A 70220-nucleotide genomic window follows, 5' to 3' on the forward strand; every position below is an offset into this window, starting at 1 on the left:
AATCTTTATATTGATGGTAGTCTGATACATAGTTATAGTGATTTAATACATACAGTACATACAGTAAAGTAAACCTTAACCAAATTTAGAGGGACATTGCAAAGCCCTTAAAATGTAATAGATACTGTCTGATAAAATGAACGGTATGCAGCGGAATGATAAAACTGTACAACTCTGTCATACCAGATTATGGGTGGTATACTCTTTTACATTGCTGAGTTATGTTTTTCCTCTAGTACACACAGATTATCTACATGAAGCCACTCTCAGAGAAAGGAACAGAAAAAAAAAAGCCATTTCTGTGTCAAACAGAAGGTCGTCATCTTGCATGCATTACTTTAGAAGTAGTAAAAATGTAAAATTAGTGTTTGGAAGGGGGGAAAAAATCATAAACATCAACACCTGCATGCAGCAACAATGGTTATAATGTTAACAATTCCATATGATTATTTGAGTACCTCCTGACCTCACACCCACACACAATAAAATCATAAGGCATGCCTCATTTAACTCCTCAACAAACACACTTTAAATGGCAGATACATCCTATATAACAATGGAGTCCCGTCTTGTTTACCTTCATATGGTCATTACATGTGAAATGAGACCTGCCAGGAAAGAAAAAAATCAACCCATCAGTTCAGTGTGACAGTGTTAACAGCATATTGTTTGCGGCCACATGCCTGTATTACATATTTATAGTCAAAGACTTTCGCTCAATAATTGAATACTTACTCAGCAGACAAGCTGCTCAGTTTGTATTCCTCTGGCGCAGATTCTTGTCTTTGTGGTTGTTGGTTGAATTAGTTTTCCTTTAGCAGGAAATAAATGAAACATTCAGTTCTCATCTCAAATGAAACATGTACTGCACATATATATACACATATATACACATATACACACTCACGTGCTGAAACAGTTACTGATCTCAAATCACTGATTAGTTGAGTGGCTAAAAACAGTCTGATTAAATTCTATTAACTGTTAAATCATTGTAGCCACGTGTCAAATAAGAAAAAAGCCTGTCTCTATTTCAATACATCGTATACTGGATACTCTAGGAGTAACTATGCAAATTTAAGGATCATTTTCAGGCAAACTTATTAAATCAAGTGCGATTAAATGGATTTGGAAACAAGCCTTGATGAAAGCCATCAGGGTTTTTGTTTGAACATCCCTTTAACCACAAATGACAACAATACTTAGTTGAAGCTGCAGTGCGCAATAAACAGCTGATTACATGGAGAGCTACACAAAGCCTGCACCAGTTATAGATGTAATCCTGAGCATTATTTATATTCCTTAAAGTAGCACTTCAAGTTAAGCCGCCTATTAAACATTTATAAATGTCATACAAATAATTAAACACACTACAACGTCGTTGAAGTTCCCATGAAACGGTTAGTGGGCGAGAATACAGAGCGACAAGGCTGCCCTGGTCTCTGAAAACTTAAAAAGCTCAGTATGCTCATTTTGTTCAGTCCCACTGGCCTGAGCAGATACTGTTGAGCTCCTACATGCTGGAGATGCGAGCTGAAGCCAGCAGTGTTTACTGGCAAAAAAGAGACTCAGGGGGTGGGGACATGAAAAGTCAAGAAAGGATTTCATTGCACGTAAAATCTGTATATGCTCCAGGGTGCAGGGTGAGTCATCAACATTTCTAAACCACTTCCAGGAAACTCTAAAATACCATAAATAACATAAATAAAATGTCAACTTTGACAGATACTTGCATGTAGAGGACGTATAGCGCAAGATGAATCATATGAAGGAATGGTGAATTTGATTTCATGGGGACTTTAAAGTATTATAATTATAATGAATAATTCCGTCTTATTTTCACCCACTATTTTCTCACTACATTTTAATTTGTTACCTCTTTATATGCCAGATTTACAATTGCTAAAACAGATTCATTAATACTTACAAGCATGTTACAGTCTGCTTGAACATGCTGAATAGGGGGCTTAAAGTCAAGTATGGCCTTTTGTAGAGCATCATGAGAAGGGTTTTTCTAATCCTGACAATGTAACCAACTCATTAGTCACAAAAAAAGTGTCCTAACTTGACTATAAAACATTTCCCTGTGATTTATTGCACTTTGAAAACACTGGCACATGATGCTCACCATTTGAGAGATTTGGTGGCTACTTTACTCATCATGATAATCTACAACAAAACACACATTACTTTATCAAACAGAACAGATATAAAGGTAGCAAAGATGAAATGTTTGTACTTACACTGGTCCAGCTAAGTCATCATCTGAGGCAACAAGGGAAAATATGGAGAAATGAAGACCAAAAAAAATGAAACAAACGCAAGGAAGTTGCACACGTTGATGAGGTGACAAGTGTTTAGCTTGTAGCTGTGAGTGACTAACACCTGGCCCTGGACATGTTTATGGGAACATCTGTACTGTATGCGCTGACTGTGTTATGGAATGAAGATGCAGAAGTAGTGAACGGTACGTTGTCATGCTGAAGGAAAAACCACCTCAGGAGATCACTCAAACACACTGAATGTAGTTTAACACCACATTAAAATGCATGAGAAGGTGTGAACAGTTACATACAGGCAATATTCAAATAAAAAATAAAAAATAAAATACTGTTGTCATGCACAGACAAGCAGCGCCAACAAAGAACATCTGTTCATTCAAAGAGATTAGTAAGAAGCTGCCCCATCAATATCGTTCCTCTACTGAAGGAAACAATTCAACAGAAACGATTCATAAACAGAGAACGTGGTCAATTCTTGCATGCAGTCCGCTGCTGCAGTAATTATGCAAATATATAGTCCCATCGTTTTGGAAAATAAAACCTGAAAAAGCTGAAAATTCTGAGCTGCACTTGACACGAATGTCGAACACAGAGGAAGCTTAACAGAACTGTTTACTGTGCTGTGAAGTGGAAGAAGATGGGGCTGAATGCTTACTGGAATGCATGAGGCATGCAAAGTCTCACACTTACCACAAACATGGTTTGGGTTATGCAATTTGGAAAAAGGGGAGGACGGGAGATATTACAACAGTCTGTTAAAATATTCAATAGCCTGAACTAATTTAAAGTAAAATTAACAATTCACTCAAGAATTGGCTGCATGGTTCAACCTACGACCATTTTGTATTGTTATACAATGGCTACGAGGATTCCCAAGGTGACTTTAACACTCTGCAACGGTGCACTTTTGACAAAAATAAATTATAAATAAATAAATAAATTGTGATTACAATATATTCCTGTGCAAATACTGTAGTGAGATCAGCTCTGAGCTGTCAGTCATTCACTGCATGTTGCATCTAATCAGCATGTGACAACATCAAAGTTCTGTTTGAGAGGAAAAGGTCGCCTTAATACCATTAATGCATAATTTATCTTATAGCTACTCTCTAAAACAAAGTACTCAGTATTAGAAAATTGCAGAATGCCATACTAGGCTTGTATAGCTAAATGTGGTTTAAGGTTGGGGACACTACAAGGTCCCTGGACAGCCATTAATAATTGAAACCGTCCACCTCTGCGACACTGCAGTATCATATTACTCATGAATATTAAATGCTTGAAATTGTCCTGACAAGGTGCAACCTGCTGCAACAGTGTCTACGAATTTGGTCGACCTCGACGGACTAAATTATTGAATGCAGGCACAGCACAGAGTCAGATAACTCTACTGGTATTTCTGGTGAAGAAACACAACACCAACAAGGCTTTTGGATGTAAAATGAAAAGATCTGTACTAAATTCTCAGTAGAGATCATTATCAAACACAAACTTCTCAGCAGATGAATTGGGGATTTTAAAAAACAGTCTTAAGCACCATGGTTGGTGACTCACCGTCTTGTAAATCTTCTGGCTTCTTGCGCTTCTCATAAACGACGATGATGACAACCAGGATGATGATCTCAGCCAAAACCCCCAGAAGTGGCCATAAGGGGGCCAAGTGGCTACGAACCCTCAACACGGACGTCTCGTCATCGAAGCCAAAAGAGTTGTTGGCACTGCAGTGGTACTCGCCTGGATCTAGACTAATGTCCAGGTTCAGAATGTGGAGCTCGGTGTAGTTGTCTTTGCTGCTGACGAAGAAACGTTCGGTTGAGTTGTCGATTTCCTATCGTGAGACAAGAGAGAAATCCATGACATCAGAGTGTACATTTGATAGTAAGACAGACGCTGTGTTTACACCGACATAGTTTCTTTCATATTCTAGACCACAGGTGTCAAACATATGGCCCGCAGGCCAAAACCGGCCCACCAGAGGGTCTAATCTGGCCCACAGCATGAATTTGCAAAGTGCAAAAATCACATAGACTGCAATTTTTCAATGAAAATATCTGATATCCCTAATTTGTCCAATGTTTTAGTAAGAGAAGTGGACAGAACATGAACACTGAGATCCAGGACTAAACAGCAGACAGCAATGTACCCAGATTTCACTTACTTTTATTAAGAAATGTAATTTTTTTTCAAGGATAGTTTATTAAATGTAAACATTCCCCCAATTTACTTGTTCTTTTTTGCACTAAAACAAATGGAAATAATCTGGAGTTGTCATTACTTATAGGTTATTATGCTGTTATCTTACTGGTCCGGCCCGCTTGAGATCAAATTGGGCTGCATGTGGCCCCTGAACAAAAATGAGTTTGACACCCCTGTTCTAGACTATAGGGACTACTCCAGGAACATAAAAATGTTTCTGCTACCAACATTAAAACACTTCATGGGCTGGCTTTTCTTTATTTATTTACAATTTAATTGTTTAATTTACAATATAAATAGTTGAGAATTAAAAAAAAATCTTATTTCTAAAGGGGATTTTAACCTTTTAACCTTCTTCTAAACCAGTGCTCTCAATGTTTTCCTATTGCTAAGGCAGAAGAACTAGAAGATGGACTCAAATGAAATTGACCAGTTGCTGTATAAACCACACGTCATACTATCACAGTGTGACCGATTTGAAAAGCCAGAATGTAACTGTAAGTATATCAGGCTTCTGAATGTCGTTTTGTTACAAAACTAAATGCCATTTCTTGGCTACCACACTGCAATGGAAACAACTGTAGTAAATCCAGTGGTTAATCAACTATGTATACATATAAAATTGACATACCTTATAAATGCCATTCTCAACCTTGCGCCAGGTCCAGACCGGGTGAGGGTATCCCACAGACTTACAGTAAAGCAAAGCACGCTGGCCCTCATTCTTATTCTCACTGCGCTTGTGGCCTGTAATCTGGGGAGCAGCTAAAACAAAGAAACATCCACTGTTATGATAATTTTGTCTCTTTTTTTTTAGCTTTTCAAGTTGAAACAGAAAAGCTTTTAACATCAGTCACCACATCTTACAAAGGTCAGACCAAATAAATAATAATTAGAATATTAATTATTAACCATCTGATTAGTGATTAATATTTAGTACTTTTCAAGTGACCACATTCAACAGTTTGGACGATAAAAGCAAAACATATAATTTTCTTTAGAAAGAAGATTATTCAAAGAGATGCAAGTAAAAACATTAAAATAATCTGAATTGTTCTAATCCAGCTAAGTATTTCCCATTAAGTCTTTCAGGATCAGTCTCACTAATCTTTGTCTGAACAAGTGAAATTGATCTAATCTGTCAAGTGCGGGATTCAATGAAACATTAGGGTTGTGAATATTATTCTGTGGATTCTGTACATTATCAAACTCCCTGGAGATATATATATGTTCAATAATTCATGTGTTCATAATGTTCAATAAACTAATAAACCGACCATCCCAAAACCCAATTTGCCTCCATAGCGCTGCTTGTGTGACAGCAGAAATGACTGACCAGATTTTACTGTTAAGACCTAATCCCTTGCCATCAGACAAACAAGACACCATCTGCTGCCACTGAGTCGGCCATTGGCTGGATAGAGGTGTCAAGGGCGCTGGCTGCCCCTGAGCAGCGAGCAGAGCCGTTTGAAATCACAGGTCGTCACACGACAGGGCTGTTAGTGCTCAAGGCCATCTTTACTGGTGACATCTGCAATGTGGCCTTGAAAGAGCTTTGAAAGATGCCTGTAGCTCACAAATCAACACCTACATTTAACTTCGATGGTGGCGTTGGTGGGGGGAGCCATCTCGAAGGTATAGACGCACATGTACACTCCGGCGTCGTCCGCCCTAGCTCTGTTCATCCTGCAGATCAGAAACACGCCTCTCGTGAATCCACAGCAGAATGCTGAACTCTGCTCAAAAGGTGCACGGTTCTGCAGTGACTACGAACCTGTATTCAGTGTTCTTGTTCTCGCTGCGTGTTTCTGCAATCTCCAGCCCATTCTTCATCCAGTAGGTTTCCCGGTGGGAACCCTGAGAGCTTGTCAGGTTGCACTGCAGTGTGAGACTTTCACCTTCCGTGGTAAGCGTGACATGTTCAGTGGAAGCAATTGATGGCTCTGTAAGACAAAGGCACACCTCAGCTACAAGAAGTAGAGCTCGTTGTGGCTTGTTGGTCAAGATGATCATTAATTCTAAACAATTACACAGTGTTGTGATCACACCTGCAACGATTAAGTGTTTTTAGGTCACTTCTCCATAGCATTGGCAGATAATGCACAATTAAGAGCAAAAAATGTACATGTAATTTTGCAGCTAAGCCTACTTAAACTGATTCAGCTTTTATAACAGTATATAATTTAGAGCTGACACCAAATAACTTACCTTAAAAATACAATAAACTGCATAAATAACATACATTTGTATGAGCTTGAAATTCCACCTGTGGAAACTGTGCACACGTAGTAGCTTTTAGCTTCACTGGAGAGTCAGTATTCTGCTTAATCCTGATTATCTACATCTTGTTTGCACAAGTAGACGCCAGTGAATCTCTTAATCTGCAGTCACAGCCTCAAATGCACATATAAAGCTATGTATGTTTTTACTAATACTGTCACGTTATTGAGGATGGACATTTGGTACTTTTTGTTTATCTTGATTTCTCATTACAAAACTTTGGTCAATATCAACCAAAAAAGATTTGAGATTCAACACAGAGGCTCATTAAACAATCCTCCTCCCCCTCCTGAGTAAAGACCACAGAAGTTCAGTGCAAAATCGCAAAATCCAACATTTACAAAAATGTTTATGAGAATAATAGTTAGAGAAAGATTTCAATTATGGTAACAGATGAAGGGAAAGGAGCAGTAGGAAAAGAAAAATGAAGTACAGAGGAAATGAAGGAAAATTGGGCTCTAGTTTAAAGGATTAACTGATCTAAGGGATGTGCACAGTGACAAATACTAATTACATCTGCTTTATCTCCACTAAAAGATAAGACGAGAATGAGGAGGAGGTGTTTTTTCTTCATTTTCCAGGTCTGCAGGGGAGGATGGCACCTACTGAGTAAGCTAGCGGTCCTCTGGAGGGGTGTGAGGGAGGCTGAATCACTCGGGAACTGGGGGAGTGTCGCTCTACACTGACCACTCACTCTGCAGCACCGTTACAGTGGCCTGAGCACGGATCCAGGTGGTGGCCGGGTTTTGGTGGAGGTCATTGCGTCTCGGGTCATTGCTGGCTCTGCACTCGTAGGTGCCAGCGTCATCCAGTGTGAGACGCGAGACCCCCAGAGTGCTCACCGCGTTGACGCCATAGGCCGTGCTGATGGACACCCGCCGCTTACGGGCGCCGTCCCACAGCTGCCTGAAAGAGTCGGCTCGGTTGATCTCGGCGTACCACCACTGGATTTCAGGGGTGGGGTTACCTACCACGTCGCAGTAGAGCTCAAAGATGTCACCCGTGAGCTTAGTCTCAGAAAGAGGTGATTTCACAAAGCCCGCTGGTGGTGGTGGTAGTTTAAGTCCAGAGATAAGCCCCAAAAAAAAAAAAAAAAAAGGAAGGAAAACAGGTGCAGAATGGAAAAGCAAGAAAATCAAAGTCAAATCAAAAGACAAAAGAGTGTCAGGAATGGAAACACAAAAAATAACACTGTAAAATAATCAACAAGACAAATTATATGAAAATTAAAAAAAAAGAAAAACAAAATGATCATCAAGTCACTGGTCCCTTATTTCTAATAATCATTTAATTATAGTTAGTTCTGGTCTACAAGTTTGTGCATTCAAATTATATCTGCAAATAATTTTCTTAATCAAACTGTCTGCGATCACAATTTTCCCAGAGTTCAATGCAACGCAGAGACATTCGATGAAGGCAAACAGCGAAATCCACACCACACTGTCAGGAACAATGACAATGACCTCAGATCTGTCGGAGCCATTAACGCTACTATTCCTGGGAAGCTTTAATTCAATTCTGCTGGGACGTCCCTGCAAGGCTGAGCTCACTTCCATTTGTCCAATTAATGACATTGTATAAATTTGTGCCTGGCTCACACGGCACTCACATCCTAAAGTCCTCCACATGACCTTGTCATTTTCAGCACATTCTTTTTTTTTAGCGTAATGAAAACATCTTTAAAGCTCAAAGATGATTGTTTGCATAGTTATTTAATAAAGGGGACAGAAAATAACTGTTAATTTTACTGGATTGAAATATCTCTTACTATAACTGCATGCAATAAAAGTGCAATAATTGATCATGGCTGCAAAGCGGGATGAGGACAGGGGGGCGGGGGGCTTGTGGTCATAAAAATCGTCTATAGTGGCAAGTATGAGATTGAGAGAAGATTTATAGAAGCAGCAGCTCTGGGGAGCATGTGGGCGCATGGTGATAGACCCCCTCCGTTTCCATAGAAGCATTCTACGGCAACAAAGTAGGAAGAGGACGAGACAGCCAACCAGATCACGTTTTGTTTGTCCGGCTATAAAACCCACAACTGGTTCCGCAAGACCTCCACGTATATTGTGGCACATATAGATTCCTGTGTACAAAGAAAAAAAAAAAAAACACACGACGAGGACTGAAAACCAACGCCGCAGCTCTTGACACAGAAACGCTGGTAGACGGACCCTGCCCCCTCCGATAGGCCAGATGTGTCAAAAGTGCTGAGACAGTAGCACCGTCACCACACGCCTCTGTACTGCACACGCCTGAATGAAGAAGCTCGTGTCAAGTTGATGACAGTTTAGTTTAGACGTGTGGCTCCGTCTCCTGTCTCCTTTGTGAGAACTTTTTCATCAACTAATGATTGTTTTTCAATTAAATGTTTAATCTGTAGCCCTGCGATGGACTGGCGACCTGTCCAGGGTGTACCCCGCCTCTCGCCCGATGACAGCTGGGATAGGCTCCAGCAGACCCCCGCGACCCTTCACAGGACAAGCGGTTACAGAAGAAGAAGAACAGCTATTTCTATAGCTAGCTGGGGCACAATGACAAACGTTCGGGCCGGCTTCAGGGCTAGCAAACTCAAACATGAAAATTGGTTTTGTAACTTTACTCTTTTGATCAACGACTACTAAATAATTGACACATCCTTGCAGTTCTACTATAAAGGCTGAACAGTACTTCTTAATTTTTATGTTGTGATCACTATAAATTACTTTGATTAAGCTTAAATCACAAACATCTATTAACTGTCTCCAAAAGACAAAAACAGTGAAAAACAAGAAAACTATTTCTTTTTTTTCTTTTCTTTTATCGATCTTTTTATTCATTTTCTATTAATGCAGTAACTCTCACCAGCCTTAATGTCTTTGCTCTAATGAAGCATTTTTCTTTTACTGTATTTTAACTGTATCTACTCTGAATTTGGTCATACTTTTGTATATTCATTTTTTTTTTTTTTACTACTGGCCTACTACTACTGCTACTGCTACTGCTACTGCTACTACTGCTACTTGTTTGGATCTAAATGCCTATAGGATCATCTTATTTGTTTTGTATAGGTACTTTAAAAAAAAAAGGCAGAAGACAAAAAAGTCTAGAATTTGTTCTTTGTAAATATATTAGTTTGGGCATTTCAGTCAGAAAATAAAATAACATGCTACAAGTTGACAGATTTTAACCTCTTATGATAAAACAGTAAATCTTCACATTGGAGAAGCTGGAAAATAATAGTTATAGGTTGAGCGTGTATATAAGAACTCAGCTGATCATTAAATACGCTTTTGGCTGTTAGTATAATCTCTAGATGTTTTATCTGAAGAGAAAACGATTGTATAACTGCATCATAATTAAAGGCTGTATAGTACAGCTCTCACAATCTACCACATCAAACTCAGTGGGACACAAATCATTCTGCTTTATAATACGAATAAAGTACTGATGTTCAGTTTCCGTCTATGCTAATTTCTGGTTGACTGGTCAAAACTGCACAGCCTGACAACAGATGGCGTCCAGCAGTCATGAGTGTTACCTTGCAGATATTTTCTCTGCATCTTCAGATGAATCCATTTAAACTGAGGTGATATGAAGTAATCCTGGCAGCTGTCCCAGTTAATGTACCGACACATTTTAAACAGCTAGCTGGATGCTAGATTGAGATGATATCAGAACAGAAAAGAGGAGAACGAGTCCGCTTTAAATACATTCATGTGCGGTACATGCTACCCACTGTTCATGCAAAATGGTTTAAATATTTTCATATTCTGACGGTTTTTACAGTATTTTAACTAACATTTTAAAAGGAAACCTAAGATTATTTTATGTTTATGTTAAATATAAACAAACTAGAGCTATCTATTAATTAACCAATTCAAAGGAAATAGTCAGCACCGGGGTAGTGATCAATACCAATATCATTTAAATCATTTTCAAGCAAAAATACCAAACATTCATTGGTTCCAGCCTTTCAGTTGCAGGGGTTCATGCTTTTTTATTTTCCAAACATCTTTGGGGATTACAGAAGGGATCCAAATCCACGATTTGAATCATTAAATGAGACCTACGTAATCTCTGTTTTGTTTTGTTTTGTTTAGTTTTTTGGCATCTGAATGAGAAGAACCCTTAATTTCATTTTTAAAAACAGCTTCCTGGTTAAAGCCATCAACACACATCCACAATTATAATCTAATATTCCCGGGAATATCACATATGAGCAGCCATTACACAAATGGCTTCTGAGCTGTGGCTGGTGACAGTGCGTGTACCAGATTCAGCTGGACAACAACAACGAGGAAAATAAAAGACACGTATAAAGCGTGACAACCTTCTTTGAAAATCAGCAAAGATAAGAAGAGACCACACTTTCTATCTGCCCTATTTTTAAGCAAAAGTCCGGGCCTCATTTGCTCTGAGATGTTAAGAGTGGGTGTGCAGGATAGGAGGAGATGTGTAATGCAATCCTACACATGGTCCACTCCAGGGAAGGCCTCGTTCTCACACGGGGAAGCGGATGCGAGCCAGGCTGCACACTTACAGTCCTACACCTGCAGATACTCAGCTGACAGACGGTTACGCTGCCCTAATCCGTTTGGTGGGGGACGGGATTTATGAGCGAGGGGGGGGGGTCATTTGGACAAGTAGGACTGCGCTGAGAAATCAATGCCATTCTGCAGTGCAGTACATCTCGGGCGAAGAGTTAACAGATTCACTGTTGCAAGAGGACATTAAAGCCACGGTTCCCAGTGCAGCATCTCTGCACTAAAAATAGAAGCATGCAGCAAAACGGACTGAAGCTATTTACAGAGCGGCTCTGCTAAGTTCCTACATCTAATTACACAGGCCTACTACATGCTCGGCTGGTGCAGAGAATCATCTCACCCTACAGGAGTGTGATACACTGCTGGGCACTAAAAGCTGGATTCCTGAGCTTTACATGTCTGAACAGTGCCAGCATGTTGGTTGTGTGTATGAATGCATGGGAGTGCAAGAAAGCATGACAGATTTAAAACTTGAGTGTGTCACAGTGTCCCTGTGCACCTACTCCTAGCCCCCCCCCAGCCTAATGAGGTCCTCGCTGATTGAACGACTCCTGATTAGAGTCTGTATTCAGGTCCACACTTCAAAGGACATTTTAGGGACATCTCACAGCGCAGGCCTCCGTGTGGCCCACTTCAGCCCAACGAATACAGATTGTAGCCCATTAATGATTTATTGACCCTTCATCTCAAACGCTCAGGGAAACAAAACACAGCCTCCATCGACCGATGCGCGTTTCTCTTAAAGGAATTATCTAACGTGGATTGGATGAGTGGAGAGATACGGGGCTCTTAATAACAGAGACTTCAAAAATGCCCCAAAGTCGGACACTGCGGACGGACATCCATCCCTTTAAAGACGCATTCTTGCCGTGATGCGGGCTTTACGGTCGTTTATCTTCCACAAGGAGACCTCATTTCTTACCGTTCTGGGAAGAGACGGACTGCAGCATCAGCGCTCCAATTATCGCCACCGAGAAGGACATGACTGCAGCTCTTCGTTTGCCAGGTATCATCTTCGCAGAGGGTGGAGAGAAAATGCCGGTAGGCGAGCGCTAAGGTGACCTGAGCGGGATATGATGAGGCGGAGTGGATTCGCCGAGGCTCCCACCTCCAGACACTCCGGTCGTGTCACGCAGAAAGGGGACGTGTCGCTAGGTAGAGTAGCTCGAGCCCTCAGCGATACCGCTGGTTACCTGTGCTGCTCTGCCGTCCTCCCGGTACTGCAAGAGGATCCACCTTTTTTTTTTTTTTTTTTTTTTTTTTTTTTTTTTCCTACCTCCCGTGAAGTCTTAAATCCCGCGAGAACATGGCGGAGCGCAGAGACAAGCCGGTCTACGATATCCAATCACAAAGTGAAGAAATTAATTAGGGAAAAACAATGGACAAGATGGACGCTATTATTTTTCCTGCAGAGTTATTTCACTGTAGCCGTTTATCAGCTGGAGATACTAACCGGAATAACTGTACGAAATCACAGTGTCTAGCCAAAATAAACCCATTTCCCATCTTGTTTTGTTAACTAAACAGAGTATTGCTGCTATGGTCACCTTACATTTACTGATTTGGGACGTTGGTTAACATTTCTAATCATTCTGAACCTTTTAATTGGACGGTTGTCATCCAATCAGAAACGAGTATATGTCAGCCTTAGAAGCCTTGATGTAAATAGTAGCCTATTTAGTCGTGCAAGGCATTAATAGTAGGTCAAGCAGGCTGTCTAAGCCCTGACCAACAGCACCAAGGCTTTAAACAGACTTTTAATCCTATTTCTCTTAGAACAAATATAGGGTAACTGAAGACTCACACCTTTGACACTGTGGCACAATTCACTAGCTTATCTGCCGCACATCCTCACCAACACTGCCACCTAATAACTCTATTCCCTGTGCAATGGCCTTTTTATATGCAATGTCTGTATCAGAATTGAATATTAAAACCTTGAAATCTCGAAACCTTGTCCTGCTTACACCAGCAACAAGCTTTGGGCTACATGTTCTCGATGTGTTGCCTGCCACCAACACCAACTGGACCCACAAAATAAATAGATTGAAAAAAGATTTTTAAAAGTGAAATGTGGACATTGATCTTATACAAGATACAAGATCTTGGTGAAAAATTAATGCAACACAGTAAATCTTGTGACACTGCAGAAGCTTATCGAAACCACAGTGAATGCGTGCTGTAATGCGTGACTCTTTTTTTTTTTTTTTTTTTTTGGCCAGCCAATGTATATTATTATACAATTTCTAAACCTTCATTGGAATCCAGCTATGTTTAATTAAATTGATTGGACTTAATTAGTAAAGGCACACCTGTCTACATAAGACCTTACAGCTCACAGTGTATGTCAGAGCAAATGAGAATCATGAGGTCGAAGAAACTTCCCGAAGAGCTCAGAAACAGAATTGTGGCAAGGCTGTGTAAAAAAAATATACAGTAGTAGCAGCAGTGACCACAATCCAGTTGTGTCCTCACAGGGAGGTGTTGTAATGCATAGTAGTTCCACATATCTTGCATGGACCAGGAATTAAGTTTGTATGGTACTAATAGAATAGGAACCATTTTTTATTGCGAGTATCTTGGCAGAATTTGGATGCCTTTTCTAAACACAATGAATGCAAGGAATGCAAACAGTTTCAGAGAGGACTGTGTTAAAAACAGAAATGTGCAAATGTGCAGCAGCGGTGGAACTTGAATGCATTTATTCATGTTACCAATTTACTAGACATTAATTTAATTTAACACTACTTTATACTGGTTCTCTAGTATATTTGATAAGTTATTGTAATTTTCAGATTGTACATTTCACATTTGTTCAGGGGTTTTCCACATAAAGCTAGTGTATCATATGAATATTTTTTTTTATATTTAAAGTAATGCATCAGTAACACTAAACCAGGACGATACTGTAAATAACAGTGATGCAGTGGTTAGCACTGTAAGCATTCAAACATGTGTGGAGTTCACATGTTCTCCCTATTCTCTGATTGCTCTGGTTTCCCTCCACAGACCAACAATATGTATGTTAAGTTAATTGTGAATTTAAACTGGCTAAAGGTGTGGATGTGAGTGGTTGTTTGTCTCTGCCTCTCTTCAAAATAAGTACTAGTCTTTTAATTTTGTCTTCTTTTAAATGCATAGTTTAATAAAAATTTGATTACAGGATCTGAGTTTTTCTTAAGCATCATTGCAGCTTTGAGTTAACAAAATCAGACATCACTGGTGTGAGAAGAACAGGATCAGATATTTATGTAGAGTTGGTCTTACATTTATTGCCATCTAGTGTCAAGTGAGCGCATGCAGCCTAAAGTGACTTGTTCATTAAACAGAGCAGTGTGAGTAGTACTGTTTTTCAAATTCTATAAAGCAGAAAACAGTTCAAATAAAACTCAGGTAGCATTGCCTCCCATAAGGAAATGTAAATGGTATGTTTTCCTAGAATTAACACTAAAATTTATTTTCAAATTGATCGTTCAACAGTTTTCAAGTTTTCCATTGTCCCATCTCATACACTCGTCTATGAGTCATTGAAACTGGGGCATAGTGTACTGACAGTGCTGTATACTAGATAAGCATGACAGACTGAAGAAAATACAATTTGTTACAGGATTGTCTTCTCATTCTTTATGGTTTAATAATGGTGGTATCTAATCCGTCATTGCGTTGATACATTATTCTTCCAAAAAGATTAACTGCGTTATCGACTTTAACAACATGCTGGGTTAATGTTTTATAATGCGAGGATTCCTTTAGTGTCACTCGTGTTTCACCTTTTTCCCAACAAAAATCATTCTCCATAGTAATCTTACAACTGAAAAGAAGATGAATGTTATAAGCAAAACTACTGTCAGCAAAGTTGCAATGACATCCACAGAGTTGTACACGAACCAAGACATTTTGTGGGCTTGTGTCTGCAGATGACGGGCTCCTTTATGTCTCATGACATATTCTATCCAAAACATTGCCTGATCCAGAGGTTTCATGGGCTGATCTCTGTGCAGCCTTGAGAGTGTCTGCATCGCATCTTTGTAAGAGGAATTGTAAAGAACAGTCGTCAGTGCCTCTGTAAAGATGTGTCTATCGAGCGTTGCGATATCCACGATCACGGCTCCTCCCTTTGCTCGGACTCTGGAGAGATTATCAGGCTGATCAAAGAATAAGGGAAGTCCAACTACAGGAACCCCGTGGTGGATTGCTTCCTGGACTCCGTTGGTGCCTCCGTGGGCCACAAACAGTCTTATTTTAGGATGTCCTAAGAGGTCGTTTTGTGGAAGCCATTTGACCAGCAATGTGTTGTTGCCCAGGTTGGTTGGCCTTTGTCCCATATACCTCCATATAACCTTTTGAGGAAGCTGAGCAAAGGCTGCTGCAATTTCCTCAGCGATGCGTTGAGGAAGCTTTCCAATTAAAGTTCCTAGAGTCATTATAATGAACCCATGTTCTCCAGAGCTCTGGACAAACTCCTCCAGGTCAGCAGGGAGAGGCTTTGCAGGCTTGCACTGAAATCCACCCATATAGACAATATTTGGCATTGTTGGACGTGGAAATTCAAAAATGAAATCATTTCTCATGAGCCATATATCAGCCTCCAGGAAAAACGTTGAATAATCCACATCAGAGCCAAAGAAGCGTCTAACCACTGGTTTGTAGTGAGGTTCGGTGATGCTTGACAGTGTGTACATCCCAATGAAATAACTCAAAACATTCTTTAGTCTTTGAGGGAAGGTCATCTTATCTGTCAACTCTGTCGCAGTGTAAGGAATGTATGCCAGAGGTGAGGGGGCAATAACGAAGTGAGCTTCACCTTGAATGGTCCACCTGACATTGAAAACCAGAGGGACTTGGAGCCGACGTGCCAACATCGCCCCTCCGCCGATGCCCGGGTCAGTCAGAACCACGTCATATTTGGCAGCATGGAAAGACTGCATCAGGTTTTCATCTTCAAACATCTGAACTATTATTTCACTCACTTTTTCATGAAAGTGACTGAACTGCTTTAAGAGCACCCGCTCCACCTGAATACGAGTCCAGACACGAGACCAGAAAGACGTATGGTCAGCCTGAAGAAGGATCTCCAGTTGCAGAGACAAAAACTTTTCAAAGTTCTGTTCAAATTCTCCATGGGAGGGAAGAGTGACAGAGGTGTAGAAAGGAGACTTTTCACTGATGTACCAGCTGTCGGACGGTCGGATTACGGTGATATTGTGGCCTTTGGCATGCAGTTCCTCTATGAGCACTTTCATGTTTACCCAATGGCTTCCATCCAATGGGAACACCAGTACCTTTCCTCCTGATGCACTGGGTAGATGAACCAACAGTAGAGTAAAGGTCATCAAAGACAAACAAGGAGTCTTCATGTTGACCTCAGGTACCTTTAAAAAACACACAAACACAAGTCATAGTCAGATGACATATGACATAGAACTTGTAATTCCATGTGGCACTGTCTCTAATCCACCATTTATCTGCAAATATTTTACTACATTATTTATCACCAGTAGTTACATGTAGGAGCTCTTGCCCTACGAGTTGTTAGTAGTTTGTCCATATACATTCTTAACCTCCCATAACTAGATTATCTAACTACATTAAAAAATAGGTAAAACACTTACAACAATAAAGTGCTGATTACACATCACAAATTAACAGAGTGAGTCACAGGGAGCATTTTACTGCAGTGTAATTAATATAGGCATTTTACGTTTTATTCTTAACGCAAACTTTGTTCTTTTTTCCTAACGTGATTTTGAACAGAATACTTTTATATAATAGTTCAAGTGTGTTTTTCTCGCACGCTGCACTTGTAAATGCTCCCGACTGTAAACAATATAAAAATAATAATTAATCCAAATGCAAACAGAAGAGTCACACAAACCTCAAATCGTTTTTGAAGCTACATTATATTTATGATATTTCTGCTCCACTGCAATTCAGTAGCAGATATTGTGCTACAGTATTATTATTGTTAGGGGCCCACGCCATGTTTGAGTGATTTTTCTTCTAACGCTCTCTGAACGTTTCATAGAAATAAGTGACTGAGGTCAAAAGGAGACAAATGATCCAATATTTCTCCAGAAACACCAAAGATTATGAATTCTATACAGGACAAGTGCAACAAAACAGAGAATGAAATAATGGGTCAATGCAAGTTGACTGAAATGACTTTTAAAAACCTTATGGTCTGTTAAACTTGCACAGGAAACTGCACACATTTCATGGCTGTTATTTCTTTACCGATGTTGAAGAATTGTACGCATTATGATTAAGGTAATAATAATTCTTACCCAAATCCACCACTCCAGGATACCCAACTTCTTCAGCTGTACTTGAGGAGTCACTGATAGTCAGTAAGATTTCACACTGTTTTGAACGCATCTCGTAGTCCATCCTTCAAAGTTATTCAGTTACATGCCAGCTCGATAAGGGTCCCATTGTATAACGAATATACTGCACATGGAACCGCTGCCACAAGAGTTCATTTAAGGTGCAAACACAACAACATTATCTGTTGTGCCATCTAGTGTCAAGTTAGTGCTTCACTTTGAATGGCTTGTGATTGTTTACCACAGAGCAGAATGTACTGACAACTACTCCATATAATTTTTCATCCATTCACTCATCTTCTGTAACCGCTTGTCCTGTGAAGGGTCGCGGGGGGGCTGGAGCCTATCCCAGCTGTCATTAGGCGAGAAGCGGGGTACACCCTGGACGGGTCTCCAGTCTGCCACAGGACTAACACAAAGACAGACAACCATTCACACTCACATGCACAAACAATTTTTCAAACCCCATTAAATAATTTACGTTTTCACAAAAAGCAGAGACACATAGAAAACCTACTGCTCCAGAAAAACCTGAAACCTTGTCCTGCATAGTCTGATAAATAGTCATTATAAATGGTAGAACAGCAGCACTATAAAGATTACTGATTAATCCGCAGGTATCATGTTAGTGGCAACAAACTCATTGCAAGCATGTTGCTTTCACATGACACTCTGAACTCTATCCTTTCTGGACTGTAAAGACATATATCTACAGACTCCGAAAACTTTATTTGTCCCCGGGGGGCAATTTAAGACACATGTGAGCAGCATGACGTAGTAAACAAGACACTTTTATAGAAACAAGAAGAAAAAATAGAACAATACACAATATATACGAAGAGAGAGGATGTAATAGAGGATGTAAACATGTGTGCTACTTGCATATCCACTGTACATAGGTGAAAAACATAGCATTGTATCAGTAAACAATGAATGGGTTGGGTCTTCAGCACAGGCAAGACTTTGTACAATGGCCCCGAGAGCTCAGCAATATGCAGCTTAAGAGAACACAGACAAAACACAAGAAAACCAAGAGAGGACATTTGTGGATTCGCCGAGGCAGTTTGAAAAAAACAAAACAAAAAACAGGACACCTGCCCAGTAAATCTGGACAAATTTCACTAATTCAGGTGAGTATCTGGTCGTTCACACACCGTAGTCATGTGAGTTTTAAGTAGGCACCACCCACAGATGTTCCCTATAAAAAAACGAAACTCCCTACCAGTCATTTAGACAGATAAAGGAACTTGGACGAATGTTTTCTCTGAAACAAGTAAAGTTTCCTTTGTTTTAGTTTTTGGTTATACCATGACCTCAGTGACTGAGAACCTTCACAGACGTACAGTCAAGAAACTTTCTGCTGAGATGGACACTTGCACGACAAATATTGCACAACTATCTGTACAGTTTTTATAAATATATTTATGATATGTTGCATTACATGCAACTGGAGCAATCTGAACTCTTTAGCTCTGTCATCAGTATCCATTCTTGTAAAAAAAATAACGCTCATTCTGTATATATGACAATAATGATGTGCACCCCAGTTAAATTCTTATCAAATAGCCTGTACAGTTGGATCTATCAGTAACAGTATTCATTCATTTTATAGGTAGCTCTAAAACTTACAGTTATCCTGTGTAGTTGTATATCTCAATAACATATAACAGTTTTTATGTACAGTGTTCAGTTGTATACATTCATTCATTCATCTTCTGTACACGCTTATTCCTGTTAAGGGTCGCGGGGGTCTGCTGGAGCCTATCCCAGCTGTCATCGGACAAGAGGTGGGGTACACCCTGGACAGGTCGCCAGTCCATCACAGGGCTAACACAGAAAGACAGACAACCATTCACACTCACACACACACACCTACGGCCAATTTAGAATCACCAATTAACCTAATGAGCATGTCTTTGGATGGTGGGAGGAAGCCGGAGTACCCAGAGAGAACCCACGCAGACACAGGGAGAACATGCAAACTCCACGCAGAAAGGAAGGATTCGAACCCGGGACCTTCTCGCTGTGAGGCATCAGTGCTAACCACCTTTCCACTGTGCCGCCCAGTTGTATACATATTAATATTAATTCTGTTTAGAAAATCATTTTGTATTCTGTGTCTTTACATGATGTAGAGTAATAGATAGAGTAGGGCAGCAGTAGTTGCACTTATATTGTGTGTGTAGTGTTAGCATATATATAGCACAGTGGGACTAGGAGAAACAGTTTTTAACACCTCTGTGTGTTTTTATTGAAATATTGTGAAAGTGACAGTGAACACAACCTGAATCTTGAATCTTGTGCTCATGTTGGCACGCGAATACCACTCCATATTTGTTGTATGTTAGTTACTCATGATACACAACTTCACACTTTGCAGCCTAGCAAGACAGGGCCTTGAGGATATTGTACTTTTGTGGTGCAAACATTTGAAATTAATCAAACAAACAAAAAAAAAAACAACAACAGCTTTTTATGACATTTTGTGTTTATTGTCTTTTAAATAATACATAGTATTCTATTGTATTTTATATTTGCGAGATAAAATGAAAGTAGTGTATTGTCATATGTGTCCAGTGTCATTGACGGTGTTGAGCAGCATATAAAGGTTATAAAGCTAACTCTCCAGCCCTTTGTTGTTGTTCTCACGCTAACATGCGAGATCCGTAAACCTGACTCGACTGCGCGGTCGCATTCCGCCCCGACTTCCCCTCTGCCAGCGGCCTGGTGGTTTGAGATGAGTAGAAGATGTCGGTTTCGGGGCTGAAGGCCGAACTGAAGTTTTTGGAGTCAATTTTTGACCCAAACCACGAGCGATTTAGAATAATAGACTGGAAACCAGATGAACTCAGCTGCCAATTCAACGTAACGGGAGAGAAGCTACTGATCATCCACTGCAACATCACGGTGAGTCCAGGCCAGCTCTGCGCACAAGCTAACGCAGCCTCTGACTATCGACTGAAACCAAACCAGTCCGCGGAAGGAACCGTGTTTACAAATCAACTGCGATTAAAGTGTTCGCTGATAATTTAATTATCCGCTCGGCCACAGAGAGTAGAGTAAGCCCGTGTATTAGAGAAGCCCCCCCACACGGCCAGTGTTAAATGTACTTTTAAAAGTGTACAATATAACGTCGATTAGTAACGACGATGCAGTAGCTGTTGCTAGCTTGTCAACTGAAAGTAACGTTAGCTTGTGTTGTTAGCCAAAATAACTGCGTTACTATGTTCAGGACTACAGCTGCTAACTTTGTAACTGTTAAAATGTCTCTAGTTTATTCTCGACGTCGTTTACTTTAACCGCATTACACCACATTACATCTGCTTTTTAATTAAAATTTAATAAATATTTTTGGTGTAAAGAGACGCCGCTCAAGTCTCGTTCTTTAACGTTAAATAGGGGCGGTTTGGTAGGATGTTGTTCCACTGTGTTTTTCTGCCCTTTTCAGTAAATAGACGGATCCCTCTTAAGTTATTAGCATGTGTTTAAGATGGTATTAGCTCCTTTATGTGGACACCGTCGAAAGAGACATATTCCACATATGAATGAGTCTGCGCTGTTGTTTTTCGTCCAGCTTATGTACATGACAAGACGGTGGCTTAGGTTTTTTTTTTAGTTTTTTTTTTAATGCATTTCAACACCAGCAGCTTGAAACATTAAATTACACAATATTGAAATTCGTGCCACTCACGCAGCTTTAACCGTCACAAAATGTGGGCGAAAATGCGTTGCATGCCGAGGCTGACTATTTCTTGTAATGGCACTTGTTTTTGTATGGTTCAGGTAGCACAGATGATGAGCTCTCCTGACCACATCCTCCACTTTCAGCAGCAGCATGCATACACACCTACACTCATGCTCATTTTTTTTTGGGGACACTTGACAGGCTTGGTAAAATGTTCTGGCAGCCATGTCACACTGAGACCCAGGCTGACTCTGTCTGAAAAGAAGCCAGGGCACATTACAGTCTTTCTGTTAGAATATACACCGATCAGCCGCAACATTAAAACCACTGAAAGGGGAAGTAAATCTGCTGGAAAACGTCTGGAGCTGGCATGCATTCATGTGGATGTTACTTAGACATGTAGCACCCACCTAGACCAGACACCCTCACCCCATAGCAGTGGCACTCCTTGATGGCAGCAGGCTGACACACACACACACACAAAAACGGTTTAGGAACAACTCAAAAAACATGAAGAACAACACAAGGTGTTGACCTGGCCTCCAAATTCCCTAGATCCCAAACTGATCAAGTATCTGTGGGATGCACTGGAACAAGCCTGATCCATAGACACCCCTCACCTCAATCCATAGGACCCAAAGGCCCCCACTAACAACACTGTGTTGCCAGACACCACAGGACACCCTCAGACGGCCCATGTCCATTCACTGATGAGTCAGAAATGTTTTGGAGGCACAAGGGAGACCTACACAATATTAGGAAGGTGGTCATAATGTTACGCCTGATCGTTGTAAGGGGTGACCCATCGACTGTATATAAAGGGGGACATGACCAAGTGTCCTCCACTGGTTTGCATCTGTTATGGCAGGGCTGTGCTTCTGATTTTCGCCCCAAATCTTGTTACTACAACTTCTGAATTCATCTCATGATTGGCCAAAAGATCAAATTCACATACAGCATTATTGTAAAAGGAGTTACTGCAAAACGAGGATGTCTTGTTTGTTTTGTTCACTTTAATTATATTTTTGCTTAAAAATGTGGATATATTACAAACTGACTAATCATAGCAGCCAATGTAGTGGCTTACGGTGAGTTTAGATGACAACAGAATTTTCTTCGTTACCAATTTCTTACTTGTAAAAACATTTGTGTCAAAATCGAAGTTGAAGTTGTGAGTGGGAAAACTTTAATGTTTCCTATTTAGCTCTTCATAGGGTATAGCTGCTGAATTGTACACATGACGATGTGTCTAACCTCTCAATACAGCTGATGAGTTGTTGTACAATATGCCCTTTTGTAAACTGTAGTCATGGAGTTATTTTTATTTCAACTGTAGATCACTGTAATGCTGGATGCAGCGTCACCGTCGCTGTATAAAATGTGTGTTATTTTCCTTTCTGGATGCTGGACATTATATTTTTACAGCTGTAAATACATCACATAACGGCAGCACATGTGAGAGGTTTAGCCTTTCATTCCCATGAGAGTTTTTCTATGCATCTCCAGTTTTGATAGTCCACTCATTGTTAAACAGCTGTATTAAAACCTCGTTACTCCAGAGCAGGACTTAGCCACTCCTCACTTGTGCTCAAGGTATTCTCGCTCTGCAGATGGCAGAAGAAAAATAATTTTGATCAGTGGGTGTCTAGACGTTTGCCTTGAAATAATTTGTAGCTCTGGGATAAACCTTTAACACTTCACGTAGGTTGGATTTGCATCTCTGAGAAATATCTTGGCTTTGCTAAACCAGTGTCATACTATATCATGTGTCACAATACAACCCGTTGACAGTAAAGCTGTTAACATACAAGCATGACCGGCTAAATTTCCGTGTCTTATTGTTGCAGGAATCCTATCCGTCAACACCGCCAATATGGTTTGTTGACTCTGATGATCCTAGCCTGGCTGAAGTGTTGGAGCGCCTAGAGGATGTGAGAAAAGGCAGCACATTGGTAAGTTTGCAACAACAACAACCCATGACCTCAGTGCTGAAATGTACAAACAGTATAGGGTTAACAGAAGTTCACTTCACAGCGGTTTTAACTATGGACGTTCAGTGTGAGTAGTGGTATAACAACGGAAGCGTTGAAAGAGTTTAGTATTTGTTTGTTCATTGGACATTTTTCCCCCTTACAGCTTCTTCAGCAGTTGAAGCGCCTCATTTGTGATCTCTGTCGGCTTTACAACCTGCCGCAACATCCAGATGTAGAGATGCTTGACCAGCCTCTACCCGCTGGCCCGATTACCCAAGAACGCAAGGTAGGCACAGTAAAAAAAAAAAAAGAATAAATATTGGTGCCATTTGGTTGGATTCAGAAACTAACTGGTTGTCAACTTACAATGTTTCATCCCACTACAGCACGGGCCGTCAGATGAGGTGACGTCTGAAGAGGAAGAGGAGGAAGAAATGGGAGAGGTGCCTTGATATATACATATATATATATGACTGAAATCTCTATAGACTCGTATTAGCAATTGGTTGTTTGTCCAATTTCACATACATCCTTTCTCTAAACATAATTAATACACTGTGGCAGCAGGACATTGATCTGGACCAAGACCTGGACCACTACGACATGAAAGAAGAGGAGCCGGTAGATGGAAAAAAGTCAGAAGATGACGGGATAGAAAAAGAAAACTTGGCCATCCTGGAGAAAATCCGTAAAAACCAGAGACAAGATCACTTGAATGTAAGCGCTCATTCTGTACATGTTTTTCTTGGAGCGTGATAATCGAGCAGAGATGTTGAAGAGCTGCTTTTCGCTGCACATTTTCCATTTAGCCTGTCAGTTGAACACCAGCAGCCTCGGTATTAGTCAGCAGAAAAACATAGATAAGTATTTGGGATGGACTGTTGTTTCAAGCCTAAATAGACGTCAGACTTGAAATCTCTGGTATGCTTCCTGTTTGTCCAGGTGCCTTACCATCTGTGTGAGTGATGCACCTTTGTCATTTATATTTCAGGGTGCAGTATCTGGCTCAGTGCAAGCCTCAGACCGCCTAATGAAGGAACTCAGGGAGATCTACAGGTCACAGAGTTACAAGACAGGTGACTACAATGAAACCCTCCTCTAAAGTAATGACTTTTATTGTTCCAACGGCCCAGTAAATCATCTGTGTTGTTTTGTGACTCACTTCACAGGTATTTATTCAGTCGAACTAGTCAATGACAGCCTCTATGAATGGCATGTCAAGTTAAGGACGTAAGTTCTCTCGTTGAGTTGCTTTAAAGCTTTACAGTTTTTTAAAATATTGTGTGCTCGGCTAGATTTGACCTGTTCTTCTTTGTTCTAGGGTAGACCCTGATAGTCCGTTACATAGTGACTTGCAGGTCTTAAAAGAAAAGGAAGGAGTGGATTACATTCTGCTCAATTTCTCTTATAAAGTGAGTTGTGTGCTTATATTATTGTTTTTTTGTTTTATTGGAGGTATTGAGCTTTCTCAAGACTCACTATTTTTTCTTCTTTCTTTCTCTCTCTCCATATGACAGGATAATTTTCCCTTTGACCCACCTTTTGTACGGGTTGTTTCACCTGTGCTCTCCGGAGGGTGAGTTTGTAGTGATGTCACAAATTACTTTGTCTACGGTTGAAGGGCGCAGAATTTTAAGGTGGACTTTGGTGTTTGTTGGGAGAGATTTACAACTTGAACTTGTCCCATCATGCAAAGTTAAATATAGATATGTGAAGTATTAACTCTGTTTGCTTTAGACAGGTTGAGTTTATGACTGGCTAAAAATTAGATTGTCTAATAAGGCTGAGCAATATTTCAAATTTTTTGTAGTCAATTAAAATCTTATAAAAACACTGTGATACATTTGCACCATGCTTCCAAAATCACACTGAACAAGTTTGCCTCATAATTCCTACCTGAACTTACTTTCATTCCCACATGTTTCTTTTGCCTCTTTCTCTCCCACCAGGCAAATAAAGACATTTAAACCCTTGCAAATATGCATAAAGTCAAATGAACACTTTCTGGATCAAGCGCACAGATCAGCTCTAATATATAATATGTAATACTCGACCTCAATTCTGTCATTTCTTATCTCAGTTACGTTCTTGGAGGAGGAGCCTTGTGCATGGAGCTTCTCACAAAACAGGTATCTGACACATCCTGTGGTGTCATTTTGATCATTTCCTTTTAACAGCTGAGGAGCCCACTTTAATTTCCATGTTTGTGTTTAGGGCTGGAGCAGTGCCTATTCCATAGAATCTGTCATTATGCAGATAAATGCAACTCTGGTCAAAGGAAAAGCCAGGGTGCAGTTTGGAGCCAATAAGGTAACGGACTCAAAACATGCTCAAGCTTGAAACATTAAACAACAAGTTCTACTACGAGTAAAAGGCATTTAGTTATTTCAGTTCATTAACAGAGTGTCTTTTGTCTTTCAGAACCAGTACAATCTTGCCAGAGCACAACAGTCGTACAAATCCCTGGTGCAGATTCATGAAAAGAACGGTAAGTAAATGTTCATGAATGTTCGGGGCTCAGTAAACACGCAGTGGCAGGAGCTGACGAGACGAATGAGTTTCTGTTTCTGTTCTTCCAGGCTGGTACACACCACCTAAAGAGGACGGATAAGGAGCTACTACCACTATGCACTGAGAACATGTCTTTGGGTCATCTTGTTTTCTTTGGAATATTTCCCTCTCTGACTTAACTGGGAATTTATCATCTTTCTCGCGGAAACCATCTCGTTGGCTCATTTGACAAGTATTCCTTCGCTCCGCTCCGGGAAAGACTTTACTCTGGTCTCGCTTTGCTTCTCCACTCAGTGCTTTAGTGAGGAGGAGGAGCACGTGAGGGTATCACTTGTTCTGTTTTCTAAATATGCTCATTTGTCTTTTGGAAAAAAAAAAAACTTTTCTCCCTTTTAAAGGCGGGGAATTGCTTTTTCTTTAGCTGCTTTGACAAAGTGGGCTTCACAGTCAGTAACTCCTCTTTTAAATGGGAATTTTAAAAGAAGAAGCGGCACCTCATTGCACCTGTTTTTATCGACTGCAATTTTGTTTCTCTCTTTTTTTTTTTTTCCTTTTGTAAATTAACAGGTACATAAATGCAAATATGGTTTTAGAAATACTATTTGGCATTTATTATTATTATTATTATTATTATTATTATTATTATTTCAGCATTTTAGACAATAAATGAGCAAAGTAAATGTTTTGGAAGCTTATCTTAAAACTGAGATTACCTGCCGCTGGGTATCTTTTAGCTCTTACCTTTTGAAATGTGTGAAGGATTTTGGGCCAAGCCGAATCAAAAAATGCTGCAGTGTTGCTGAACTAAGATCAGCTGTCGTTGAACAAATAATAAGAAAACAAGGCCAATGAATCTGAAACACTTCTGGATATTGTTTTTCGTGCAAAGAGGACACCTGAGGATGAGATTTATGACATTTTGGAAGTTCTAACTGGCCTAAAGTTGCCGTCGAAGGGCTCTTTTTGCCTTATTTTTGTTAACGGCCCTGAAAGTGCTATTGGTCTTTCTATTGACTATAGCTCTAGGGGTTGACGGCCAGGTTTGACGCTGACAATGAAGCCCTTTGTGTGCAAAGTTAACAGCATATTGTACAGGAGCCTCGTCTCAGCCGCTGTTACAAAAAAATAGTCGGATGCAGTCTCTTTGTTGAGAAGGACTGCCGGGACGGGCTTTACCGAGGAAATAAATGAAGCTTGTCTGGATGTTTGAGCTTTCATCTTTCTGCCCATCATTACCGCTAATTTGTCACATGCTCCTAATATATAAATTGATTGTAGTGGTTTCCCCCTTGCTCATTTAAAAGTGCTGTCCTGTTACTTTACATCAGCCACTCTCCCACTCTCCTCCGTCATTTGCAGGGCTTCCTTTGCCGCCACAATATACCACAGACCTGTTTCCGTGTTGCATTTTGGAGAAGGAGCATTTGTAGTGTGACAAAAGCCGAACCCAGAATACCTGTATGAAACTGTACAGTATACCTTTCACCATGCAATATACTGCAGTGCGCCATGAGTACTGCGGCTCCCCGTATTACAGGACACACACTGTATCAATCTGTTGGCTCTTTTGCAGTTTATTCGTTAACACTGTCTGCAAAAGTGTGTTTCAATGGCAACTCAGGTAACAAATAAAACTAAATAAGGGGGGGGGCACCTGTACATGTACATGTTGAGTTATGGGTGATCTTCAGGGGTTAATGAGTGCTCTGTAACACTGATGTTTGGCTTACTCACCCGCTGATCTAATGTCCGAAGCAGAAAATTAAATGATCTTTACAATAATGGGTCACATGTTTTTCGAGTAATCCAAGCGACGGAAGCAGGGAGACGTTTACGAGAAGAAACCAGCAGCGTGAGGACTGTGGCTCGTCCGAGGCCCTCTGTGTTGTTTAAATTGGCCTGATCAAAAATGTTTGCACAACTGGCAACAATGTGCCTGGAGAGATAGGAGGTAAAAAAAAAAAAAAACATTTTGCAGGCAGGAATATTTTCAAATCAGGAAAAAAAAAAATGTTTTCTCAGCACACTGCTTCACATCCTGGTGTCATGTAATATGTCTGAGGAGGGAGGAGTCATCAAGTGTCACTATCAGGAAGTGTCCTCACCTCCGTCGGGCCTGTGTTTGTCCCGTGGGACAGAAGAGTTGCACCGTAAACCTCCAACTAGTTTGAACTAAAAACCTCTGCTACAGAGCCTTTACCCACCCGTGTCGATGCCTCCCGTCCAAAATGCCAAAACTGTGCTCATAGGAAATATTAAGAGATGATTCAGGTTTTGATGATCGTGCCGTGGTGGTTGGACTTTCACGCTTCTCTAACTGGACCGTGTGTTGAAAAGATTCATTTATCTCAACTGTCGTTTCATTTTCCCGGCGCCAACAAACCGATGATTCGAGTCTGGCTCCGTTGGCTCGCTTTGGTTTTATTTCACATTTTACATTTGCAGGAAATTTTGACCATGTACAGAAATTTGTAAACTTGCATCAAGTTTATGAATAAAGACTTTTAAGATTATTGCGATTTTGCTGGTTTTCTGTTTTTTTTTCGTTAACGCTACTTGATGTCTATAATGTTGTGATTTTACTCAATTTTAATTTTATTAATTTAGACTTCACTGAATAAAATGTTACCAGTAGTTTTGTTTATGTCTAACCGAAAATCATATTAATTTCTATATTATTTTGCCCCTCATTTATTTCCTCATTCTTTTTGTCTTTTTTATTTTACATTTCCTTACACCTCTTCTACATCAAAGTATCATCTATTCAAATGAGAGGCCTGTCATGACAGAATGGACAATCGGGTTAAATTTGCATCAGTTACTATAATTGTTATTGACTTGTGGATTTATTAAGTGATTCATTTACTTATCATTGATTCTGGCATCTCTGGTCCCCGTACCCATCTGCTAAAAATGATTATGTACAGTGTATATATGTAAAGTGAGTAATATATCTCAGTGTTTCATCTAAGATCTGCAATTCCATCAGCATTCAATAAAATGTATACCATGTGCAAATTAATGTAATATACAGAGTTTCCTGCAAATAACAGTGAATTTTCCTGGTAACATAAAGGAAAATGTGAATTTCCTTAATAGAACTGCTTAGTTTAGGCTTAAACTTTCCGAGGCATAATGAAAATATATGGGACGCACAGTGCTTGTAATGTTTTAGATGTACAGTATTTGCATGGACGAAAAGCTCAAGATATAATCAAGTTTTGGATAAAAACTTTAGCTCAATAATCAGCATTCACATTAGATGTTTGACTCCTAATGGCTTTTGAATTGTTCTTACTGCTAGCAGTTGAATTATTCAGATAGTTATTAGAATCAGTGGTACAATAACTGCTAAATAACCAATTAAAAGTCTTGCTTTTAAAACATTTTGTCAGTTTTTATCAGTAACGTATTAAAACTAATTATCACGGCCCCCGCCAAATTGATTTAACCTTCTTTTTTCTTTTCTTTTTTTTGATAAAAATATATCAGGAAGTGTCGGTCTTGAAGCATAAACTGCGTAAGGGAAATGCTAGAACAATTTTTGTATTAAAATACCTGTACAAACACCTCCACAGTACCTGCAGTTAAAATCTCCTGAAGCAGAGCCCAGGAATACTTGTCCATCCCCGCCTGCTGTAAAATGAATGAAGTAACTGGATACACGAACCCTCTTACCGAGCTGAGACTAATTACAACAAGTCACAGGTTCATTTTGAGGGGAAAAAAAAAACCTGAACGAATTTGATCTCGGCGCGGATCATCAAAAGCATTCATAAAAGCTCTGGTGTGTTTTTGAAGAGATTTGTCTCATTAAAACCGCATCTGAATTCACCAAGAGTAGAAGCTCTGTTGAACTCTGATCAAGGGCACAGAGGGATATTTGAAATTTTGCTGCAGCTCAAATGTTTTATACACGAGGGTGGAAGGGTAAGCATGGCAAGTACGAATCTGAAAAAGCCTGCGTTTTGTTAAAATAGCCTCCTTTCTAGCCTTGAGCTTCTCAATGTTTTTGATCTTAAAGCTTAAAAATGATTAATGCAGGAGAAACTCATGTCGATAAACCTGTAGGCGAACTCATAAAAAAACAAAACAGGATGCAACAAGAACTATTTAATATCTATTAGGATAAGACCAAATAATACAAAAGTAATACACAAAAATGTATTTTCCTCGTTTACGCCGCTCAAGGAGACACAGCCCCCTCAAACCTTTCATTCAACTAATCAGAGCATGTTCCTACTGAATGGGTTTATCCATGGCATATATTTACCTCAAGTTTTAATTATATATATATATATATATTTATATATATATTCATATCTACTTGTATGATATAGTACATGATAATACATTTCAAACAACATACATTAAGTGTGGGAACATGGAGGAAGATAAAGGGAAAATGGCTTTCAGAAGCTTTGATACAGCGACATACTAAAAAGTAGTCCGACTCACTGCCTGTTCCCGCTTACACAATAACTACACAGCTGCAATTTCCACAATAAACTGTGCTGTATGTACATATGGCAGAAGGTTGAGAACGTACTACACACACTGAAAAGTAGCTTGTTTGTTCACCTTTGTGCAAAAACTTCATATTTAAGTCATAGAAATGATCAGCTGTGCATTCACTAAACAGATGAGCGGGTGTATAGTACCGTTTACAGGGTTATACTTTATAACTACTGTATGTGCATCTGCTGGTGAAAAATGTTCTGCGGCTGTAAAATCATAGTAGTGGTTCCATCTTGAAAACAGGCCCCTTTTTTTCATTTTTTTTATTTCATAACACTTTCTTTTTTGAAACCTGCAGGACCCCACTTGTTTCAAATAACCATGTAATATATTTGTTAGTATTGCTCCACTGTAAATTCAACGTGAACCTGGTTTGCACTGACGTAAACAGGTGGCCCAGTGCAAACATCACTCGAAAATTTTTCAAACTTAATTATAAATAAAAAACCCACAGCCATGGAAAGACACAACGAACATGTGCTTCATCCACACGTCATCTAAAAATACAAAACTAAAAACAAAACAGCCTATTGAACAGCACGTCATCACAATCAGACAAGACGACTCACTTTTTGAAATAACGAGCATTCAGATACGTATCTTCACATCGGTTTCAAGTCTAATACTGTGTTACTGTAAAAACCACCTACTGAATGTTGGAGACTCAAAGTATACACGAGGCAAAGAAAAACTTCTTTTTCACTGAATTCAACATGTCTCCGACTGAACACACCAGGCCTCGCCACGGCACAAACACCCTCCTGTACATTTCCAATCCATACAGAAATAATTGGCTTGAATTTAATATTCTATTTTCTTTTATACAAATATCATATTACACCGACTCATGGAATAACACCAACAGCCACGAAAGGACACACTAAGGCCTGAAATCCAGATCTTCAGAAACAAGTAGTCATTGAAGCATTTACATGAAGGGGGAGTTGGGAGAATTTGGGGGGAAACATCCATCACTCATACAAATGCTAAGAGCACCTACAACAGTTATTACTATTAGTTACCGTACTGTAAGTGTTTTGGTTTTCTTTCACTTTTGCCCTGTACAACGTTGATTTTGGAATGTTTATCCAATAAACTGTTATTCTTAAATACGGCGTGTGCTTCCCGTTAAACGCGTGATGGAAATGAATTCAACTGAAACCCGCCTGCTCAACGCGTAACCAGTATGTGACGACAAAACCGAACAACCTGGATGGTTAAAATATCGGTGATAAAAGGAGACAAAAGGCCTGACATGTTGACGCTCTGCGGGCTTCAACGGTACAGTTACAGACGCAGCTATCACACCTTTCCTGAGAATGTAAAGAAAAGACTGATTGACATCAATAAAAGAAAAACAGATCACCAAAACTAACAAAACTAAAACCATATATATGCTAAATATAAGCTTCAGTTGGCTTAGTTTTTTTCTTTTGAAAGTAACAAAGAAAAAGACAGTGAATTCCCTCACCAATATTAATAAAATGAATTTACATGTAATATAGTCTCGTTGGCATTATTGCTAAAAGTTAGATGAGAAAAATACTACCTTTGCCGTATCAGTCTGGTAGACTAAATATGAAGCTGTCACCAGCAGCCCATTAGCTTAACTTAGCTTAGCATAAAGACTAGAAACGGGTAAACAACTAGCTACTTGGCTCTGGCTCTGTCCAAAGGTTAACAAAACCTGCCTAATCAGGTTAGATGTAACGTGTTAACTCAAGAATTATCGCTGCTGTTAAGGTATTTTGGTATGTTTGTGTAGAAGCGGGCTAGCTGTCCCACTGTTTCCAGTCGTTATGCTAAGCTAACTTGCACACAGCAGGAGGTTGCATATATTGTATCGATATGAGAAAGGTATTAAATTCTCTTGTAACTCTTGGCAAGGAAGCAAATATGGATATTTCTTAAAATGTCAAACTGTTCTTTAAATGGGAAATCATTCTTTAAAGTTGTCTTGGTGTTTTGTGTTTTACACTTGTTAGCTGAGTAGCTGGTAGAGTACATTTATGGATGAGCTAACGTTTTAGCATTTGGTGACCTCCACGGCTAAAATACGAAACTCTCCTAACATTGTAGCTGTTCCAGTAGCTTAAAACACATTATTTTTTAAATTAAAAGTGTGACAAAGGCGGAGGCAGAGAAGTCGCTCTGTGCAGACCACGAGTGAACCAATCTGAATAAACCGATGAAGCCCAGGTGATTAGTTCTAGCTATATTGTGTGTCTCCGTTGGAAAGCAACATACACGTTGACCAGCTAAAGTTGAGCAGCATAAAACAACAGGGACAACAGTTTGTTTAATAACTGTTGTTTTAAATGTGAACTGACTAAAATTATAAAATCTCACGTGTGTCATGTTCATTAAAAGTACATTTCCACCAAAAGCAAGACTTTCCTCTACATAGTTCTGTTTGAATTCATCTTGTACAGTGTTATAATAATGAAGGGCACCTAATTCTGAATTGTGTTCTTAATTGATCCCTTTTTAGCTCTCCCACTCGGCAGCCCGGCCCCCTTGTCTGTCCTACATCGGGTCGTCGTAGTTGTAGGTGGGAGCCGCTGAGTACTGGTTCTGCTGCACGGCCCCCTGCGCGGCCCCCATGGCCGCCTGCTGAGCCGCCTGCTGGACGTGTGGGTTCTTCCAGGCCCCCGTGGCCCACTCCTCCTGGGCTTTACCCAGGCTGCCTCCACTGCCGCGGTAGAAGTTATGAACCTGGAAAACAGGTTTTACCATCGTTACGACAAATAATATTTACGTCAAACTGAGATGACAATTACATATTTGCTCAAATATCCAAATATATTACACGTCATTAGTATTTGTTAAGACTCATCTACTCATCTAAGTGATGACCAAAACCAAAAGATAGAAGTTTATTTTTCTGCAGTAATAGCAATAGGTTATTTTGTACTGCTGACAATGCCCTGTGTAATTTGATTAGTGCAGTCTGTGTGGGCAGCCTCGGCCAGTTATCACCCCTCAGCCGAGTGTCTGCCTTTGTCGTGCTCCAGGATGTTAGCACTTCATACAGATGGAAGAGGTGGAAAACATCTCCATGATGACAATCTGACACATTGAATCAGCCGATTTCAAAAAAATATTTTACCCTTAAGGATAGAAAAATGTTAACAAAAACACATAGATCACCTTCGTGAGGGCGATGAAGGACAGAACAGCCACCGCTGTGAACATAATGGTGGGAATCAGCATAACCACAGCGGAGCCGATGTTGGTGCCGAAGAAGGAGATGGTAGCCAGCCAGCCACTGAGGGGAACAGCAAAGGAGTCATTGTACACTTATATACACTGCCTGGCCAAAAAACAATCACCACCAAAAAAAAAGGTCACACACTCTAATATTTCGCCTTTGGCTTTGATTACAGCACGCATTCTCCGCAGCATTGTTTCGATAAGCTTCTGCAACGTCACAAGATTTATTTCCATCCAGTGTTGCATTAATTTTTCACCAAGATCTTGATGGGAGAGTCTGACCACTGCACAAAGCCTTTTCCAGCACATCCCAAAGATTCTCAGTGGGGTTAAGGTCTGGACTCTGTGATGGCCAATCCATGTGTGAAAATGATGTCTCATGCTCCCTGAACCACTCTTTCACAATTTGAGCCCCATGAATCCTGGCATTGTCATCTTGGAATATAACCCAATTTAAGTAGTTTCTACAATCTCCTTAGATGTTTTCTCTGCTTAATGCATGCCAATGATTTGACCCTTCTCAAACAGACTAACATCTCTTCCACGACCACAGGATGTGTCTTTCGACATGGTTGTTTAAAAAATGAGAAGCTACTCATTGCATCAGTTGGGGTTAAATAACTTGTTGCCAGCTGAAAGATAATCACCCATGCAGTAATTATCCAATAGGTGACTCGTACCTATTTACTTAGTTAAATCCAGGTGGCGACTTTTTTTTTGGCCAGGCAGTGTATATATATATATATATATATATATATATATATATATATACATATATATATATATATATGTTTAATCACAGGCTTAAAATATTCTGGAAATGTGACAACACTGACATTTCACCATAGCATCATGTATCTGTATATATCACAAAATTGTTAGCGTTTTTTGCACGTTCAGCAAAGGAGGAGCATCATTACGTCTGAGTTGTTGCGTCCCCTCTGCTTTTAGCACTCTTGTTGTAGATGACGGCTGACAGACGTTGTTCTTTTTATAGAAGTGGTAAGAATGAACCAAACTAGTAAAGTTACAGGCCAGAGAGACAAAACTCTAAACAGTATATTTAACATTAGAAAGTGGTCTGTAATATGAAAATACTGATTACAGTGACCCTGTTTGTGTTGTAAATTATGATTTTTCTCCTTTATAACAAGGTTTTATAGAGACTGTGTATTACAGTAGATGGAGGTGACATAAACATATAGTATATTCAGCATTAACAGTAATTAATACTAACAATTAATGCCGTGTCATGCATCACAAGTTGGACCCCGGTCTGCGCCCATTTGTCCAGCTCATGTTGAATTGGCATCAGTCAGCCACAGAGCTCATCGAGGAGCGAGATCCCTCTGAATTGCTTAGCGGATAAATACATGACAGCAAACTACAAAGTCACTCTACTATTTTTCCATCTTATCCCAAATGTATCAGACATACTTGAAGTGGCTACTGAATGCATCTTTGGTAAGTGAGCAGTACTCTGTTTGTATATCAGTTGAAGCTGCAACTTTTTGGTTGACACACAGGAAATGTGAGGTGAGACCACAGTTTTGCATTTGGGGTCACTGCTTGGAAGCTGGTTTGCTGTGTCTGTAGACGATCATAACAGCTCTTTTGGAGGGTATCACCTTAATTCAAGCTGTTTTGTCTTTTAATTTGTCACCCTCCTGAAGTTGCACTCCATACCAAACTATAACATTTGATAAATCACTCACCACACTCCCCAGCCTGGAATGCCAACAGTCTGGATAATACTGATCACCACCTGGGCCATGAAGACGAAGAAGAAAGCCATGAAGTTGAAAGAGCTGTCAGTCCTGCACGGAGAGAAGAATCCACGTCAGAAATGACTTTATTCATCACAAAGAAATGTTGCGTACGCTCATTGGGGGGGGGGGGGGGGGGGCATGCTTACTTGAAGGCCTTGTAGATGGGCCTGAACCAGCACACGTAGGAACAGGGAGTGAAGAGGATGAGCCACAGGATGGCCATGCCAAAGTTGGTCGCTCCGCCGCCTCCACACATCCACGCCAGGCAGCCGATCAGATTAACAGCTAGTGTGGCACTATTCACTGTCAACGGCACAGAGAGGCAAGGATGACACAACGAAAGACAAAAACCTCTATGCCAAATATCCCATTACTCATAACACAGCAGGATTTCATCAATATGGATTTCAGCAACTACTGTATTTTCGGTGCTAAACTTGAAGCTAAGAGAATATGATATAATATGGACTGAAACTACACACAGCACACAGCTTCTACTCTACAAGCACTAAACATTATGTGTAAAAACTACTTTTCACCAGACTTACATTCTTGTATTCAAATGGAAGAAACCTATGTGATAATGAAAAGATATCATGATGCTCATGTGACTGAAACATATTAACACAACTAACATTAACTATTATCTACTTTTGCAACTTTGGCACGCAGCTAATGATCATGTCCATGACGGATTAGTTCTTGACTGAAAGATTGTGATTGATTATTGAGTCAATGCACTGCCTAGAAAAAGTGCAAAAAAGTTAAAAGAAAGAGGATCACAGTGTCTCAAAGCGTCTTCAATTAGCAGACCAAAAGGGGGGTTTGGGTGATATACAAAAATGCAGCGAATATTTAGCATTTTGCTTGAAAACTTCCAAAATAATTGCCAGTATTCTGAAATTAGCTTGATACTTCAGATTTGTGAACAAACAGCAAATGCAAACAAATCATCCTAACATTTTCAATGTCTACAATCATTCAAAAATCAAAACGCACAACAAAATGGAAAAAGTATTCATCTAGCTTTGTGTCATGCACTGTGACCAGTTGGTCTGGTTTCCCAGCTGTAGTGGAGTGTCTCTGATGTTTAGATCTCATAATATTTTGGGTAAAACAGAGTGAGACAGCACGAGGAGGACTGGACAAGCGAACAGCTGATACACGCTGAATGCGTTCTGCAAGGTGCAAAACTTTCTCCGCAGGTAAACTCACAGATCCACAAGTAGTAAAGCCGCTTGCACATGGTGCGATGTTGGTCCGGGATCTCATTGAAGTCTTGGTAAAAGCACGGCTTGAGGGGGATGAATCGGGGCAGGGGTGGAAAGTTGTTTTCTAGGATGCAAAAACAGAACTCAGTGCCCACACGGCAGACTCGTAAATGAATCAAATCATAACTGCTGCACGAGGGATCTGGATATAATAGCCACAGCTGGATGAAAGGGAAAGGAAAACTCACCTGCCATGATTATCGCTCAGTATTTTCCTCCACTTGCAGACAGGCACAAGGACTTCAGTCTCAGCTGCCTTGATAACCAAACTGCAAAGAAGAGAGGTGTATTATTAAGAGCGACGTCCCTCACATTTAACACTGCACTCCTTGTAAGTGACTAGCCACAGCCCTCCATAGGCCTCCATAGGCTCTGGACCTGCACACAGCAATAACAGACTCTCCACCCTGATAGGATTTGAAGAGAGGTGCCCTCCATGCTTTCGGCGCATCCACTCATCTTTTAGCAACATTCATTGAGTCTATAGAGAAGATCATGTTTTCTGGGCCTCATATTATAGCTGTGTAATGCGCGACGTGGGTAACAGTGTGGCCTTGTCGCCATCCCTAAAATACATATGGGGAACAATAGGCGTGTTACAGGCCCACAGAGTTTATAGATTACACTGTATGTACTCCAGCTCTTTGTTTACCTCCTTATCCTTACCAATAGGCTATAATAAAACCCCTTCCATATTATTTGACAGTGTTTGTGAAGCACATTTGCAGTGCCTGTCATGGTGGATGTATGGTGGGAGCATGAAGGGCATATTTCTGGCAAAAATAAATCGACACAATAAATCCTGACTGATCGCGGTTGATTTAATTCATTACGTCCCCGTATGTGTTTTAAATGTGTATTTCTTGCTTCGGATGCCAGTGATGCTGCAGTAGGACACAGTGCATCGTGATCTCAAGCGATGGAGAGGCGTCCTTCAGCCTGTGCGACACGGTGCATCGGGGCTTCCTCTTCGTGCACAAAGTCCACACAATAAACGGATATCAGTGTTTTGTTTTGTTTTCTGAAGCAACAATACGCGCTATATATTCATACGTACATTTCTCTCCGAGCGGGAGTGTAATGAATGAAAAGGCTTTGGTTATTAAAACGCCTTACCTCCGATCGGTTTAGTCCGAGAATATCGCTAGAATCCGTCGGTTCGTTTAAATAGCATCCTACGATTTAATCTGCACGGAAACACGCCGCTGAGATAAAGGCAGATGAGCTTCACGCAAATATGTGTCGTTATTCCTCAAATGATGGGTTTGAGAGTAAGAGGCGGTCACGTGACGTCAGGTCTTTTCTTTACGCACATATACCCCCCCTCCCTCCCTCAGTACGGTACCCGCCCGGGCAGGAGCAGGGCCTATGGAGAGACAAAAAGAAAAAAAAAGAAAAAGATAAAAAACGGGATTTGTTATTTGTTGCTGGCCACGACCAACCAATCAGGAGCAGGAAGTATTTCCGCCAAGCCCCGCCCCTCGCCGATGCTGTGCTGTCCACAGTGCTGAAAAACCACAGGACACGTCACTCGCCCTGACCTGATTGGCTGAATGTCGTGTACGTGTTTGAGCTTTGTGTTGTAAGTGACTGAAACAATTAAATCGGAAATACAGAAATGTACTCACCACATTTCAGCGCTCACACTTTAAAAAGAAATATGTAAAAAAAAAAAAAAAAAAAAGACAGGTTGAGAAAGGGGAATGCATTAACATCTTATTCATCAGATATTTCTCTTATTCTCACCATATACACCGATCAACCACAACATTTATTAATACATTAATACACTTTTTGCAGTACAATGTTCTGCTGAGAAATCTGGTCCATGCAGTTATTTAGACACCAACCGTACACGTACATACACAGTGGTTCTGACCAGGCACCCCCACCCCATAGCAACAATTAATGCTCCCTAATGGTAGGAGATATCCCCAACAAGATAATGCAGTCTTCCACAACACAAAAACTGCTTAAGAACAGCTAAAAAACAAAAACAAAAATATGAAAAATAGTCCAAGCTGTTGTCTGTGAAGGTTCTCAGTCATCCAGGTCATGGCATATCCAAGAAAGGTTCAAAAAAGGCAACTGGACTTGTAGAGTTTTTTTGAGAAGACGTTTCACCACTCATCCGAGTAGCAGTGGTGAAACGTCTTCTCAAAAAAACTCTACAAGTCCAGTTGCCTTTTTTGAACCTTTCTTGGATAGTCCAAGCTGTTGGCTCAGCTTCCAAACTCCCCATACCCCAAACTGATCAAGTATGTCTGGGATGCTCTGGAACAAGCCTGATCCGCAGAGGCCCCTCCCCTCAACCCATAGGACGCAAAGGCCTCCACTAACAACATCCTGTTCCCAGACACCACAGGACACCCTCAGAAAGCCTGTGTCCAGTTCCCCATGTACCCAAACTTACTGTAAGTTCGATGTCTGGAAAGAAAACTCACAACAGGATATTTCCATTTAAGAAGAGTAGCCTGCAACACTGCTCCATACCATGTCCTTAATCATATGTCTAATGACTTCTGTGAAACTAAATCAATACATCTAAATGTAGACATATATATATATATGGAAGAACCTATGTGTTATATATTACCCTGTTATGGACAAATATTCACAGGCCAAGCATAAACTGGATAACACAGATATCATCAAGTCTTAACTAACATATTAATCGCTAAACAACACATGTTTGAAACTACATGGAGGCCAATCATTACTAATGTTAATTATTTAGATCTGACAGAAACTTCACGTTATAACCTGAAACTTATCAGGTTATAACGTGATACTGATCCGCTGTTTTTTTGTTGTTTTTTTCTGGTGTGGCAGCAAGCAGATGAAGGAATGACTGATGTTTTGTTTCTGCTCTGCAACATTAGATGGCTCTCTGGACCTGTGATCAGAGTGGTGCCTTCCCGTACCCTCGTACATCTTACTTTCCAGCTACTTCACGACTAATTGTTTTTTGAATGAATCACAAAACGCGTGTTGATGTTTTATTGCCAAATGTAGTTGTGTACTTTTCTGCGTTTGTGTTAAATTGCCGACATGACTCTCGTGCTTTTTCATTCGCTAATTTATCTTTCCTTCATGCCACGAAAGCGTTTAAAACACAATAATTTTTTTTGCCATGAACGCAGCAATGCCCTCAAGCTAACGTTAGCTCTTCCTGCAGTGCTATGAGTTGAGCAAGGCAGAAGGTAAGGTGATTTAATTAAAAAAATAACAGCAACTGTGAAGTAAAATAGACCCAGGTGACACTGTGAAGCATTCCTAACACTCACAGGAGCACACAGCAGTCCGACAATGGAGTATTTGTCATTAGCAACGTTGCGGGGCGACAGATATGTTCACTTGTAGTGGCTCGGCTAATGTTAGCTATGTTAGCTTCCTCAAACCTTCCTGTGCTAGTTAGAGGCACAACATTAGGAAGAGTTCAAACGTTCAGAAATCACTACCTGCAACTTGTTATAAAATGTCGCTGTACTGTTGACGTTATCTCCATAAAAGTTAGTATAAACTGTTGATTAAACTAACACAGACTCCCAAGTTACGAAAGTATGTAACTGTTTGGTAATTGTGTATATAAGCCAAACGAAAAGAGTGAGGTGTACTGTCAGGGTTTGTATCCCTAGCAGAAAATGTCTGCCTTTCAAAACAGGAGATGGACAGGGAGAACAGTGCAAAACAAATTAAAAGTTTTATGATTACATCTTCTTACACGTGAAGATTTTATGTTTTGACTTAATTCAGGTGTAGTAAATAGTTGATTCAAACGTTGATTTAACTTAGGAACTTGGCATTTGAACGTGGCATTTCTCCTTTTTTTTTTAAATTTTGTTTATTTTTACATCTTAATAACCAAACAGCTGATCCATATATTGACAAAATCTTCAAAGGGGAAGTGAATAAGAATGCACAGTTGTTTTCCATCAATTTATTTAGAGCTGAAACCAAATATCGTCAAATTTGAGGTTGTGAATTAAACAGAACAAGACATCTAAACATGTAAAGTCGACAATAAATAAATAAATCAGAGAATTAATTCCAAAGCCTCTAATTAATTAGATTTTTTTTTTTTTTTGTCATTAGTAACGTTGCATTTGAGTTTTTATCGAGTCCCACCCTTTATTTGAACATTTATTTAAGTGTAAACATCTTTGAAAACACGTTTGGCCAAACCACAACAATAAAATGACTGGTACTTGCTGAATTCAAACTTTGTCAAGTAACATTCAATTGTAAATAACCACAAATTTGCATCCACATCCTTCACCATCCAATCACAAGGTATGTAAAAAAAAAGCTGTGTAAATGACACTGTTAATAACAATAGTAAGTGAAAAGCATGAAAGCTTATTTGCACTTTCAGAAAAATCAGTTGTGAACTAAACAACTACCTATAACTGGAGCACTGAAACTTGTGCATTTAAGAAGAATAAGAATAAGAAAAGAATAAGAAAAACCTTTATTAGTCCCGCAATGGGGAAATTGCAGTTCACAACAGCTAACAGAAAGATGCAGAATAAAAAAAAAAATAGCAAGAGCAAAAAGGGTAACTATAAAAGATAAATAGTGGAACAGAATCAGGTAGAAATATTGCACAGATTGAGTTGTAATATTGCACGGGTTGGATTGTAAAAATGTTTTTACACTTATGGTGTAGTACTATTGCACATGTAATGTAGTAATATTGCACATATTAAGAGTGTTCGTTGTGAAGCCTGACAGCAGCAGGAAGGAAAGACCTTCTGTATCTTTCCTTCACACATCGAGGGTGAAGCAGTCTGTCACTAAAGCTGCTCCTCATTTAAAGCCTTGAAGGCACAATGCTGAACAATCATGTGAGTCTGCAAGGGGCCTTTTGCTTAAGCTAACAGCTTGTTCTTGAGCGTGTTCACTTTTGAGGACAGCCTTAAACAATCTAGCTCGAGAAATAGTTTTTGGAAGACTTCAGAAGTGTACTATTGTAACAGAATAACTGCACAAAGTGAGACAATTATTAGGCTTCTCGTAAAAACATTGAATGCAATATGTATTTGCTGTGTTGGGCTTAAATATTAGGCTGTAAACGATACTAAATAAGACCTTCGGGAGCTGAAAGAGATGGCCCTTCTTCGGGAGCCGTGGCAAAAGAGCCAGCTCTCAGAAAACAGCCCAACATCCCATCGCTAGTAGTGAATTTCCCCACAGTGTATTATTGACCTATTGAAAATGTTGAGAGCATATTTTCAAAATTTATGTAAAATTAAAGTTCTTCGCCAAAATTAATTCCATTTGCTGCAATACAGTGAAAGTTATGGTCAAACTGAGAGGAAAAAGTGACTCCTAGTGGCTGTTTTGATCCCCAACAGGACACAAGGGTTAATACAAATAACGGTTTATTGCATCCTCATGTAAGTTCTCATAGTATGCATGTTGCCTTGAGGTGACTTATTTTTTGGCTGAGCTCACCTGCTTGTTATCTTATCACTTTCCGTATGCAGTGCTGGGAATGGAGCCCCCGCTGCCACCTGAAGCGGTCAGGGAGCTGGTGTGCTCCTGTCTGCACAGAGACCCGGTAGCAGCAGACCTCCGCTGCAGCCTGTTCGTTGCCGCTGCACAGAACTACAAGAGGGACTCGCTGCTCAGACCCTTCCCTCCGCGATACTTAAGTGGTGACAATAAGGACTTTGAGGAGTTGGTAAGAGCTTTAGAGGGCAGTATACACTTTTGAAGACTGGCAGTTATGATTACATGTCAAACACTATCATAATTTCAAGCGCCCTGATTTTAGGTTATAAAGTCAGCCGGCCATCTATATATGTGTGGCAAGAACACAAACACCAGGGTTGGGTCAGATTACTTTGAAATGTAATCGATTACTGATTACAGATTACATGGCAAATTTTGTAATCAGTAACGTAATCTATTGGATTACCCAAAACATGTAACGTAATCTGATTACTTTAGGATTACTTTTTACACAACTTGTACAAGACATACACAATCTTATTTTCCTCTGTCTTTAATTCAAAGTTGTGGCGATGTTGCCGAGTACTGAACGTATTTTTGCCGACTGGAACAGGTCTATTCCCAGATAGCAAGAGGCTGGCGGACCACCGTCAGCCCACTGGGGATAGACCTGGCAGTCCGCTGGAGTTTTGCTCATCGGTTCACTGGCGGTCCGCGAGCGAGTTGTCGTCAAATGCCCCAATATTTTGTCACTATTGGTCTAAAACCTTTTTCATTTATTCAGTTATACTTCATCCATCACTTTAATAACATTTCATGTATTTTCTTAATATTCATGATAAGTTAAATTTCAAGAGATGGTGGACCACAAGTGGCATGCCACCAGCGGTCTGCTATCTGCCAATCTGATTTTGCTATCTGGGTTGGTTGACGTTGACGGTTCCTCCATCTTGGGTTTTGATTTGAACCTTTTTCTTGTCAAGAAACTACACAGGCAAATGGATGATAATGACATCTGGTGAACAAACAAATGGGCTGCTTGTCAAATGAAAACACTGGCTAGGCTATCATAAAAAAGTTGCATTGTTTGCATGATAAAATGTAATCAGGTAATCCCCAACAATGTAACTGTAATCTAATTTCGCATTTTTGTATTGTAGTCTGGGCTGATTACAGTTACTTGATTTTTGTAATCTGATTACGTAATCTAGATTACATGTAATCAGTTACTACCCAACCCTGACAAACACACACACACCGTTAACACGGAGGTGGTATGATGCACATACACTTGGTGGCAGTAATGTGCTGTTAAAGACCGCAGTATATCAGTTAAGATAATAAGTCTGGTAGACAGTGCAAACTATGCAGATTTAAACTAAGCAGATCTTTCAAGAGGTAGGTGATAAAGCTAGCTAAATGTCTGTAAAATAAACACAAAGCATATTGTTGAGAGACTACAAGAAACAAAAGAGAATATTTATGTTGTATGCAGTCACAGATTAGAAGTCTTTACCGGGCCACTGTAAATGACTCATTAGTTGTCAGATTGTTATTACTCTGAGGAATGAAAGGCTGAATGGAGTTGTTTATTATATTACATTGATCAGGCATAACATTATGACCACCTTCCTAATATTGTGTAGGTCTCCCTTGTGCCTCCAAAACAGTTATGACTCATCAGAGAATGGACATGGGTCTTCAGAGGGTGTCCTGCGGTGTCTGGTAACAGGATGTTGTTAGTGGAGGCCTTTGGGTCCTATGGGTTGAGGGGAGGGGCCTCTGTTGATCATCCCACAGATACTTGACCAGTTTGGGATCTAGTGAGTTTGGAGGCCAGGTCAACACCTTGTGCTGTTTTTCAGGTTTATTTGAGTTGTTCCTAAACCGTTTTTTGTGTGTGTGCCCGTGTCAGGCTGCATGCCGATGGCTGCAGCAATCAAAGAGTGTCATTGCTGTGGGGTGGGGGTGCCTGGTCTGGTCTAGGTGGGTGCTACATGTCTAAGTAACATCCACATGAATGCCAGGTCCAAACGTTTCCCAGCAGAACATTGTATTGACACAAGATGGTCAATGTTATTTACTCCTCCTGTCAGTGGTTTTAATGTTGTGCCTGATCGGTGTATAATCTTAATGTATTAACTTGCTGAAACTCGTCAAAGTGAAACGTGACGAACCCTGGTTCTGTTAATATCATCAGAAACGTTTTCTCTAGTTGGCAGATGTGAACTCACTCCCTGGTGTAAGAGAGCTGGTGAGACTGCGATCTGGAGAGGGAGATCATCATCTGGCTCTCACACACTGGATTCTGTCTTCAAAGAGCTTCGCTGTAAAGACACTACAGAAAGACGAGGTACATTAATACAAATGCATAAAAACCACCATGTCTTCTTCTGTTTGTGTCTTTTTGTTTACAGTGTGCCTCTTTGATCTTCCCCAGTACTCCAAACTTTGTAGCCTGACAGAAAATGGAGAGATCTCTGCCCCGGTGCCAGACTTCCTCTTTGAGCTGGAGTACTCTGACCAGATGAACGCCAGGTTTGAGAGGACGAGAGAAGGGCGAGACGTCTTCTATGCATTCCACGGGAGCCGCCTGGAGAACTTCCACTCCATCATTCACAACGGACTTCACTGTCATCTCAACAAGGTCGGTGTAGCCGTACCAGCAGGTTGTTTCACCACTTTGGAAGATACCGATGAGTTCTGCTGTATGATTAAAGACTGTGGTGGAAATCCTATGGAAACTAACATCTGGTCGATGTAATTTCATTTTGGATTTGCAGAACTCTGTGTTTGGAGAAGGGACCTACCTCACCAGTGACCTCAGCATGGCTGTCCTCTACAGTCCCCACAGCAGCGGCTGGAGAGACAGTATACTAGGGCCGTTGCTCAGCTGTGTCGCCTTGTGTGAAATCATCGATCATCCAGATGTTAAGTGCCAGGTGAAGAAAAAAGGTGCGTTTAACCACACGACCCACTGGGCACACAAAATAACACAGGTGCTCATCACTGCGTATTAACGCCTCACTTCCCGTTTCAGATTCTGAAATCATAGACCGCCAGCGCTCAAGGGCGAGGAACAGCGAAGGAGGAGATGTACCGCAGAAATATTTTGTAGTCACCAACAATCAGCTTTTACGAGTCAAGTACTTGCTTGTTTACTCTCAGAGCAGGCATCTGGCCAGGTAAGAGTCTCATTAGTCTCTTTCTGTATGTCCTCGACGCTGTTTGCTGTAAACCTTTATCTGAAAGAGTTCTTGGACTCTTCCCAGCTTGCATTTCCTTCTTCCTGACCACCAGAGATAGGGAATTCATAACACCCAAGTTACATTCATAACACTTGTTTCTCCACCATGCTCCTAGTTTCTGTAGGCTACCCCATCTCTGTCCTTACAGTTGTTCCCCTCCGTGCTTGTTGGTTGATCGATCTAAAATGTATGGCTACTGGTGTGCCAACGCAGGAGTGTTGCCATAGACACCACAACATTTGTATAACAGTGGGTGTTTCTCCTTGCCACCGTCACCCTATTGCTTCCTCTTGGGGGTTTCAAGCTATTGTTGCTGACGTTATATAAATAAAACTGAATTGAATAAACCTGCCTTTATTCATTAGCTCATTCAGTTTTGCATGCACTGTCTTTCTCCTGTAACACACAGTTGCGGTAACCTAATGAAAGCTGTGCTTTTTTTAATACTCCACGCAGTTCAAATGAAATTGAGGGAAGTTTATTGTAGTTTTACAACATAATTGCAACAATCTGCCGGGATTTTCATTCGTAAAAGTCCTGCAGGGAAATGCATCTTTGAGAAGATAACTTTCTAGTCACAGATGAATATGTAAATCTTCCTCAATGAAGACACTATTTCTATTAGCCACCAGACCCCAATGTGAGATGGTGAATTGCAGATATTGTAATTATTATCAGATATTTCTAATGTAGCTATTGCTTCAAGTCTGTAACTAATCTTATCAATTCTTACCTATATCTTTTGCCTCAAATACAAAAAATATCTACAGTTTTTGATGCTGCTCTACTTCAAATAAACCAAACTTAATTAAGACGGCAGCCTCTATATTAGTAAAACTTTATTAGCATGAATGCTGTTAAGGTCAACATTATAATAACGCCACACATACTGTTTTGACACACAATTAACTCTCTAACGTTCTGTGATTATGACCCTGGGCCTGCACCGTAGTTTGGGAAATCAGGAAGCAATGCATAAATAAATAAATAATAATAATAAAATAATAATAAAATAAATGATAAGTTCAGCTTCAAAGCTTGTCACATGGTGCTCCTGACAAGAGCACGATTATCTGCATTTACTGTTAATGTGAACTGAGTTACCACCGGAGTATGTTGATTTTCAAACACCACTTTTGTTGCAATAGTAAGAACGTACTGAACATTTGCTTAAAGATTTAACAGATTTAAAAACATAACAAAGTAAACAATTGCGAACAATTGCGATTAAATATTTGAATCGAGTGACAGGCCTAATTACAATATAGAGTTTACTTGAATAGCTAGATAAAACAGTATTAACACATGGACCTGATCTTGTTTACCTGTTGAATTGTGCTGTTAAAACATCTCTTTTTGTGTGTGTGCGTGTGTCAGACATTCCCGCAGCAGCTCGTGGCTCCTCAGACACCACTTTGCCATCATGATGAGCCTCTACATTCTGCTTCTCATATTCATCGGTGCCTTCAACTCCACCACCTTCACCTCCTTTTGGAACAGACTGTTCAGGTGACAGGACAGCAGGACGGACAGCCTGGATGTTTTATTATCCGCGGTGCCTTCTGGAGGCCAGAGCGACTTTTATGCACCTTTATACTGTAGTTCTATTCATTATTTGTACAAATACTTATAATGACTGTTATATCGAGATAACACATGTTTCCAAGTACCTGTTATGGGGACCCTGTTGTGTAATAAGACCTTTGTTTTAAGAGTTATGCAATGATTCTCCTGTGAATTGAAGGGTTTTGTAGCCGATCTCTTTTGTTGGTGGTTGTAAAAGGGGAAGAAGAAAAAAAAGCTGCACATTCACAATCATCTTGTTTGCTGTTTGAAGAGTTTCTGGAACATGCGTCCAGATGTTTTGTTCGGTTTTTATTACAGTAATTTACTCTGTTGTGTTATTTAATAGTGGTGTTGCAGACAGACATTTAGGGCTGAATAATATTAATGATTGATTGCAGAAATACCACTGATCACCTGATTTGAAATAACCTCAGACATGTTTTTGACTCTTTACGGCCTGAATCCTCTTAAGATTTTGACAGCAAATAAAATTGTGCTTTTAAGTGAAAAGCTTCCTGGGTGATTGAGGTCGCTGTTTCGTAACAATCTCTTGTACTTTTCTATTGTTCTCGGGTTTTGTGCTGCATTCAAACGTTAACGTAGGTTTACCTCTGACGGGCACATTTATTACAGCTGGCACGCAGACAGTTCTGTTATCCGCTGTTTTTATCAGTGAAAAGAAAAAAGTGAGAGGGATATATGGGATTGATAACAGAGGCGGCGCGCTTTGGTCACAGATCCTGACGTCCTAATAGATACCTGATATGCTGATGTGTGATCAGAGCAGCTTTAGAAATCTAGGAAATAAAGAACATTTGGATTTGTTCTTGTGACGGAAATCTAAAACTGAAATTATAGAGTAGTGGATGTAGAATCTGTCATAAATAGTAAAAATGTTCTAGTATTAAATACAAGTTGGATATAACCCAGGTGCAGTTTATAAAACTAATATTAACAGCGATTTTATTTATTCCCAATAATTATAATACTGGCTGTAAGATACTTTCTGCCTTTCTATTGTTTAGTCACTTTCCTCCGCTTAAATATTATTTAGACATCACAGTACACCATGCATGCAACTGATTCACTAGTCAAAAGAAGATGAAAGAAGCTCCAGGCCGTTGTTTTAAAATAACAATTCGACCTTGCGAAATCCTCCAGATAAACTGCTTCTCTTCGTCAGAAATGGCCCACATCTGAAGGCCACAGAATGCACTGCCCATTGTCGGTCCACACTTTATTCCCTTTCTGAACAAGCTTCATTATTGCTGCCTCATAAACCGTCTGTTATTCAATAACCATCAGCTCTCAGGGGGCAGCAGTGGTAGAGGGGAGTCACTTAAGAACCAGAAAAAGTCCCTGAATGGGAACTAGTCTCTCAGAAGAGACACAGTGGTAGGGTCTCACTTAGAGACTCTTCGTTCTCTGCATACTGGAGGTCATTCCTCCTCCTTAAGCTGCATTTTATTTTCTAAAATCTTTCTTCTAATGCAGGTTTGCTCATTCATGATTCACCATTCACTATAAAAGAAGCTGTTTGTAGCAGACTGTGTTTAAGACAGTTGGGTAAAAATGATTACCATCTTAATTTAGTTTTTTATCATTGGCATGGTAACACACTAGTGTTAGACGTTCCAAGACGTTCTCAACAGCAAGCACAGCCGAAGCTGGTAGAAACACACCAGCAGCCCCAGAGTCTCGCCTTGAGTGTGGCCACAACCTGAATATAACATCATGCAGACGATCTGTAGAGCATCATATTAGCTGGTGTTTTATCAGTTACTGTTGTGGAATCATTTGAGTCGCAGTGCATTTAGTGTCATAACTAACGTGTTTTTCTATCAGAAAATAATGGAGCATTTATTCAACATAGACATTAACTGTTTCATAACAGGTAGTTTCATAAGTTGATCTTCAGATTAATTAAACGTCTTAAATATAGGAAACTGAACTTGTGTGAGTTTTTTTGGAGACGTTCGCCTGTCACCTGAAAGACTCCCACACTTTTAACCTCTTGGGATGAAAATTTCAGATGAGAGGTGAGCATTGTCAAGAAACTCATGCAAGTCCAGTCTCCTTCATTTTAGATATACGCCGATCAGGCATAACATTATGACCGGAGATGTAAATAACACTGACCATCTTGTGACAATTCAATGTTCTGATGGGAAACGTTTGGACCTGGCATTCATGTGGATGTAACTTAGACATGTACCACCTAGACCAGACCAGACACCCCCACCCCATAGCAATGACTCCTTGATGGCAGCAACCAAATATATATATATATATAAACAACACAAGGTGTTGATCTGGCCTCCAAATTCACTAGATCCCAAACTGATCAAGTATCTGTGGGATGCACTGGAACAAGCCTGATCCACAGAGGCCCCTCTCCTCTCCATAGGCCCCCCATTAACAACATTTTGTTGCCAGACACCACAGGACACCCTCAGAAGGCCCATTTCTATTCTCTGACGAGTCACAACTGTTTATGAGGCACAAGGGAGACCTACACAATATTAGGAGGGTGGCTATAATGTTATGCCTGATCAGTGTATATAATCAATCAATCAATAAGTGCGAAAATAGAGGAAACTAGACTTATCATCTGAAATGCTTCTTCAGTCACACACTTTTAACTTCTTGCAAGTTTTTCTATGTGTGTATAAACTACAGTAAAATATGCGCAAATATGCTGAAGCTTGTAACCTCATTATTTCAACCTGCTCATTTCCAGCTAATAAATACAACCATAGACAGTTCAGTATGATATGAAAGTTTATTTGTCATCATTTAAAATACAAGTCATTTCATTGTTTTTTCCAGATTTCCACTGTATAAAATGTGATTGTTGGATAAAGTTATTCACAAAGTTTAAAGATAGCTGCCTTTTATAATTTTGCTACAGGAACTAGTCAGGATTTCTTCTTGGTTCCTTCTCCTTACACAAACAATCAATTGGTTGAGTTTGGACAGGCTGGGACCAAACACACAAAAACGCCCTCGCTGTTATTCTGCAGAGAAAGAGAGAGAAAAAACACATGACACAGTGTTGGAGAGAAGAAAACGGGGTCTGTATTTCTGTTTTTCTGCTGCTCCCTCTACCTGTAAGTCGTTTTGGCATATAGGATTGGAATCTGCTGCCAGGTGATTGCGCACACACTTCCCAAAGCGGTGCAGGCAGGTGGAGTCGGACGAGGCGCAGGTCTGAGCGCACGGCGGTCGCTTCACCAGGAGGCAGCTGGAGCAGGAGGTGTGCTGGCAGGAGCCCTGGCACGATCTCTGCTCCAGAGACGCCGACCTACGGAGCAGGAGATTCAGATTTCCGTTAGAAACCAAACGAGACGTTTTGAGTTGAGCGAGCGAATTGAAACCCAGTCACCTGGCAGAGCAGATGTTTGTCGGGTTGTCCCGGCAGTACTCCACGGTGCACTCAGGGTGACAGATCTCCGGGTCCAGCGGTTCAATCACTGCACAGATTAAAGAGAATAAGTATCCAATGCGCTGAAAACTGTTATGTTCACGTCTTTCCAACATCCCCCCCTCTTATCAATAACGGTGACAACTCTCCTCACCATGGCCAGATAAGAGCAGTCATTATGGCTTAACTGTGGAGCAGGATCCTTTGAATCAAAGGACGCCTCTGACCACACTATCAGTCTTCACAGCTCATAAACAAGATTTACCAGCCTGGCACCAGTCCCACTACAATGACGAACGGTGATGAAATCTCTCTTTCAGTTTGTGTGTTTGTATTTCATTCAGTTTTGGGCTTCCAGTATATTTTCAGAATAAATTGTAGCTTTTTTTTTTTTAAAGTAAAGTGGTTAAATGTACAATGCATTGCTATATATGTAAATAAACCAGTGAAATAATATAAAATTACTTTTATTATGCTGATAGCTGTGCTGCATTTGGGTTCATTTGTAATATAATTTTTGCACTATTATTTTTGTGATGCACAATTCAGACTTTGATGCATCCTTTATCCAAAATGTAAAATCTGATCCTTCTGCTCATCATTAACTGAGGGCATACATCATGATCTCACCCGCTTTGCAGATCCCTTTCCGTTCTGCCTCTGGTTTGTCAGCCGCCTGCCCCTGGTAAACGCACACCAGCCCCTCATCGCACTTCCCCACGTAGTCCCACGTCCCCCCGCAGGTCTCCCCCTCCGTCCTGGCGCACACGGGGCAGCAGCCGCAGACCCCCGTCGTGACGCCGCCTTTGCACTGGAGCCTCAGCGCCCGCCTGGAGGAGCAGTGGATCCGCTCGCAGGGCGGGCAGTGAAGGGCCTGGAGCTGCTGGGCGCCGCCAGAGGGCGCTTCCTCTGACCCCAGCGCCCCCAGCAAGGCACTCAGAAGTAAGAGCATCCACATCTTTGACGTTAACATGAGGTGAGGGCGACTGTCAGCACCTTTTATATTTATATGATCGGGCCCCTGGGATGTCACAGCAGCGCAGGCTTCGCCAGTTTACGAGCCACAACCTCCACCCCCCACCGGCAGCCAATAGAGGAGGGCCGGGGGGTTTACGCCGGGTGGGTTTGATGTAAATACAGTTAATTATCCCCACGTCTTATCTCCACACTAGCAACGGCGCGATTTTGTTTTGAAACAACTCTTCCTTCTCGACACTTAGATAAGTCCGGTGAAGGTGGAGAGACGGGCCCCCTTTGTATTTGGAAGTGCACGCCTACAATCAGGTAATGACCTATTTCTCCAAAGAACAAAAGGATTAAGACATCAGCAGGTTATCTGATCGAGACATCTCGTAAGTTTCGTATCTCTGAATAAAAACTGTGTACATACAATAAAACGGCCCCTGTCACATTACAGTCAGGTATGTCATCCTTTAGTCAAATAATTCAGCATTAAGACTTCAAAGTATTAATGTTTCTAATGCTACTGAAACATTTTATCTCTATTTCAGTAAAGCCACTTAATGTTGAGCCAGGATTGTTTTAGTGTAACTGTTTCCTCTTGTATTTTACTCTTTTCTTGTGTATTACCGTTGTGATTGCTGTGTCCTGCACTTGGATCTTTCTTTTTATATTTCATTATCAGCAAATATCCTGATTAAAAACAACAGATTAGGTAAACATACTGAAGTTTAACTGTGAAATGTCAAATAGCTCCGTCAAAGTTTCAGATATTGCAGAGCCCGAAGAACAAGTTGAGGCAAAAAACAAACAATGCAGCAATGATGCGTTCCTACAAGTTTTTAAAAATGATTCCTGTCCAGCTATGTATATACACTGAGCAGCCGTAACCACCAACCTGCGAGGTGAACAACATTGATGATCGATACAATATGAGATTCTCCAGGGAAAACCTCAGTGTTGACATTTGTGTGGACGTTACTCTGACCAAACACCCACATGGCAACAGCAGGGCAGAGATCCTTGCATCCTGGTGCCATAAGTTAAGTGTCCAGCTATCCATATGATGCAAAAAAAAAGTGAATCTTCAGACCAGGTCACCTACTCCCATTGTGTCGTGGTTCAGTTCAGTGCATCAATAAGCTTCAGTGAGCCTTGGACGCCCATGAACCCGTCACCTGTTTACCTCTTTTCCTTCCTTGGACCACTGCAGACCACGAACACCACACACGAGCTGCAGTTTTGGAGATGCTCCGACCCGGTCGCAGAGCCATTACAGCTTGCCACATTTCTTAGAGTCGCTCAATTCCTTTCTCCTGCTTCTAACACATCACCTTTCAGGAGAAAATGTTCACTTGCTGCCTGATACATCCCACCCACTCACCGGAGCTAGAAAAACAAGATAATAAATGTTCTTCACTTCATGCGTAGGTGGTCATAATGTTACGGCTGTTCAATGTATATAACCATAAACATTTTTATTTATTTATTTTTTTTTAGCAAACAACTATGTAAAGTTTAAGTAAAAAGCTGGTAAATGTTATCATGGATGTTTCGGTCCTCTGATCTGCTGTTACTCACATTCAGTGTTACTGCAGCAGCTCTAAGGCTCCTTTAGTTCACCGTTCAACACGTTACCGGGACATTATCCAGCACCTGCTCCTCTTGTCAGCAAGACTTAATCATCAGCAGGAAGCTTGGAGTCGTAAAAAAAAAAAACTTATTTATTTTCAAGGAAACCATTGAGTAACACTGAATACAACCAGGAGTGATCATTCAATAGTCAATAAAACTCGTGACTCCTACATCATCAAAGATCCCACATACAAGACGTATTGGAAAACAAGATTTCAAAGCAAACATGTTGGCAATTTGCTGGTGCTACAATTTCTTCTTCTTTTTCTTTTTTTGTTTTACCCCCACATAACAAATTTAGGTGGTGCACACCTGTGTAGAAAAGTGACAAGATTTTACATCAACTTACAAAGGGCTGAATGTCAAAGTGCAAGATGCCTGAACCTCGACCCCACCCCATCCACCCGCCCGCCCCCGATCAAAGTGTCGAAATCAGAAATGGACTCTCAAATACAAATCTCCAAAATTATTGTCCGGCCATTATGGCTTTGTATTCGTTTGAGACACTACTCTGGCAAACATTTCATAGCTTTAAAATATCATTTCAGAAACATTTTCCTCCCAAAGATACATGTTTAAAACTGCACCTTATTACAGACGACTGCATGTAATGGAGTAAAGCATCACAGGAATAATGCAGGCAAACAACAGAAGAGCAGCTGCTTATCAACAACTTCCAACGAAACACAATGACTTTTTTTTTTTTTGTCAGTTTATAAAAGCAACCGCATCAAAGAATACATACTAAAAATCTGAAGTGAAAATAAAAGGACTTAAAAACTTGAAGGAAAAACAATTATGTACACGTATTTACAAGTAAATAGAGTGACTATTATACAGGTCTGACTGGCCGTTCGAGGTCAGGCTGAAACCGACAAGGTCCATATAATCCAACACTGCGTGACATTCAGTTTTGTCAATCCCAAATGGTTTTTAAAGACAGAATACCTTCCAGGAGGCCGTCTTCAAGGGCGAAGCGAGCAAATAGTGACAACCTGCTGCAGCCAGCGGTTTGAGTCTGGTTTTTAGTGTGTTTGTTAAAACATCCACCACTTTTTGACTTTTTTTTTGTTTGTTTTTTTGCATGATTTAAAAAATAATAATAATAATAACAATAATAATAATAATGGCAATGTTGTGTATGCAAAGAAAAAATCCGTTGAATATATCCTTTAAGCAAGTTTCTTTTCCAATGTTGTTACGATCCGTGACTGAAAGACAAACAGGAGCTCCTCAGTCTGGAGGAAGGAGGTCGTGCAAACGAAAGCGCTCTCGGATGTGCGGTCTGACGTCTTCGTTCTGTGACACAGAGGGAGGACGGAAGGAGACAGGTCAAAAAAAACGACAATCACTGTCTGAATTGTCACATGTGAACGTTAGATGGACGGTCCAAATTCTCATCAAAAAGATACCCTCTGTCAGTTTATTAGGTACGCCTGGCTAAACCGTGCGCAGTCTAACGTGACAGCTCTGCAAAAATTTGTGGAAACACTTGACCCATCGACTGTTAATGAAGCAATGATTGACCACAGGAATGTCTTATACACACTAAACAAAAATCCACTGGCGGCAAGTAATGGAAGCCGGCGATATGAAGCTACAAGCTAATGGTCACAACTATGTCTTTTTGTGAACAATCCAGTCGTTACATCCTGTAACCAGTTGGCTGCACTACTGTCAGCTGATGCACCATGATATTATTAATCACGTCTTACACAGCTCTACATCACACTCTCACTACCCAGTTTTGTTTGCATTTCCTCTCTGGACTTCATGAGTCGCAAAATGAACTTTGCACGACAGCTCTGAGCAGATATTTCTCGTTTCTGTTGTTGGAGATGTTTGTTACTCAAGTAACCCGGTCACCAACTACACTTTGCGAGAGATGTACAGTTGCTCTTCCTGCTATTCAGAATCAATACTTAAATGAACTGTCTCCACACGTGTTCCTACCACCTCTGTCATCAGTACTACATTTATATGTGGCGAATATAACACTTATGAACCTTTAATTCATCGCTGACAGAGCTGCTCAACAATGATGATATTTTACTCTTTCATCAGCTGAAGTATCTTTATATCCTTACAAGGCTGACTGCTCTACACTGTCCATAAAGAATAGGTTAAATATTTATAATGAACCAAAGGTGATGCTACACTGCTCCAATTACAGAGACACCAAATGTTTAAATGTACGTACCAGCTCCACAAGTTTCTCGAGGAAGGGAACCAGCTTCAGGAGCTCGTTGTCATTTCTATCCACAAACCAGCTCTCAATCGGGATTCCATTGGAAAGCTAAAGAAAGGCAAGAATATGTTTTAGCGTCACAACGACACAGAAACACAGGTGATTATGTAAGTTGTTTTTTTTTTCCTTTGGACTTTTTGAGTATTACCTGATAAGCGAAGGCTTGGGGTGAGTTGTCGATTATTATCGTCTTGGAAAGATCCCGTCCAAGAATGTTTAGGTCTTTGATGTAATTTCCTTGAACACACACACAGTGCTCACGAAATAGTCTATGTCTGGAAAACACAAGAGAGAGTTAGCAACAGTTAAAACATGCAGTATTAGACTGGCTTCAGTTACTAAGCTACGCATGTAACAAAACAAAGGAGCAATCTGTTTTGTGAGTGGAACTTTAACACAAGGAAAAAACAATACGCAAATATGTTGCTGCTCTGATTTCACCTAAACAAGAACAGAGTTGAATTATGGTTGCATATTGAAGGAGTGACAAAAACATCCACAGATACAGTGTACTAATGTTTGTTTAGTAATCTCTCCACTGACCTTACTAACTGTTTTTTTGGATCCAGGATGTTGAGCAACTTGTCGGCGTAGACCTTCTTTGAAGCCGTGAAGAGAATAATCTGAAATTTCAACGGACAGCAATAAATGAGTAATATTTAATCTGGCAGCAGGTCTGATTCAACAACTACTGTCTAGATAGGGACAGATAGATAGATACTTTGTTGATCCCGAGGGAGTCTGTCTGAAGGTGATAAAGACACCACTCACCTCATACATTTGAGACATGCGTTCGAGAAACTCTCGGAAAAAGGGCCTCAACCGAACATAGACCTTCAGGTTAAAAAGAAAAATCTATTTTTTTTCCCCCTCCACAGCAGCAATAAAAGTGTGACACTTCAATTAGAGACAGACAGTTAGTACCTGGTATATTACATCCTGAAAAAGTACAGGGAACGTCAGGGCTGCATCTTCAAGCTCATTCAAACTACAGTGAACCAGAGTTTCATCCTAGCAGCAAAGACGGAACAGAAATCAAAATGAAAATGCAGTTCAAGTCAATAAATATGAGAAGACCGTACAAGAACTCTTCCAGCGCTTACCAGATCCAAGACGAGAGAAAACTCTGGTGTGCTGCGTGTTTTCAAAGGTAGTGCAGGTTTGCGCGTTAACTGCTCTTCTGTCAGCGGAGGCACATGCTTGATGAAGAAATACCTTAAAGCAAAGAAACCATGAAAAGATATTTAGTAAAACGAAAGGACTGTGGCGTTGCTTGGTGCAGAGCTGGTGTAAACATGTCGTGTTTTGCTGCCACCTGGTGGTTGAAAGTTTGAAGTACAGCAAGCTCTGTTCACCAAGACGCAATGTCACCTTGGATGTGGTTTAAAGTGGCACCAGATCACGTATCTCCATCACAAACATTGTTTATTGGCATGAGTGCAGAGTTGAAAATTAAATCACAACGTCTGAGCTTGTCATTCATTATGTCTTTGTGTTTTAAATGAATTCATTTTCATAGATTTCGTAAAAAACTGACTGTAATTTCTTGTTAATAATTTTGATCAACTTACGGGTCAAACACCTCCCAGTCCTCCTCATATGAGGGTTCTGCCGGAGCTGAGGGTAACGAGTGTTTGTAGCTGCCATCTGGCATGCACCCAGGAACTGAGGAGACGTAAAGATGTAGGAGAAATTAAAATGCAACGCTCTTAAAAAGCAAATTATACAGCTCAAACTTCGATGCGAAGTCAGATGAGGCCGAGGCTGAGCACCTGTTAATGGGGGCATGTCGGTTTCAGTGACAATCTGTGCTTCCTCTACGGATGTATCAGAGGTCATCTGAAGCCTCTGCGGTAAGAGTGGGGCCGTGTGACATGGAGTGATGCCCTCTGTGGATGTGAGAGTGCTGCTCGGCATTTCTTCTGCCTGCTCGATGTCCAGCTGTTTCATGATTTCCTCTGCCTCTACAGCTTGGCCTGGAGAGTCTGAGCCAGGAGTGGCTTAAAAGAAATAAAACAATATTTAAAAAAAAAAACTCTCCTTCTCACCCAGTGACACCCGGGATAGGCTCCAGCCACCCATGACCCTTTACAGGATGAGTGGCAATAGATAACGGATGGTTGATAAAAGAAAGCAGCTGGATTGCTTGCTTACTTACCAGTTTTAGTTGCTGGTGAGAAAAAGTTGAAAACTGGGGAGAAGATTGTCCCAAGCAGGGTGGTGCGTGGTGGGCTGCTCGGTGAGTCGATGGGAGCTTCTAGTTTGCCATTTGGTTTCAGGGGCTTACTGTTGCAGGTCATTGTGTCTGAAAAGGACAACAAATATTTGATAACAACATTTCTGCATAGTTTTTTGTAGTTCTTCTGTGTACAGCGGTCTATAATGCATATTGCCAGAGGCAGAAAAGAAATAAAAGACAGACAGACTTCTTTTATTATTTGATTTAGTCTCAAGTAATATCATATATCAGTATTTGGCTTTGTTAATGAGTGTCTTTGGGTTCATTTAATTTGATCATGATCCCACAGGCATCCAGGAAGTGTGCACACAACTAAGAGACAGAGGGATTTGTGTTGGTTGAAAGGAAGCCCAGTGTCAGAATTTGAAAGCTCCTGGTACACAAGACCCGTCAGACACACAACACAATAATCTGTTACACTCCTGTCTGTAGGAATATTTCAGACTGGATTATCAGTACCTTTATTTGCACTTTTCCGGCAAACTCTGGAGGCCGATTTGTTGGCTGGACCTCTAGTCTGTGGTGTTGAAGTGATAAGACCACTGTCAGAATTACAATCAATACGACTCCTCTTGGCGGGGATATCTTGCTCCACCTGAAAAAGAAAAAAAGCAAACAAGACACTCGTCAAAGATACCAAGTTTAAACAGCATTTTCCATTTTCAATATATAAAAAAAACATTAAGTGAGTTACTTCTTTCATAAATGCAGTTAAACCCGTTATCCCATTATGTCTCATTTGTCCCAAAACATTTTTCTTCTTCGTCTATGTGTGAGCCAATCTTTGCCATTATCCAGATTGGCGGTGAATTCAGACCAGCGCCTACCTTGACAGCATTTCCACGGATGAATTTCTTTATAGTGGAGAACAGGCCCGTTTCATTCTTCTGCATTTTGCTTCGACCTCTCACCGGTGACGGCTCCACTTCACAGTGCTTCCGTTTGGCCTGGGACGAGGGGGTTCGATGGCCGTAGTTTGGCTGCTGAGGAGCTTTGCGCACTCTCAGCCTCATCATGCTCCAGCGTCACATAGAAACATCTGCCAAGGGGAGAAATTTTGATTTAACCCTACAAGACATTACATGCAGGCACTGGTTTGTGATCCTCTGCCCGAGGGACAGATTTCTGTAACAAGCACAGAGGTTCAATTTAACTTTTGATGAGGTGGATTTTTGACAGTGTAACTTCAAGACAAATATTTTTTAATAGACAAAATATGTTGCTTGTGTAATAGTGTATTACTGGTAACTCACAAACAGGTCTGATTGATTGACTGAAATGTCAGTTCATTGGGTAGACTAGTGAAAACTAATGTGTTGACATAATAGTCCTGCACTAAATCTTAGCTTCATGAAGCTTATGGTATTCCGCATTTGTGCTGTTAACTGAACTGTGTTTTAATTTTGGAGGCTGTGGTTTGAATGGTACTGTACAAACACGTCTGAACTGTTTTGAGTATCCCATTTTAGGCACTGGGCTAGGATAAATAAATATGCACCCAAACACTTTACATACAGTAGAAGATATAGAGATCTTGCTTTCTCTGGAAGGTAGACTATGTGGGAGAGCTACGTGACATCAAAATATAATATCATTAACTTTTTTTATACTTATTTCTTGTAACTTGTCAGATATGCAGTTTAAGTGAAAAATATCCAAAAAAGGTTCAAAAAAAGGCAACTGGACTTGTAGAGTTTTTCAGAAGACGTTTCACCACTCATCCGAGTAGCTTCTTCAGTTCTGGTGGACTGGTGGGAAGTCTGAGGTTTAAATAGGAACTCCTCCTGAAAAAACTTGCTTGTTATGCAGCAAAAAACTCTACAAGTCCAGTTGCCTTTTTTGAACCTTTTTTGGATATACCATGACCTGGATGACTGAGAACCTTCACAGACATTTAAGTGAAAAACATTCCAGCGTATGGTTTGAACTCAAGTAGGCCCAGACTGAAGAAGTCCCTTGACTAGTTTTTATTTTTAAAGTATCATCATATGATGTTATCCTCTATTTATGTCTGCAATTTTCACTTCCTCTTTCCACCTCTTTTCTCAGCAAATAACAATCACAGATGTAATCTCCATCTTTATAATCCAAGAACAATTATTCACTTGGTCTGGTCTAACAGTAAACACAAGGACTCAAAGATGATTTTTTAATAAGTTGTAATAATCGTTTATTTTGGGGATTATAGTGAAACAAGAACCATAACAAGAGTCACTGCTACAAAGCTACACCACTGGAGCAGACTCACAAGTTAGTGTCACTGTATCTTCAGTGTAAATGAGAAGATCTGCAAATAGCCAACAGCAAATACACACTGTTACTTTAGTTAAATTAATCCTTTAATTTATCCCACACCGGCGTTCAATAGGATTAGAGCAAAGTTAAGACCAAAAGTTACCAAAACGACATGTACGACAGGCATACTTGTCAGCAGAGTGGGCGGTGTACTGACTGTGATAAATATGAGATAATCATAAATATCATTGATGAATAATTTCTTTCAGTTCCGCTGGGGTTTAGGAGAAAGTCTTGACTGTAAACATGCTCGGTCAGTTGTTGCTAAATTAGACCTGACAGCTAGCAGCACCGTTGACTGTCGTTATGTAACATCAGGCTCTATTAACGATAACGACGTCAGCTACAGCTAGCGTTAGCCGACTGCTAGTGTTTAGCACCAACAACAGCTCGTTACACAGCCACCACTGGCTTGACGCTGGTGCAACACGTTTGGTAGCACAGCGCACTCTTTCTGTTGTCACGCCTGACACTTGTCGGCTTAATATATTTGCTGTTATTTATAATTTACCATAATATAAACCAGATGCGGTCACTGGGTTCTGTGGCTAACGCTACAGGCTAATATTAGCTTCCAGGCTAACAAAACACCAAAGGATGTAAAAAACCGCGCCGTGACATCATTCGCTTCACTTCCCACGGCATGTCTCATGTGTCCCCAATATTATATACGTCTTTAACAAGTAGGCTTTTTTGTTAATTTATTGGTAAAACAAAGCAAATAACAACTAGCTGCCCTCTGGCTAACGCGTCATTTTGTTCGCTCCCATAACTATCTTCAGCCATTAGACTACGCCCCCTTCGTTGGCTAGCGTTAGCCGCTTGCTAGCAGCAGCCAGGCTATCACGGGGACAAGCCTTTTTTGTTTACATGTTGACGTTGTTCGTTGCTTACCGATGATCGGCGAAGCTCTTCAAATCTTGCGGCAGCGTTGGCAGCTCTCGGCCGCGACCGTGGCCGTCCACCGATAGAGGTCGGGCCGTGGTTGTTGCTGCCAGCTGTGTCCGTCGCTCGGTGGCTAGTCACAGATCAACCATGTCTACGGACGCCATTTCCCGCCTCATCACAAACAGAACGTTGGCGGTGCGCAGGAGAATGCGACACGGACGTAGGAAACCAACGTGGCGGAGTCAACAGGAAAATGGCATTAGCGTGTGTGCGCAGCTGGACGGAGGCTCTTTATCGCACTTTATCCCTGCTGGTACTACTGCGTGACTACAATAATGCCGCCGCACATATTAATCATATTATTTGTTATGTTATTTATTGCTTCATTCTGGAGATCCACATTGAAAGTTTCTCAAGAATTGCACAACTTTAAAACCTTTTTGTCAGCTGTTAATACGGCGTGGTATGCAACTTCAAAAAAAAAAATAAAATAAAATAAAAAATACAGATATAACGACAATCACACTATCAACCTCCCAGACAAATGAAGCAGAAAGAGTAATTATCAACCAAGCTGATGGGGAAGGAAACAGGAGATGCAAACATGTAAAAGTACACCACGATAAATGCTCTGTATTTTGTAAAGAGGCCAGTTCTGACCAGCTAAACTTTGCACCAGTTACACAGTCTCAGGATTCTTTAATTCTCTGAATTCTGACCCTTTTTCTCATAATTCAACACAAGATAAAATAAGATAATCTTTTATTTACTCCACAGTGAGGAAATCCAGTGTCGCAGCAGCAAACTGCTCAAATTAGATAAGATAAAAAGATGAGATAAAAAAAAGTAATACCAATTTATTTTCACAATTTAGAATTTGTTAGAATTCTGATTTTTTTTTTTTTTTTAAAGATTGTTACATAAATATTCTGACTCCATTCTCAGAATTCTATTTTATCACGAGTATGAATTCTGAAAAAAAAAAAAAAAAGTCATAACCCCAAGACTCTGAGAGAGCAATTTTAAATTTCTTGGATGAAATACTTGGATGGTACACCAAATTATTAATTCTCGCACTGACAACATTGTCAGTTTGCATTTTTGTCCTGTAAACGACTTTAAGCCGGGGAACGACAAGTATGATCGAGGTTATAACAGGGAAAGTAAAACAATCATGTGGAATCATGAAGAACTAGAACCTGCAAAAGCACCTTCCTGTTAACTTCCCTACAGTTGCATCATGCAGCAGTGGTTGACATTTACACAATTTTGTTGTGTATACCTTTGAAAATGTACCATAACAGCTGCACAGTGGTGCTGCCCATCCTATTTAAAAATGTGCACAACTAGAGATATTTATCCAGAACCTCCAGAAAGTAAACCCAGTCAAAGCAAATTCAAAGTGTATATAACATTGAGTATTGTAATTAATATATACTATTTGACGAAAATACAATAAAGTCAAACAAGGTTGAAACTATGTGGCATTCTGTATATATTTGATTGATTTTTTGTCAGCATTTTCAGTTTTCACTTCGGCAGCACAATTATAGTTTCAGAAGCTTGCAGTCATTTTAATGATTCAAAGGCAATGGATCTTTTTAAATACAATGAAGACACTGTTGACTGTGAAGCCACTGAGATGTATAAAAGTCAGCTGGACTGGTAGAAAAACAATCACTAGTACAAAACAATATTTCTGTCACTGATGTTAAAACATGAGAAATAGCACTTGTAGTACTTTGCATGTTAACGGTAAAGCATCCTCATAGAAAGCTCCTTAGGAGGAATGAATGATTGTGCCGTGAACAAGGTGATTTCACAGACAGTGCACTTCAGTTAAACCAGACCAATGAGATCCAAATGTTATGCAACATTTGAAACATGATCAATATAAACAATATAGAGTATATTTGTATACTGTGCTTAATGTCTACACAACACTCTTAATGAACGGCAGACAACGGTTACAGCTGTAGTCAGAAAATCCTCCAATATTCTGCAAATAAAACAATCCAAAATCAACTAATTCTGCTTCGATCATTTATACGGACATTAGCATATAATATGCGTGGCAGTTATTCATTTAATGAAGGGAATTTTGGGGTCTGTTCATTGGATGAACTCAGGCCAGAGAGAAATCGAGTAAAGGTCTCCAAAGTCTGGCTTCAATTTATCTCTGTAAGTGTTGTCCAAATCAACACATAATATATTCTCTAAACTTTTGTTCTCAGCTCTTACAAACAATCTCATTGTTGATTTCAACAAACAACCAGAATTGTCATTTAATGCGTCATCACAAGAATCAAAAGATTGACCTATAGGCACCTACGAGCAACTCTCTATTACGAAATTATGAAATAAAATGATTATTACTAAATAAAGAGATTAGTAATATCAAAAGTACCTCTTTCATGCAGGTTTAAATAAACCTTGATATTTAAAACGTTAACTATATGTTGATCCAAGTGCTGTGATTGGTCATAACATTCAAGATATAAATATTACAGCTACCGCCATATGTATATCCACCTTTCTAGGGATTATGACATGATGTCGTGCGTTATTTTTCCCCTAAATGTTTAGGCAAGCAAACTGACGGTAATGGTTTCATTTCATTCCCAGATGAAAGAGTTTCCTGTAAGGTCCTGGTCCGCCCCACAGGCCCCTGATGTAAGAGGGGGAAAAAAAAAAGAGAAATATGTTGCAGCAGCTCTGGGAAGCTTCATTACTACCAACTGTTAATGCATTGTGATTTAACTATATACATACTTGAGAAGCCCATGCCAGTAGAGGTGAGGCATCACATCAGCTTTCATGTGATACATTAATCTTCTCTCTTTGGCTTGGTTGATGGGGAATGTTTCCAGAGGTTGTCCATTGTAGTCAAACTCTGCCAGAATCACTGTGTTGTAGCTTGTGACCAACGGACATGAGGTGTACCCGTCGTACTATAAACAAACAAAAAAGAAATGATGGATTATGCATATTTACTTCCTCAAACTTAAGCAGAAATCAAGTTTCAAGTGCCTCTTACCTTCTTGTCTGGTTTCTGATTTTTCAGTATTTTGCTGATAGTTCTGTGCAAGATGGCAGACTGAGCAGCTAATGAAGAGAAAACAAAGTTCAAGTGTTTAAATGCACCAACTGCACTTTGAGCTCAAGGACAAATTTCACTGAAAATCCCTAAGAATTTGTTGACATAACCCTCTGAATCAAAGGTGACCTAAGGATAGACTTACAGACTCACTGACAGACACGCACCTACAGCTGCTTGCTGGCTATAAACAGCAACATCATCCATGTTGATAAAACAGTGGTCAGCATTACATTTATTATTGGATACAGGCGTTTCAGAAAGTAGTCGCTATTGCACTCCCAGTAGTGGTTGGGTATGGATTTAATCATTTATACACAAACACGCACCTACACATTGACTCACATGAATGCCAGGACAAAAATGACAGTGTGGGGCATAAGAAATTCTATACGCCTCCACAATTAAATGGTTGCACAGCAGAATAGACCAGGGCAAGGTTATAAAACCATTTCTAAAGCTTTGACAGTTCACAGTATCACAGTGGTTTGAATAACTGTGAAATGAAGAAGTTTAGAGACAGTTACTCAAACAGAGAACGTCAGAAGTCTTCTGCAGAGATAGAGGACCTCCTGGAAGCATGACCATCTCAGCCGCACTCCATTTCTAGCATTTCTAGCAGACCCTAGCGTCGTAGCTGATGTGCACCACCCCAGAAATGTAACTACGCACCGCGGCGACGCAGACTGCAGGAGCTGTGATTGGTCCGCTTGGTAGTAGCATGTTTCCGCTTTAGTATTTCAAATTGATTGTTTTGGATCAATACAGATGGAATACATCAAGGAAAGGTTAAATGAGGAGGTTCGGAGACACAAATGCAAATGACTCATCTTCGGCGTTTGGTAATAGTTTGAGTCAGAAGACGGAAGTAGAAACAAAATTAACCCGACTGGTAAAAAAGACACAATGCGGACTAGTTTTGGGTGGCGTTTTTACAGGGCGAGCCAGACTGACGAGCGCACAAGTATAAATGGCTCGCACCGGTGTAGGCTTCATGCGCAGGTTACGGCGTCTATGTCCCGCAGTGCTTTAAAAGAGCCTTAAGGCATTCATGGTAACTAGGCAGAAGCCACTACAAGACATGACATCCAGAGTTCAGAAGAGCACTTTCTGGTCTATTGCACTCAAGGTCAAGGAAGATATATTCTAATACTCTCTTATACGAACCCGTCCAAAAATTGTTCAGACCTGAATGTTAATGGGTTGAACCGTGCAACGGTACCAGGTACTAATCTGACAGTGGTGGCAGCGTAACGCTATAGGAGTGCTTCTCAGTAGCAGGGGCAAGGTGACAGTTCAGGATTGAGGGAAGCGTGATAGCAGGCAAAAACATAGACGTCCTTAAAGAAAACCTGCTCTAGCGTGCAGGAACCTGTAACTGGGATGAAGGCTCATGTATCAGCACAACAATGAGCTGAAGCATTGAGGCAAGACATTTGCTGCAGTCACTTAAGGACAGTACTTGAGTGGCCCAACCCTAGACTCCTCACAAACAACAGAAAGTTGGAAGAGGATTCCGAAGTCGAACGCAAAGACTGGGATAAACTTCCAAATGCAGGAGTCAAACGTACCCGAACACACTGTAATTTATAGGTTACGGGTTTGGATTTTTAATAAATGTGCAGAGTTTTCTGAAGACGTTGTTACTTAGTCATTAAAATCTATGGCGCAATAAAGGGTACAAAATGTGAAACAGTCTGAATACTACCAGAGAGGTGACTGTATCTTCTATGCTTAGACATCGAATGTAAATATGATGTCTAAACTTTACTGCACTAGGATGACAGCATAACAATTAACAATTAACAGTAAGGACGTGGCATAAAAACAAGAACATTTTAATTAGCCAGACAGATTGGGTTTATCTGTTTTTGTATCATGTGCTTCTACATTACTAGCTTCTTAGGGTGTGGTGTATGCCTATATAGTCTTGTGTAAACTGGTGATTGCGCAATAATAAAAAAAATCAAATCACAAAAAGTACGGAAAGGAAGCAGGAAGTGAATACAAGATAAAACCATTAGCTGTATGTACTAAGGGAGTACTTTCCAGGATTATGCTTTAGCAATGTTCAGATGAGTGACACAGCATTCACTTACCGACAGCAGCTCCAGTTTTGGCTGTGGGCAGGCTGGTACAGTCTCCAATACCAAACACATTTGGATATTTGTTGTGCTGGAGGTTGTCTTTGTTGACATCCAACCAGCCGACCTCATCGGCCAATGGACTGCTTTTCACCACCAAGTTGGGGCCCATTGGTGGCGTGACGTGGAGCATTTCATACTGGTTAAAAAAAAAACAACAAACCTTAGTTAATATTACATACAAATCCTTCAGTATTACAGTGTAGATTATGATGTTATTGTTAGATTTACGGTAAGATAGTTACCTCAAACACTTTGGTTTCACCTGGTTTGTCAAGGTTTTCAAACACAGCTTCTTGCTTGTCTGCTCGCACTTCAATCAGATTATGCCTAAGGTTCACTTGTAGGTCCCGACGTTTCACAATGTCCCACAGTGATTCAGCATATTTCTTGATCCCAAAGAGCACAGGTAGCGATGTGTTGTATATTATATTGGCCTTTTCCCTTTTTCCTGTCTTAAATACGAGAATAAAAAAAAAAAAAAAAACTCATTAAATTTGAATGCTCACATTTGATTATTCAAACTTTACTGCGTATACATTAGTTTAATTACCTTTCTGAGATAGGCATCTGATAGGTACATGATCTTCTGTGGAGCCCCAGCACATTTCACGGGGGTGTTTGGAAACGTGAACACAGCGTTGCCTTCTTTGAAGTTCTGCAGTGCTTTCCATGTTTTCTCCACAGTTTCCACCGAGTAGTTTGAACCAATCTTCGGATGCTCAAACCCCTCAGGCAGTCCTTTGATCTTTGAGAGTGAATTTCTTGGGATGAATTTAAATTTGCATACGAGGACAGAGACAGAATGAATGAATGAATGAATGAATAGCGCACGACCTCACCTTCTCATAGTGGAGTTGTAAACCAAGGGCCACAATCAAATACTCGTAGGAGATCTGTATGAGGAAAAAACAAACAAATTCATAACACCATTCAGCTTTATGTACACATGCTACTCATTGCCAAGTCAATAAATGACACATTATGAAGCTATTTTATAACATCCATCTACACACTGTAAGATAACAGTTCCATAAAGCAAACATACTTCAGTCCCATCGTCTGTGCGGACAGTATTTGAGTCTGGGTTGATTTCCTGAACCTTAGATTTCACCCACTTCACTCCAGACGGCATAACGCTCGCAGTGGAACGACCTGATGAGGTTACAGTTTTTGCACCAGCACCGACCAGCGTCCATATTGGCTGATAGTAGTGCATCTGGAAAAGACAGAAAAGTAGCACTAACTTGACACTGAGAAATGCTGTCATATTTGTGATGGAACACTGAAACAGAAAAATGTAAACAAGGTTTCACAGTTGATTGAATGAAAGCCACTACTTTACATAAACAGTATTGTATAACAAATGAAAATCATAAACTCGTGGATCCTTGCCTCACTTGGCTCCACAACCGCCACATTTCCTGCCCCGACCAATCTCTTCATCCGGGCACTCATTGTAATGCCCCCACTTCCTCCTCCGAGCACAAGCATTTTGTAATGCTGCTTGGCAGAGGCACGGCTGCTCGTGTGAAAGTGGGAGATAGCCGTAGCCGTGGAGTGGCACTGCCTGAGACGACGCAGTGCAGCCATTCTGAGTCTGAACCAGAAGGACAATTTCAGTGAGCAACAACTCAGCTGTGGATCTCAAACAAACAAGATCTTAGAACAATGTACACCATTTCCTCTCTACATTTACATGTTGCTTTGCATTGGTAGAAAGTAACATGTTTCACCTTTTACTGTAATGATCACTGTAAATAACCCCATCAGACTGTAGTTTTTCATCAATAATTGGTCTGCTAACTTGTACTGGTGAAAATAATGAGGTCATGATTTTGACTGTGGCTTTTACCGACCACAGCTATAGTAACACACCAGAACCACATGAGACCTGACAAAAACACTACACAAAACGTACAGATTTACACCCAATTGTTCTTTAAGGGAAAGTTGTTTTGTAAAATGTTGCACAAGAAAAAAAAAAAAGAGAACTGCTCTGCTTTACTTTGATACACAAGGCCTACATAGTGTACAGTTTACCACCTTGTTTAACATAACCCCTACAGCTGTAGCATAAACAAATTAAATTAACGTGTAGTCACACGCAGAGAAACCCAATCGGAGCGGAACCATTGCTGCTGCAAACTGCGTAGTACTGTCTCCACAACCGTCATTCCTCTACAGGCGTGGACCTGATAACGAGGATGTCGCCACGTCTAAAACACACAAACACACTTGCATAATACTCACCTGGACTGAATTTAGACAGAAATCCGCGAAGAACGAGAAAAATACCCTTCACCTGACGTGAACTTGCTGTTGCCACCCTCCGCGCACAACGGACGGAGTCGGTGTCGAATTCGAACGATTCGAACCGAAGTCTAGAACGTTCACCCCGCCTTCCAGCCGTTCGACCAATCAGAAACGACCCTCATTAACTGCCATATGTGCCAGCTTTAGCATATCTTCATATAGCCTAGCTAAACCTTAAATAGCAGCCGAGTTTATGTCGGTCTTCTTCTCAACGACGCCGAAAGTGTACATATTTTATGTCGTGTTTCTGCTCGCATACCTTTGTATGTGCCCCGAAACAACTTCCAGGGGGGCGTGTTGGGTCCACCCTGTCCTGAAGTAGTCATCCTGGAAGTAGTGCATTGTAAAACATGTTTACAGTGCAAACCTGAACCTGAATCTGCGTCCGCACAGTAGAGGGCTCAGAAACACTATATGCTTTTGACGAATGAATTGTTTTCAGTAAATAATGTAGAATTCAGTTTTCATGTAAATCACTGTGATCCAGCAAAAGCAGTTATTGTGTCACTGTCACTGTTTCTAGTAGCCTATTATTATACTAGTTCACCCGCTACTTTGAATTAAACCGGTGTAACTTCATGTTTGTAACTTGTTGCCAATTTTCTTTACGTTTAAACAGATTTGCTGTATATGACTGAAGTTGCATACATTTTCACATATAGTGATAAAAGTGAGGTATTGTTTATTATTGCTAACCCATTTCACTAGCCCCTCCTACAAATAGAAAGCTGTACACAAGCTACGTCAAAATGTTCCTATCACCATGACTTTGCTTAACTGCTCTCATGCAACAGGTTTTCCTGGTTTCAGATATCATCTGCATCAGATCTAAAGCCTTGTGATGAGTTCATATAAATAGGTCTAAATTTAAGGTGTTAGCTTGTGTGGATTCCCACACTAAATATAAAGAATAAACTGCCGTGTCCTTTGGAGCCTTTTAATCTCTGTAACGAGAGCATCAGGTGGTTTTATATTCCCTACAGGCCCAGCCTCGCCCTTTGCACATTTGTTTGTGTTACACAATGAGGTGATACCAGTCTATGTTTTGAGCATTGAGCATGGTATTATACAGAAACATATAGATGCATAGTTTTTATTGACAATACAAGGGGGTTGCCCCACTCTTCAACCTTCTCCTGCGGAAAAGGTTAAAGATATGAACAGTTTTACATAGAAATGATTTATCAGAGTACGATAACAATGGTTTATTTCAGAGTACTTTATCACTTAGGTGGGTGTGTGCTTCCTAACTGCATTTTGAAAGGTTGATACTGTGGACAAAGTAAGATGAATTTGAGCACCCATGGACGGAGAAGCTGATGTGTCTCCATAACAAAAGCGAAAGCTGCGGTGCATCTTCACGTTGCCCTGATCATTATTTGGTTTACTGTCCAGGTATAATCTAACAGATTAGAGAAGACTCGGCAGCTGTAAAAATGAGAAACCAGGCAAGGAGCCCAATGGCAATTCAGTTTACAACTTCTGGAAGAATTACTTCGTCTAAACATAAAGAGTTACTGATAATGTTGTGGCTGCAGGACTTTGCCCAACTCTGTCTCCTAAGTAACATTCATATCATTTATGTCAGTGTTTAGCGATAAATAAAAACTTAACAGACATTCACCATCAGTTTTTTCATTAGTTTAATGTCCTAAACCGCATTAACTAAAAAACGCAGGAAAATAGTGACCAAATATGACCGAACGTGAGTTGAGATGAAACAAGCAGATTATAGACAGTGGATCTGGTTTGATGCATACAAGAAAACAGTTTCTCATCTGATCTAATTTCTCACTGCTACTGCCCTAATTTCTAAACACACTTAAATACAGTTTAATCCAAAAAGTGGTTTTAATGCCACCAAACCATCCAAACAACCACCAAAATCCAGTAACGAAAGAAAATCACCTGCCCTGAAAGATGCAACAAGACAAGACAAGTTTGTGACGACTAATAAAACAAACGGCGCTGGCAGTGTTGTGTTATGTTGTGCACTCTATTGACCTATGTCCTTATCCCATCAATCTTAAATATGAAGTTTGCCAAGTGGTTGCCAGGGATCACCTTACAAAGTTGACAGTATCCACAACGGCATGCACGTAGATTACAGATCACAGATCACGCTGCTTAAAGCAGACAACACATGATTAGATCAA

At 40.4% G+C, this 70220-nt stretch overlaps 7 protein-coding genes across 9 annotated transcripts; 2 read left to right on the forward strand and 5 right to left on the reverse strand.

Annotated features, from left to right (window-relative positions):
- Positions 1–754: 754 nt before the first annotated feature.
- Positions 755–12456, reverse strand: LOC311496017 (neuroplastin-like). The gene is made up of 9 exons (XM_084555742.1): positions 12207–12456; positions 7453–7800; positions 6253–6421; positions 6070–6164; positions 5110–5243; positions 3837–4110; positions 2244–2265; positions 2129–2169; positions 755–812 (listed from the first exon to the last, which is right to left on the reverse strand). The coding sequence occupies exons 1-8, from the start codon at positions 12295–12297 to the stop codon at positions 2160–2162; spliced, it is 1143 nt and encodes a 380-aa protein (XP_084411868.1). The 5' UTR covers positions 12298–12456; the 3' UTR covers positions 755–812; positions 2129–2159.
- A 1716-nt stretch (positions 12457–14172) lies between these two features.
- On the reverse strand, positions 14173–17194 carry LOC311496101 (UDP-glucuronosyltransferase 2C1-like). Its single transcript, XM_084555846.1, has one exon. It carries the CDS (start codon positions 16639–16641, stop codon positions 15040–15042), a length of 1602 nt encoding a protein of 533 aa, XP_084411972.1. The 5' UTR covers positions 16642–17194; the 3' UTR covers positions 14173–15039.
- A 3078-nt stretch (positions 17195–20272) lies between these two features.
- LOC311496103 (ubiquitin-conjugating enzyme E2 Q2-like) lies at positions 20273–26979 on the forward strand. 2 transcript variants are annotated; one of them, XM_084555848.1, is made up of 13 exons: positions 20273–20514; positions 23140–23244; positions 23429–23551; positions 23652–23708; positions 23830–23982; positions 24257–24341; positions 24435–24495; positions 24587–24677; positions 24783–24841; positions 25346–25394; positions 25480–25575; positions 25687–25753; positions 25845–26979. In XM_084555848.1, exons 1-13 carry the CDS (start codon positions 20356–20358, stop codon positions 25874–25876), a joined length of 1137 nt encoding a protein of 378 aa, XP_084411974.1. In that variant the 5' UTR covers positions 20273–20355; the 3' UTR covers positions 25877–26979. The 2 variants fall into 2 exon arrangements, with proteins under 2 accessions (XP_084411974.1, XP_084411975.1); XM_084555849.1 differs by having other exon boundaries at positions 23833–23982.
- A 4719-nt stretch (positions 26980–31698) lies between these two features.
- On the reverse strand, positions 31699–37719 carry scamp5a (secretory carrier membrane protein 5a). The gene is made up of 7 exons (XM_084555852.1): positions 37664–37719; positions 36736–36816; positions 36492–36611; positions 35423–35579; positions 35223–35324; positions 33445–33562; positions 31699–33009 (listed from the first exon to the last, which is right to left on the reverse strand). The coding sequence occupies exons 2-7, from the start codon at positions 36740–36742 to the stop codon at positions 32821–32823; spliced, it is 693 nt and encodes a 230-aa protein (XP_084411978.1). The 5' UTR covers positions 36743–36816; positions 37664–37719; the 3' UTR covers positions 31699–32820.
- A 1663-nt stretch (positions 37720–39382) lies between these two features.
- parp16 (poly (ADP-ribose) polymerase family, member 16) lies at positions 39383–47321 on the forward strand. 2 transcript variants are annotated; one of them, XM_084555850.1, is made up of 7 exons: positions 39383–39750; positions 42037–42233; positions 44220–44357; positions 44445–44651; positions 44788–44959; positions 45045–45189; positions 46630–47321. In XM_084555850.1, exons 2-7 carry the CDS (start codon positions 42045–42047, stop codon positions 46763–46765), a joined length of 987 nt encoding a protein of 328 aa, XP_084411976.1. In that variant the 5' UTR covers positions 39383–39750; positions 42037–42044; the 3' UTR covers positions 46766–47321. The 2 variants fall into 2 exon arrangements, with proteins under 2 accessions (XP_084411976.1, XP_084411977.1); XM_084555851.1 differs by lacking the exon at positions 39383–39750 and having other exon boundaries at positions 42003–42233.
- Positions 47322–52905: 5584 nt separating this feature from the next.
- Positions 52906–60757, reverse strand: ctdspl2a (CTD (carboxy-terminal domain, RNA polymerase II, polypeptide A) small phosphatase like 2a). Its single transcript, XM_084555376.1, has 13 exons — positions 60514–60757; positions 58152–58363; positions 57784–57919; positions 57244–57390; positions 56858–57085; positions 56657–56750; positions 56189–56300; positions 56010–56096; positions 55857–55919; positions 55629–55708; positions 55234–55360; positions 55038–55133; positions 52906–54136 (listed from the first exon to the last, which is right to left on the reverse strand). Exons 2-13 carry the CDS (start codon positions 58338–58340, stop codon positions 54071–54073), a joined length of 1425 nt encoding a protein of 474 aa, XP_084411502.1. The 5' UTR covers positions 58341–58363; positions 60514–60757; the 3' UTR covers positions 52906–54070.
- A 1228-nt stretch (positions 60758–61985) lies between these two features.
- Positions 61986–68345, reverse strand: sqor (sulfide quinone oxidoreductase). Its single transcript, XM_084555377.1, has 10 exons — positions 68002–68345; positions 67144–67348; positions 66797–66967; positions 66591–66644; positions 66302–66496; positions 65994–66203; positions 65704–65887; positions 63545–63612; positions 63280–63458; positions 61986–63175 (listed from the first exon to the last, which is right to left on the reverse strand). The coding sequence occupies exons 2-10, from the start codon at positions 67339–67341 to the stop codon at positions 63118–63120; spliced, it is 1317 nt and encodes a 438-aa protein (XP_084411503.1). The 5' UTR covers positions 67342–67348; positions 68002–68345; the 3' UTR covers positions 61986–63117.
- Positions 68346–70220: the final 1875 nt, after the last annotated feature.

This window comes from Chelon labrosus (genome assembly GCF_963514085.1).
Source record: "Chelon labrosus genome assembly, chromosome: 11".
Lineage (NCBI taxonomy): Eukaryota > Metazoa > Chordata > Actinopteri > Mugiliformes > Mugilidae > Chelon > Chelon labrosus.

Coding starts and splice junctions, on each gene's coding strand:
- LOC311496017 (XM_084555742.1), bottom strand. CDS start 12,297: ATGATACCTGGCAAACGAAGAGCTGCAGTCATGTCCTTCTCGGTGGCG. Junction 7,801..12,206: donor GTCCGTCTCTTCCCAGAACG/GTAAGAAATGAG, acceptor CACCACCACCAG/CGGGCTTTGTGAAATCACCT. Junction 2,266..3,836: donor GCCAGAAGATTTACAAGACG/GTGAGTCACCAA, acceptor TTGTTGCCTCAG/ATGATGACTTAGCTGGACCA.
- LOC311496101 (XM_084555846.1), bottom strand. CDS start 16,641: ATGAAGACTCCTTGTTTGTCTTTGATGACCTTTACTCTACTGTTGGTT.
- LOC311496103 (XM_084555848.1), top strand. CDS start 20,356: ATGTCGGTTTCGGGGCTGAAGGCCGAACTGAAGTTTTTGGAGTCAATT. Junction 23,245..23,428: donor TGAGAAAAGGCAGCACATTG/GTAAGTTTGCAA, acceptor TCCCCCTTACAG/CTTCTTCAGCAGTTGAAGCG. Junction 24,496..24,586: donor TGGCATGTCAAGTTAAGGAC/GTAAGTTCTCTC, acceptor TCTTTGTTCTAG/GGTAGACCCTGATAGTCCGT.
- scamp5a (XM_084555852.1), bottom strand. Junction 33,563..35,222: donor ATTCCAGGCTGGGGAGTGTG/GTGAGTGATTTA, acceptor TGTTCCCCTCAG/TGGCTGGCTGGCTACCATCT. Junction 33,010..33,444: donor CCTTCATCGCCCTCACGAAG/GTGATCTATGTG, acceptor CCTGTTTTCCAG/GTTCATAACTTCTACCGCGG.
- parp16 (XM_084555850.1), top strand. CDS start 42,045: ATGGAGCCCCCGCTGCCACCTGAAGCGGTCAGGGAGCTGGTGTGCTCC. Junction 44,358..44,444: donor AGACACTACAGAAAGACGAG/GTACATTAATAC, acceptor GATCTTCCCCAG/TACTCCAAACTTTGTAGCCT. Junction 44,960..45,044: donor GTGCCAGGTGAAGAAAAAAG/GTGCGTTTAACC, acceptor TTCCCGTTTCAG/ATTCTGAAATCATAGACCGC.
- ctdspl2a (XM_084555376.1), bottom strand. CDS start 58,340: ATGATGAGGCTGAGAGTGCGCAAAGCTCCTCAGCAGCCAAACTACGGC. Junction 57,086..57,243: donor CTCACCAGCAACTAAAACTG/GTAAGTAAGCAA, acceptor ATTTCTTTTAAG/CCACTCCTGGCTCAGACTCT. Junction 54,137..55,037: donor TCGAGAAACTTGTGGAGCTG/GTACGTACATTT, acceptor TCTGTGTCACAG/AACGAAGACGTCAGACCGCA.
- sqor (XM_084555377.1), bottom strand. CDS start 67,341: ATGGCTGCACTGCGTCGTCTCAGGCAGTGCCACTCCACGGCTACGGCT. Junction 63,613..65,703: donor CAAAACTGGAGCTGCTGTCG/GTAAGTGAATGC, acceptor TCTCTTCATTAG/CTGCTCAGTCTGCCATCTTG. Junction 63,176..63,279: donor TACTGGCATGGGCTTCTCAA/GTATGTATATAG, acceptor CTCTTACATCAG/GGGCCTGTGGGGCGGACCAG.